The sequence below is a fragment of the Bubalus bubalis genome, chromosome 14 (genome assembly GCF_019923935.1).
Source record: "Bubalus bubalis isolate 160015118507 breed Murrah chromosome 14, NDDB_SH_1, whole genome shotgun sequence".
Taxonomy (NCBI): domain Eukaryota; kingdom Metazoa; phylum Chordata; class Mammalia; order Artiodactyla; family Bovidae; genus Bubalus; species Bubalus bubalis.
The window spans coordinates 42371535-42442411 of record NC_059170.1 but is presented as its reverse complement, the minus strand read 5'-3'; the positions used below and the strand labels follow the sequence as shown (position 1 = coordinate 42442411).

At 48.1% G+C, this 70877-nt stretch overlaps 1 protein-coding gene and 1 long non-coding RNA gene across 8 annotated transcripts in view; both read right to left on the bottom strand.

The window, feature by feature from the left end:
• The window catches only part of LOC112578803, a 27059-nt gene extending 2836 nt beyond the window's left edge, over window positions 1-24223 (bottom strand). For both annotated transcript variants that reach the window (XR_006544566.1, XR_003103172.1), the window contains exons 1-2: window positions 23247-24223; window positions 7404-7477 (exon numbers count right to left, since the gene is read on the bottom strand). This is a non-coding gene — a long non-coding RNA (uncharacterized LOC112578803). The remainder of the gene's footprint in view (window positions 1-7403; window positions 7478-23246) is intronic.
• A 10722-nt stretch (window positions 24224-34945) lies between these two features.
• On the bottom strand, window positions 34946-60247 carry FOXA2 (forkhead box A2). 6 transcript variants are annotated; one of them, XM_044927977.2, is made up of 4 exons: window positions 60101-60247; window positions 59037-59106; window positions 53172-57940; window positions 34946-42609 (listed from the first exon to the last, which is right to left on the bottom strand). In XM_044927977.2, exons 2-3 carry the CDS (start codon window positions 59103-59105, stop codon window positions 56624-56626), a joined length of 1386 nt encoding a protein of 461 aa, XP_044783912.1. In that variant the 5' UTR covers window position 59106; window positions 60101-60247; the 3' UTR covers window positions 34946-42609; window positions 53172-56623. The 6 variants fall into 6 exon arrangements, with proteins under 6 accessions (XP_044783912.1, XP_044783911.1, XP_044783909.1 ...); XM_044927976.2 differs by lacking the exon at window positions 60101-60247 and having other exon boundaries at window positions 34946-37581; window positions 38588-42609; window positions 59037-60064; XM_044927974.2 differs by lacking the exon at window positions 60101-60247 and having other exon boundaries at window positions 34946-38798; window positions 40898-42609; window positions 59037-60064.
• Window positions 60248-70877: the final 10630 nt, after the last annotated feature.

The window sequence follows — 70877 nt, the reverse complement described above, 5'->3', positions numbered from 1 at the left end:
AATCACTGCAGATGGTGACTGCAGCCACGAAATTAAGGGACACTTGCTCCTTGGAAGGAAAGCTATGACATACCTAAACAGCATATTAAAAAGCAGAGACATCATTTTGCTGACAAAGGTCTGTATAGTCAAAACTATTGTTTTTTCAATAGTTATGTATAGATGTGAGAGTTGGACCATAAAGAAGGCTGAGCACCAAAGAATTGATGCTTTCCTACTGTGGTGCCAGAGGAGACTCTTGAGAGTCCCTTGAACTTAAGGAGATCAATCCACTCAATCCTAAAGGAAATCAGTCCTGAATATTCATTGGTAGGATTGATGCTGAAGCTAAAGCTCCAATACTTTGGCCACCTGATGTGAAGAGCCAACCCATTGGAAAAGACCCTGATGCTGGGAAACATTGAAAGCAGGAAGGGAAAGGAGTGACAGAGGATGAGATGGTTGGATGGCATCATTGACTCAATGGAAGTGAATTTGAGCAAGCTTGGGGAGATGGTGAAGGACAGGGAAGCCTGGGGTGCTGCAGTTCATGGGGTCCCAGAGTCGAACACGACTTAGTAACCAAACAACAACAACATGGCGTGGCATGTCCACCCAGGGCTCTTCTCTTGATTTATTCTGTTATTTTCCCACCATCTCCCATCCGTGTTCTGGCTCCACAGCACACACTGGTGATCCCCTGCACCGTGGGGTGTGGGCAGGTCCCCCAGATGGGAGGGGCTACCTGTGCTGTAGTTATCTACTTAGAAAGGGGTCCCTTCTTTGATTCTAGGTCAGCCTTCTTTGATTCCTCTAGTCAAGAATCACTAATTTCCCTTACGACATGGTCCATTTACCCTGGTTCAAATATGTATTTATATATAGAATGTCATTCCCACCTTTGTTCACTCACTTTTCAAAGAATCAGATTGTAGTGGAGATTTGGGCTGTTTCATTGATTTCTCTTCTTATCTTTTTTATATTCTTCTTTATTACTACTCTGGTTTTATTCTAATTCTCTTTTTTCCCCTAGTATGTTTCATTTTGCCTTTGGATCTTTGGTTTTCAATGTGTCTTGCTTATGATAATGTACTCAAAATGACACAAAACACAAAATGCCACTTAGGTATTGGCCATAGAGTTTGACATTTTCATTCTTGTTCATTTATAAAAATTTTGCAATATCTTTTAATTTTGTCCCTTGAATACTATTGCCTATGTGTTATATAATTTATGAGCCCAAGAGATATTTGACACTTTCTTCTTCTTATTTCATTATGATCAGAGAGCGTAATCTGTATATACTGATAATTTGGCAATTGTCCTTTTGTTCTGGGAGAACTTATAAATGAATATTCTGTTTGCAGGTATATGTTTATGTATACCTATTAGATCAGCAGTATCTAATAGAAATGATGCAAGTCATATATGTGTGTGTGTGTGTGTGTGTGTGTGTATATAATTTTGTATATTTTTTAGCAGCCATAGTAGCAAAGTAAAAATACACCTGAGTGTCAGTGACTCAATCATGTCCAGCTCTTTGTGACCCCCATAGACTATAGTCCCCAGGCTCCTCGGTCCACAGGATTTCCCAGACACAGTTACTGAAATGGGATGACATTTCCTTCTCCAGGGGATCTTCCTGACCCAGGGATCAAACCCAAGTCTCGTATATTGTAGGCAGATTCTTTACTGCTGAGCCTCCAGGCAAGCCAGAGAATACAAATACCAAATTTCAATGAGAAGTCCAACAGAAGACAGTGGTTTGGAGACTCCAACATATTTGGCTAATATTAGCATACGACTTTTCAAAGTGGTTTCTTTTCCAGATACCCCATGCCCTGAAGACACCTCCACTTGTAAATGTTATGGGCATATGCACAGCTGGCCTGTCCCCAGCAGCAGTGACCTGGGTGAGGTTGGATTGATCTTGGGCACCAGCTCTCCTTCCTCAATAAAAATCTATTAGACCAGAAGCCAGGAGATTTTATTCCTACATCCTCTGAGAGGGATGTTTTTCTAGGATTTTCTTCTTAAAGGCAAGTTCACTTTCTTGGACATGTGGGTGTCCCAGTGATAGAGCCCAGCTTTCCATGAATGGACAACAAACTGCATCCTAGACCTGTGTTACCAGCATTCCTGAATTTGAGTTGGAATTTTAGTGTTAGAAGCAAAGCTACAGAATTGAATATAGAGAGAAAGAATAAAGGAACTTGGGAAATTCCCATGTCTTTCCTGCTGAGGATCAGCAGGACAGGAGGTTGAGAAGAGGACTGAGTGGAAGTGAGCTCTCCTGCAGGCATCTCCATCCAGCCCCACCTGTCAGCTGCTGCCCTGGAACTGGAAGCTTTCAAAGTATCTTAAGCAACCACATTAAATCCCCAGTCTGTCTTCTGTATCCATACGATCCCTTTTGTCTGAGAAAGTGAAAGTGAAGTCACTCAGTCGTGTCTGACTCTTTGCGACCCCGTGGACTGTAGCCCACCAGGCTCGTCCATCCATGGGATTCTCCAGGCAAGAATACTGGAGTGGGTTGCCATTTCCTTCTCCAGGGGAATCTTCCCGACCCAGGGATCGAACCCAGGTCTCCTGCATTGCGGGCAGACGCTTTAACCTCTGAGCCACCAGGGAAGCCCGCTGAGAACTATCTTCTAAAGATTACGAACAAAGCCTCAGAACTATCTTAGATTCTGGGGTGACTGAAGCCATGAAATTAAAAGACGTTTGCTCCTTGGAAGAAAAGCTATGACAAACCTAGGCAGTGTATTAAAAAACAGAGACATCACTTTGCCAACAAAAGTCCATCTAGTCAAAGCTATGGTTTTTCCAGTAGTCATATATGGATGTGAGAGTTTGACTATAAAGAAAGCTGAGCACCAAAGGGTTGATGCTTTTGAACTGTGGTGCTGGAGGAGACTCTTGAGAGTCCCTTGGACTGCAAGGAGATCCAACCAGTCAATCCTAGAGGAAATCAGTCCTGAATATTCACTGAAAGGACTGGTGCTGAAGCTGAAACTCCAAAACTTTGGCCACCTCATGCAAAGAGCTGACTCATTGGAAAAGACCCTGATGCTGGGAAAGATTGAAGTCAGGAGGAGAAGGGGACAACAGAGGATGAGATGGTTGGATGGCATCACTGACTCAGAGGACATGAGTTTGAGCAAACTCCAAGAGATAGTGAAGGACAGGGAAACCTGGCATGCTGCAGTCCAAGGGGTCACAAAGAATCTGATAAGACTTAGCAACTGAGCAAGAACAACAACAATGTTCAAACTCCATCCTTGTCCAGTTAACAATGGGCTTTTGGATGGTTCATTTGGCCTTTCAAAGTTTCAACTTCTTCCTCTGTGTAGCAGTGATAAGACCCACCTCACAAATTTTTCAGACCTGGAAGATATAGGGACTGAAAAACTGCCATGGACAGCTCTTGATAGCATTAAAGATTTGCTAGAGCAAATTGCCACCATTATTGCTGCTCTGGATCACTCTTAACCTTCCTGTGAGTCCAGTTGTTAAGTAAAAACTATGGCCCAAAGGCCTGCAGTGTGAAAGGCAGACATCTACCACTGGGGTCCCAGGGCAGGGGCTCAGAGTGACTCAAATGTCAGAGGCTCCTCTGGCTTCTTTCAAGAAAAGCGCTGGACCATCAAGAGACTTCTAGATCCAGGTAACCCTCTCCCAACCCTGTGACCCTAGATTGGTGTGCAGGAAAAAAATGAATTAGACGGGTCCATCCAGCCCCTCCAGCTCAGTACTCTTGTGGTCCTAAACCTAAGAATCGTCTTGATCGACGAATCCTCCCAGTGTTCTGGTTGACTAAGAGAAGAGTAATGGAAGGTTCATGCACCATTATCTTCCTAAAGAATGCTAAGCATGCCACCCCAGAAGAAATCCAGTTTTCTCAAACCCTGAGCAGCCCACTCTAAGACTTCTACCTCCAACATTGCCCTTTTGGCTCGCCTGCTTAGGAGGCTCTGAAGAGGTCAGAGGAAACAGGATGCAGCCTCCCCATCTCAAGAGGACATCTTTTGGGGCATTTCCCTGGTGGTCCAGTGGTTAACAATCTTCCTAGCAATACAGGGGATGCAGGTTTAATCCCTGGTTGGGGAAATGAAGAATCCTGCATGCTGGGGACTAGCTAAGTCCAAGAGCTACAACTACTGAAGCCCAGACACTCTGGAGCCCATGAGCCACAACTCTGGAGCCCATACACCACAAAGAAGATGTCACATGATGTAACGAAGATCCTGCATGCCACATCTAAGACCCAACACAGCCAAATAACTAAATATTTTTTTAAAAAAGAGAGGATATCTTTCAACTGAACTAGGGTCAGCTTCATTTTCAACTTGGGGTAACATTCCAGACTGATATAAAGAAAATGGATCAGGCTGGCAAGTCCTTGATTCCATTCACAGACCCTGAGAGCCTGTGGTGGTAAGTGCTATGCTGGCCCCTGGTTGAAGCTGAACGCTGTCTAGAAAAACAAAGCAGGTTTTAAAGAATAATAAACGTCATTTAGGATGTGACTAACCGATGCCCACTCCCTATGTGTGTCTTTATGTCTATAATCTTTCTGCCTGTAACTTTCAGGCAGCTTTCCTCTGACCCACCTTCCACCTGGGCCCAAGAAGGCATATGCTGGGAGAACGACGGTGATTCCGGCCAACATGGTGAGTCAGGGACATATGGTGTCCCGAGCTCTCTGTTTACTCTTGTTCCTGGGAGATTAGTCAGCCAGAGGTGCAGAATCAGCCTGAATGCCATCTGCTGTTCTTCAGTGCAGGCTGAAGGGGACAGGTCAACCCTACATACCTTGATAGCTAGGGGAGGGCCTGGACCATCCAGAATGCAAAAGCTGCAGCCTGATGAAAGCAAGGCTTCTGTTCTTCCTACTGTCAGGACGTCCTTTCTCATCAAACAAGGGAAGAGCTGCATCTGGGGGAGGAAGATGGACCTTGAGCTACTGTGGTTCTGGTTTGTTCCAGGCTCCTTGGTGGACTCTTCACAGCCCCAAGACACCAGGCAGCTGCCCTCACTCCACTCGGACTGGTCTGCAGCCTTAGGAGTTGGTCTAAGAGCTCAAGGTATTCTGCACAGAAAGCTGCTGATTTGTCAGTGGAAAGATTCTAGTCTTTGGCCCCTGCTTCCGCCTGCTTTTAAGGTCAGGTCTTGAGGTCTTGGGTAACTTTTTCAACCTCCCTAAGTCTCCCTTTCTTTGTCTATTGAATGGCGATCTTCACAAGGCTGTTGCCTAGGATGAACTGATCTGAGATAATCTATGTAAAGCACCTGGATTTAGGAGGACTGCAATAAAAGTGAGTGCCCTTCCCCCTCCCCTGGATTATGTGCCTTTTACCCCCGCTTCATGGAGATTCCTTAGTGAACAGAAAGCTGTTACATCATTTGCTTGTAATCCTCATGATAAAATAAAATTCCCATCAAAATAATATTAACAGCCCATTGGCATGTCTGGGTCACAGAAATAACGATGTGGTGAAAATAAAATTGAGGCTATTGGCTCAAGGAAAGAGGTTAGCAAGTCACAGTGTGCATAGAAAGAGAGAGAGAAAGAGAAACTGGCCCTGGGGGAGCCTGAATCATTCTCCATCAAGAGCAAAATTGCACACACAGCGCAGGACTCCTGTGAGCTCTCAAGACACATGCTTTGGACAAAATGCTCCCTAGTCTCCAGCGTTCTAACTTCACTTCTTAGGGATCTTCTATTCCATCAACACTGACTCCAGTTCCCAGCCCCAGGAGGAGGCTGATGTGGCTATGGGTTTCATAACCTCCTTGTGGGAGATTTTCTATCATTTGGGTGACAAGGTATAAAGTTGCAAGTCACAAAACTCCAAATTATGAAGGCATCTTCATCAGATTTCTGGGCTTCCCGGTGGCTCAGTGGTAAAGAGTCTGCCTGCAATGCAAGAGATGCAGGAGATGAAGTTTGAGTTCCTGGGTCAGGAAGATCCCCTCTAGGAGGAAACGACAACCCACTCCAGTATTCTTGCCTGGAGAATCTCATGGACAGAGGAGCCTGGTGGGCTACAGGGTTGCAAGAGTTGGATAGAACTGAGTACACACCACCAGATTTCTACTAGTGCCCTGAGTTTTGTTATAAGAACTGTCCCATTTGCAGCCACCAGCTCCCAGGTGCAATTTTCAGCACAGAAATTCCCTGGAGCCAGTTATAGGGAAACTGTGACAACATCCGGCCAACTTCAGAGAAATTGATTTGGGCTGGGAGGGTGGACTTTGTTCACCCACGGTGTTCCAATGAATATTTTCAGGCTTAAGGAACAGACCGTCCAAAAATAAAATTCATTGATTTTTCCAAAGGGCAAGGACAAGCAGATGGCCCTAGTAAAGGAGGTCTCCGCCATGGCTTTCCTGAACTCACACTGTATTCATGTTGAACAGATGCTCTTCTGGAGGATGAAGAGAAATCAAGACAAACAAGACAAAATTACAGTTGGCTACCATGAAATATGCAGTGGGCATTTTTCTGTAGAAAAACTGAAGAATCCCCACACTCCATGCCCTAAGCACATTCATCTCCAGCTCCAGGGACTGTTGGACCTCCGGTTCTGACTTCTGGTCCCCACACCAGCAAAAGATGTCTGGGACCAGGACAGCTCTGTTCATGCAAAATAAGACGGTCAGCAGAGTCCAGACAGCACAGGCAGGAGGGGAGCCAACTGCACAAGCTTCTCCTTGTTGATACAAAATGGTCCCCATGGCCCGGGTGAAAAATAATGGCCTTCGGGATCCATGGGAATGGGCTCTGGCTCCAGCAAGGTCACTTCTGAGATGATCTGGTCTCTTCCAAGATGGTCATGCTCTCGATTCTTCCCGGGCTCTCATAAAAGGAATAACAACTCCTGTGTTGAAATGGGTTCTCAGTGCACATTAAATATGTTTTTAGAACAAATGTGGAGACAGTTGACTTGTTCTAATGGAGGAATTTAAAAAAGGAAGCTGGAGAAAGGTAGGCTGAAGAGCCAGTGAGGATCCCTCCTGCCCCAGATCCCATGGGCACTTTGGCTGGTGGTGAGGCCCAGGTCCCACCTTGGTGTCTTCTTTGAGCATTGAAGGCTGCTTTCCAGGTGGGATGTGGACACCAGAGTATGGGCCATTCTGGAGTAGCCACTGTTTCTGGTGATAATCCACATTTGAGCCGTGAACAGGGCCTGCCTTTGCTAGTGTCAGACGGGAGACGTGGAGAGGGTGGTGTTAGTGGTTACTTTTCAGAATCATCCAGAATCTTTCTGAATTCTTCTCCAGTGGAGACAACCTAGCTCGTGTACACAATTGCTTTTGGGGTCTAACTGTTGTCTAAATTAGCCTTGCTTCCACAGACAAAGATAAATGGTATCTTGAGAAAAGTGTAGGGATTCGATGGAGTTTTTGAAATCACTTACCAGCTGGTCTTTAATCCTCACATTGACATTTATGGTGGCTAGACTCCAGTGACACATGCCCCTATCTTCCATTCCTGAAAAGATCCAAAGTCACAGACAAGCAAAATCAGGGAGCTGAAAGCATTATAGAAAACCTATCATTAGTTACTACGTTGATAAATTAAGGGGAGACATTTCTGTAGGAGCATGGCTCAGCTGAGAGCTCAGCACTGGTATTGCAATGGCACCTGTCTTGCTCTGTGGCCCTAGGCAGTCTCCTTAACCTCTCTGATCATGCATTTCCTCATCTGTAAATGGACAGAGGACACCTGATAACACCTGCCTCAACTATACCTTATGGATGTCCAGGATCCAGTAAGAAAATAGGCCTGAAGGCCTTTTGAAAAATCGGAAAGGCTATAAAATCTTATAACAGTACACTATCATGGTTATTATGTCCAAGGAACACCAGCTGGAAGACGACAGATCGTCCTCTATCTACTGGTTATTGCTGCTCAGCATCTTCAAAGATGTATGTTTGTGCTCAAAGGTCACCCTGACTCAGTCTGTGGGTGTCAATTATAAAATTCTTCCATCTTTTTTGTGCATTTGAAAAATGTTCTAATAAAAATGTTGGGATATGAAAAGGATCACCTTATCTGAACACAGTAGTCTTGCACAGGTCTAGAGGCAATGAGTTTGGAGTCTCCATTTTGACAAAAAGAAAAAAAAAATGGCAGCATTATCAAAATGGGAAATAAAACAAGTCATAAATTCTGGCACAATGAAATGTGTCATAGTCTATGATATTCACCGGTCTTATGTATAGTAGCACATCATTCTCTGAAAAAGAAAAATGTTGAGTTTGCCATGGCACATGACTTTGAGCAAATGCCCTTTACCTGTTAAAACAATGTGTAAAAAGATGGTACAGCAACTCTGTACCTGTAATGATGTTCAGTAAAAGAAGCAGCAGAGAGGCAGATTTTTATATACTTATGGCAATTGTGTTCAATAAAAAAGAAAACAGAACGACTAGAGGTAGAGGTACCCAAAAGATCACAGTGGTTTAGAGTGAGAGGGTTCGAATCACAGGAGGAGTTCTTCTTTGATGTAGTTATACTCCATTTATTATAGAAAAGAAGAAATATGATTTTCATTTAGTGTAATTCTTTGATATTGAAAAAATAAGTAAATGGCAATTTGTGTACACAGGTCCTCTGCCTGCCACAGCTGGCAAGAGCAACTTTGCTTTGAAAGAGGACCTCATGGGCTGCCAGGAGCATTGTTCATCTGTGGCTGCCCCGTGACTTTGGACACAATAGTTGCCAGGTTAAGGAGCGCCCGCTGGGAGCCCGACCTGGTTCAAGTCCATTGTTGCTTTAAACGCTCCTTGGAGGAGCCCACATCACCAAGCTTTGAAGTTGTGTTCCCAGAGCCTGCTTATATAGAAAAGGCACAGACTTGGTGTAAGAGGTGGGGAGATGTTCAAGATGATCCCAAAGATCATGATGGTCCCCACATATGGCCAGGGAGCACTGAAGACCCCCTGCAAAAGTCCAGGATGTTACCAGTTAGAAAGCTGGACCCAGGGCATTTCTTTCAAAAATCTAGCCAGTAATCTGCCCAGCCTTTAGGGAAACAGCTCTCAGGTAACACTAAGCTGCCTCTCACAAAGGAACCCAAATTGTTCCTTGTTCTCAGGTGGCAAGAGGCAAGGTCACTTCTCAGAAGATCACATGGAAAGATCTTGGTTTCCCCACCAGGCCGGCCAAGGCCAAGAGGCTGCAGGGCACCAGGTCAAGACTGTCAGAGTCCTACCTCTGCCCTGCTCCCAGTCTCCAGTGACCTCTATCTCCAGAGTCTCTGCTCCAGCCCCCACTTCCCTGGGGAGAGGTCCTCAGGGCCTTCTTTTGCTTTGGAAAACCTAAGATTCTTTCCAAGGCACTAAGCTCAACAAGTTAGCCGCAGTATTTTCTGAAGACCATCTAAGTGTAAAGAGCTAAAGTGACAAATATAAAAGCACCGTGACCTTCACAGAAGCATCCACTGTGCAGTATTAACCACTAATAGTTCTTCCCTGATGGTCCAGTAGTTAAGATGCAGAGGACACAGGTTTGACCCCTGGTCCTGGAAGATCCCACGTGTCTCCAGGCAACTAAGCCCGTGCACCACAGCTACTAAAGCCTGAGCACCTGGAGCCTGTGCTACGCAACTAGAGGAGCCACTGATGCGAGAAGCCTAAGAACCATAACTAGGAGTAGCCCCGATCGCTGCAACTACAGGAAGACTGCATGCAGCAATGAAAATCCCGCCCTGCCCAAAATAAATAAATCAATAAGATTTAAAAACAGGTATCAAGGAAGATAAGGTTCTATAAGTAACAGAAAAATGCTACAAGTCGAATGCATTCAATTGCTTTAGTCGTGTCCAGCTCTTTGCAACCCCATGGATTATAGCCCACCAGGCTCCTCTGTCCATGGGATTCTCCAGGCAAGAATACTGGAGTGGGTTGCCACGCCCTTCTCCAGGGGCTCCTCCTGACCCAGCTATTGAATCTGTGTCTCCCATGGAAAGAATCACTGTTATCTTCCAACCTCACCACTTGCAAAGTTTTTTTCTATGGACTTTCCCTGAATAAGCTCATTTAAGCCCCACCACAGCTCTTTGACATGGATATTATTTTTATATGCATTTTACAGAGAAGGAAACTGAGGCACGGAGAAACAAAGGCACTCTGGCTCCAGCGCCTGGGGCCTGATCACCCGCCGTAGCGTGCCCCCGCCACCTCCATGCAGCGACAGCTGTCGTGAGGTCTTAGCCGGGCACTGGGGCAGGGAGGCAAGAGCACTTGTCCAGGTGTTATGGAAGCTTTCTACTCCAATTTGGGCTTTTTGACACTGTCAGAGAATAAAATTCTTTATTCATTTATTTCAAACTCTCAGAGTGACACTAAATAAAAATATTTGGTGTCCATGATAAAAACAATATAAACAAACTACAAAGAACTTGTCTTAATTGAAGACAGGACCAGAACATATTCCTATAACCTCGGTGCCTGCCCTACCCCAATCGCAGTAACGGTCGGGTGCTTTTTCTTCACCGTTTCCCACGTTTTCGCCACCATAAGGCTGGATGCTTTGTCAATGCTTGATCCGTGGCACACAAAACTTAGAGAATGGGTTAAGGATGTGAGGACAAGCATATAGGAGAATCCAAGCAGAAGAGAGTTTTATTTTTATTATTAAAGATTTTTTTGATGTAGACCATTTTTAAAGTCTTTATTGAATTTGTTCCAATATCACCTCTCTTTTATGTTTCAATTTTCTGGCCCCAGGGCATGTGAGACTTTAGTTCCCTGACCCAAGTTCGAACCCATGCCCCCTACATTGGAAGGCAAAGTCTTAACCAATAGATTACCAGAGAAGTCTCTGAAGGAAGGGAGATTTGAAGCAAAGTCCCTGGAGCCCTGAGAGATGGGGCGCTGAGAGGAGGTAGGGGAGGAAGTAGGAGTGGAAGCGCATTTCGGACTCAGCACTGCAGGACTAGAACTCAGCTGTGGAGGCAGGGGGGCCCAGTAGGGTTGCTGCAGAGCCTGTGGGGTCTGACTTTCTCGTATGAAGGGTCCCCATGGAGGAAGCATAGGAGAGGAAGGACCAGAGGTGGTGATGAGAAGGCAGCGCTCCCAGGAAGCAGACAGAAGAGTAGGGGGGTGATCTCCTGAGGACAAGGCCTAGGTAATGGGGTGGAGATGGTCTGGTTGTGAGGGAGGAGTTCACGTGCCTCCCAGGTTCCTTGTATGATGTCACTCAGCATACAAAAGGCACATGAAAGAAGGGCATGGAAGGGATCCTCGTTGTGACTCTTCTGGACTTTACTGGACTCACATGCATAGTGAACTACTGAGAGAGGGCCAAGATACTGCCCAAATATTCTGGCCATTGGACACTTTCCACAGAGCACTTTGAAGGGTCAGTGCTTGCAAAGCCCACTTTGGGGAAGCCCACATTAGGTACCACAGCGTCTGCACTGGATACAACAGTGTCCATATAACCAAGCTGGGGGTACCAGGTAAGACCATGTGTGCAGAGTCCCTAGCAGAGCTGGGAGTCAGTGAGCATTGGTTCTTTCCTCACATCAGATGATAAAAATGGAAGTCATTCTAAAAACCGAAGAAGCTCAAATGCATACAGAAGATCTCAGGAGGCAACCTGGGACCCTACATCTTGCAACCTCTTCTGAGAAATAGCTGGGATGTGGGCTCAAGTGCCAGATTTACAACATCCTGGCTGTGTGATCTGGCAAGGGTTACTTAACCTTTCTGAGAAACGATACAGGGCACAGAGTCAGGTAATCTAGTGTGTACTACTAGTTACCTCCTGCTCAGTAATGAGCTACCCAAACTCAGTGGCTTAATCAACTCATTCCTTAGCAACTCATTTCTTGTCTCTCACTTATTATCTCCTACCTGTTGGTAGGAAACCAGGCAGGTTTAGCTGGAACCTTGGCTTCAGTCACAGTGTTGGCCAGGATGGGGTCTCATGTGAAAGCTTGACTGGAAGAAGATGGCTTCTCAGCTCAGTGTGGTTGTTTGTAGAATCGGGTTTCCTGAGGCTCAGTTCTTTACTGGCTATTGACTCACCCTTGTTCCTTCCCCTGGGGACCTCCCCAACACAACTGGCTGCTTGCTCTGTCAGAGCAGCGAGACACAGAGATTGCCAGGGAGATGAAGGTCACAGTCTTTTGTAATCTAATCATGGAAGAGATGCCCCCTCACTGTGTTCATGTATTTATCTATTTGTCAGAAGCAAGTTACTCAAAGGGAGGAGATGACATGAGGCCGTGGATCTAAGAGGTGGGAGTGCTGGGGATGGTCTTGGAGACTGCATGCCACATAGATGCATTGTCGTATGGGACCCACTTGTTTATACTTATGTTGTTCCTGTACAGCGATTGGTTATCCTCAGTCTGTTTAAAAACTTCCTGTGAAAATTGATCAGTCAGTCATATTAGCTGATCATCACCTTAGAGACAGCCAAAACATCTCAAATAATGCCGGTGGGAGAAGGAAAAAAGAAACTCAAAATCAGAACAGTGGCTATGGTACTTAGCACCTTGAAATGATCTTAGACCAGGAAGGATCCAGAAAGCCACTGTCCATATTTTTCACTCTCAGAGACCAACAGTCTTAGAATTATGCCATTAGCTATCTCTTTTTCAGAAAGCAAAAATAATGATAATTCATTGTTTTTAGGACTTTATACATAGGAACTTATTTAATCCTCAGAACAACCTTGTGAATTAGGTTCTATTATCCCCATTTACAGCAGAAGATATTAAGAAGAGATGGCAAGAATACACAGAAGAACTGTACAAAAAAGATCTTCACAACCCAGATAATCACGATGGTGTGATCACTGACCTAAAGACAGACATCCTGGAATGTGAAGTCAAGTGGGCCTTAGAAAGCATCACTACGAACAAAGCTAGTGGAGGTGATGGAATTCCAGTTGAGCTATTCCAAATCCTGAAAGATGATGCTGTGAAAGTGCTGCACTCAATATGCCAGCAAATTTGGAAAACTCAGCAGTGGCCACAGGACTGGAAAAGGTCAGTTTTCATTCCAATCCCAAAGAAAGGCAATGCCAAAGAATGCTCAAACTACCGCACAATTGCACTCATCTCACATGCTAGTAAAACAATGCTGAAAATTCTCCAAGCCAGGCTTCAGCAATATGTGAACCATGAACTTCCTGATGTTCAAGCTGGTTTTAGAAAAGGAAAAGGAACCAGAGATCAAATTGCCGACATCCGCTGGATCATGGAAAAAGCAAGCGAGTTCCAGAAAAATATCTATTTCTGCTTTATTGACTATGCCAAAGCCTTTGACTGTGTGGATCACAATAAACTGTGGAAAATTCTGAAAGAGATGGGAATATCAGACCACCTGATCTGCCTCTTGAGAAATTTGCATGCAGGTCAGGAGCAACAGTTAGAACTGGACATGGAACAACAGACTGGTTCCAAATAGGAAAAGGAGTACGTCAAGGCTGTATATTGTCACACTGTTTATTTAACTTATATGCAGAGTACATCATGAGAAACGCTAGACTGGAAGGAGCACAAACTGGAATCAATACTGCCGGAAGAAATATTAATAACCTCAGATATGCGGATGACACCACCCTTATGGCAGAAAGTGAAGAGGAACTAAAAAGCCTCTTGATGAAAGTGAAAGTGGAGAGTGAAAAAGCTGGCTTAAAGCTCAACATTCAGAAAACAAAGATCATGGCATCGGGTCCCATCACTTCATGGGAAATAGATGGGAAAACAGTGTCAGACTTTATTTCTGGGGGCTCCAAAATCACTGCAGATGGTGACTGCAGCCATGAAATTAAAAGATGCTTACTCCTTGGAAGGAAAGTTATGACCAACCTAGATAGCATATTCAAAAGCAGAGACATTGCTTTGCCAACAAAGGTTAGTCTAGTCAAGGCTATGGTCTTTCCTGTGGTCATGTATGGATGTGAGAGTTGGACTGTGAAGAAGGCTGAGTGCCGAACAATTGATGCTTTTGAACTGTGGTGTTGGAGAAGACTCTTGAGAGTCCCTTGGACTGCAAGGAGATCCAACCAGTCCATTCTGAAGGAGATCAGCCCTGGGATTTCTTTGGAAGGAATGATGCTAAAGCTGAAACTCCAGTACTTTGGCCACCTCATGCGAAGAGTTGACTCATTGGAAAAGACTCTGATGCTGGGAGGGATTGGGGGCAAGAGGAGAAGGGGACGACAGAGGATGAGATGGCTGGATGGCATCACTGACTCGATGGATGTGAGTCTGAGTGAACTCCGGGAGTTGGTGATGGACAGGGAGGCCTGGCGTGCTGCGATTCATGGGGTCGCAAAGAGTCGGACATGACTGAGTGACTGATCTGATCTGATCTGATCCCCATTTACAGGTGAGAAAATGAGTAATAGAAAAATCACAAGACAGAGCTGATTCCCTTGTCCCTAGTGAGTGGCAAGCAGGATCCTGACCCTTTTTGTGACTCCACTCTTTCATCTCAACCACTTCTCGGTGTAACCTGTTAAGAGTCGGGGTACATGATCTCTGGTCACTGTTAATAAAGAGAAACCAGAGACCAGGCTCCAGAAAAACTCTAGAGATGTGAGGCAGGGAGAATGGGGTTGGGGGTGGGGACATCAGGAAGATTCACTCCCATGTCAATTTGCCAAGGTCCTTACCCCCATTCTGCATCTCTCTGGATGCCTGTTGGTCAAGGCTAGTTGAGTTCCTGCTAAAAGTTCTAAAGGATCAGGGTCCTAGCTACTCTCCTGGGAGCTTAGATGAATTTCTTGGACTTTCTAAACTCTGAGGTAAAGAAGATATTTTAAAAGAACAACAACAACAAAAAATAAAACTCTAAAAATTGCCTTTCCTATGATCAAGAGCCCACAAACAAGCAGGCCTAGGTGACCTTCAGAGGCAAATTTGGGCCCCAACCTATAAAGACCACAATGGCCCTCTTCACAGATGGATGGTCTATGTAAGTGCAAAACAAAGCTTGGAAGTCTGACAGCACGTGTGCAGGTCCTGAGCTTGGGCAAGCCAGGGTCATGGCATGCCACCTTCAGGGGATGGTCTGGGGGGAAAAAATGTTACCATGGGGTGTTGGAATGGTCCCCTTGCCTTCTTCTCCCTTACAGAGCAGAGCAGCAGTTTACCTCCAAGGAGAAAAGAAAAAGCTCCAACTTTCTCACAATTGGGTCCTGGTGGTGACAGGGATAACCATGGACTTTCTAAAGATGCCACAGAGTTAACAGTTGAGTTTAGAAAGAGACAGAACTCACCATATCATGTGACCATGGGAACAGATTGGAAGTGGAGCTGAGAAAGCAGGATTGTCTACCTCCCTTCCTCACCTCCTAAATAACTGAGAAGCCAGTTGAGAAGTCCAGGATTTTTGCCATTGTTCTGCTCACCTCTGGGGCTAATTAGCACCCTTCCTCCCCCAGGGCTAAATTAGCTCCCCTCCTCCCCCACGGTTAAATTAGCTCCGCCAGAAATAAAGACGGTAGGGGGAGAGGGTGGAGAACAAAGGGCTTCCCGGGGACTGGAGGTTATGCTCTGGGCCTGAGTCTGGGAAAGTGGACCAGGGGGCCATTCGACCTGCAGAACTGGGGTCCAGCTCTGGGAATCCTGCACTGGGGAGCCTCGATGGGAGGCTCCTCACAGCATCCTCTGAGAAGAGCACTACGAACCCACACCAGCATGCACACAAGCACCCTGCCTTCACACCGCGCTGTGGGGGTGGACCACGTTCCCCTCGAGGACTCCACACACCCAGAGCCAGCTGGGGGGAGCCCTCATCCAGAAACGAGGAACATGATCTGACAGATCAAATCTTTCATCACCTCCACAAGTCCCCCAGCTCTAAAAAGCCTGTCTTGATTCTAAATCAACGTCTTATTATATCTGGCCTTGATACCTTTGAGGAGAAAAGAACGCTTTTGAGAAGTCTGGGGACCTGAGAAGCTCTCTCCTCTTTTCCTAACCATGGGAATCTGGGCTTCCCTCCAAGTTCCCCATTTCCTAGCTGTGTGACCTAATCCAGGTGCTCACCTTCTCTGGGCTTCAGCAGCATCCCATGAAGGTCTGAAGCATCACAAACAAGGTAGCTTAGCTTTGAGTGCTGAGTCATAAAAAGTCCATGATGACATGCCTCGTGGTTGGCCCCTCACTTCTGAAGCATCTCTACAAAGATTCTCAAAGGCACTCATGTCTCAACTCACACAGTCAGACATGGACAGGCTCAGGCCTCCCAAGGCTGCCCTTTTCACGTCCTTCTTAGCATCCCCTTATGACTGACACTCAGGCTCACTCCAGACTCATGGGGGAACTGCCTACATGGTCCAGCTTCTTGGAGTGCAAGCTACCGGCCAACTCAGCCCACGGAGCAGGGCCTTAGGATTTGACTGGCAACACAAGAGAAGACAGGGTGGATGGGTTTAGAGGGAGAGGAAGTGAGTTCACAATGCACCCTAGGTGGCCGTGGGCTGGGGAGGGCAGGGGTCCTGTGCACAGGTCACATTTATACCTAGAGTTTCAATGAAGGGTCGTCTTTGGAGATGCTGACCGGGCAGATGTCCGCAAGTAGCTTGAGGAACCTTCAGTGGGGACATTAGGAGTCACCAGACAGCTCATGTATATAGGCCTTTCCTGCTGCCTGACGTTGGTCACGTTGCTCAACCACTTGAGCCCCACTCAGTTTGCTCATCTGTTGAGGGAGACTCAGGGCCCTTGTGACCTTATTCAGGAATGAAATGAGTACAAACAGGCCTAAAGGCTCATAGTAGGCAGGACAAGCACTCCAGAACCTTCCCTGCCACTAGGAAAGGAGTGGGGGTGGGGGGGAGTGGTACTGAGGGGAGGGGCCAGGAACAGCCCCTGGTGAGGGAAGGGCTGAGGAAGTGTCTTCAGAAAGGAGGGAATCTCTGGAACACAGTGGGGAGCCAAGTGAGGGGCCTCTGAAGCATGACCCTGGACCATTTCACAAGATCCAGGGAGGAATCAAGGAGGGATCCACAGGTGAGACAACCCAGAGGCCATTGGCATCACTGGTAGGTGGGTGGCTGCAATGGGGAGAGAGAGACCAGAGGGGCCAAGGGAGATGATGGCTCAGCTGGAAAAGAGAGGAAACAGGCCGTCCTGAGAACAGTTAAAGCAGCTGTGCCAGTGAAACCCGTCAGCTCGTGTGATACAATGCATCCAGGGGAGTCTTGTGCTTGTGGTACAGCTGGGCAAACCAAGGCTCGGAGAGGCTGGGAGACTCGCTCAAGATCTGCCCCCTCCTCTCTGTCCCCTGCAACATCGCTCAGTTCTGCAGCCCTCACTTCCTGCCTGGATTTGCCACGTCTCCTAACCACTCTCCCTGCCCCATTGGACCTCCTGTGATTTGTCTTCCGGCCAGATGTCCAGGTGCTTTTTCTAAAATTCTGCACTCCTTGCTTAAGCCCCATGCCCTGGTTAACCATTACCTTTGAGATAACATCCACATTCCTCACCACCCAATCCTGGCCCCTTTCTCATCCATCCCCCCTGCCTCTCAAGTCTCCTCCTCCACCCTCTGCCCCAGACTAACTGGATTGCTCGAGTTGTCAGAGTAATTACAAAAATAGCATAGACTCTTGGGCTCTCACCAGGGACTGCACAAGCATCTCTCTCCTTCCTTGAATCCACCTGAGATAGACAAATTATTCATCCCTCATAAGTGAGGCGGCTGATGTTAAAGAGGCTGAGTCACTTGCCCAGAAACTGGTTTGTTCAAACTCAGGTCTCAGTAGCTCTAAGACCCATGCTCTTCACCATCAGGCTCCAGGAAACCAGCTGACTGCCCTGTGTGGACCACCTTCCGTGTCTTTCCCCAGCCCCACCCAGGCAGATGCCTCTGGTCTGAATGCAAGCCTCAGCCCTCTGGAAAGCCAGGTGGAGCTCTGGCTCCCAGGCTGGCTCCAGTGGCTCAGAAGGCTTCCCTTTATCATACTCCTTTCAAGTGATGATCCCATCTTCTGTAGGATGCATCCTGGGCTTAATATTATCTCTTCAGGAAGAGAGAACTCCCACCATGGGAAACAGACACATCCTCAAGCCTGTCTCACACTACACACACACACACCAACTCCCATGCAAACAGCTAAGTCATTTTCTGGGAGCCTGTCTGCTTTGGTCCAATTCCTGATGCTACTAGGCTGGGCCTATGGAGGGATTTTTATCCCTTTTTGATACCCTTGATACATGGTAGAAGCTCCATGGATGAAACTTGAGGGAGTAAATGATGAAGAGCAAGAAAAATAGCTAGTCTTTTTTTTTTTCTTTTGAGAACTTACAAAACACCAGGCATCAAGCTAGGCATTTGGCATGGATTATCTTATTTTGATTGCTGACAATAAAAACTATGAGATAGGGAGTTTTCTTATCTACAGTTTATTGACGTGGAAACAAAAAATCAGAGAGGTTAAGCATGTCACTTAAAGTCCCACAGCTACAGTGATAAAGGATTGAGATTTTTAAACCAGTTTGGCTGATGTCAGAATTTGAGGTCTTAACCTTTGGGCTGCCTTTCCAGAGAATGAAGACTTTTTACTGCTCCTAGGAAATGCCATTCAGTCCCCCACCTCCCTCCTTCCTGCCCCCACTCCTAGGTCAAACCCACCAAGATCATGTCATACTGCTTTCTTTTCTCAGTGTTTCTCTTAAAAAAAAAAAATCACATACAACTATGACAGTAATTTAAGCATGGGGCTTCCCTGGTGGCTCAGCAGTAAAGAATCTGCCTGCAACACAGGAGATGTGGGTTCGATCCCCAGGTTGGGAAGATCCCCTGAAAAAGGATATAGCAATCTAACTCCAATATTCTTGCCTGGAGAGCCCCATGGACAGAGGAGCCTGGAGGGCCACAGTCCATGGGGTAGCAAAAGAGTCGGACACAACTGAGCAACCAAACAATAGCAACACATACATAACTTGTCCAGTTTGAAAAGCAGTAAAATGAGTACGTCCTTTGACCTGGATGCCATGATTTCAACCTATTCAACAACTGAGACACGCTATTATGTCTTATGCTTCTTTCAACTGAAGATTCTATTATATGTGAAATGTAACCTTGACTTAATAGTGTCTTTGCAGGAAGACAAAAACCTCACATGGTAAATGCACACAACATTAATCCCTCCCTCATGACATATATATAAATAAACTCAAAGTGGATGACAGAACTAAACATAAGATTATAACACTTTCGGAAAAAAAGCAAGTCAGAAAGCATTTGGGATCTTGAATTAGACAAGTATTTCTTAAACATGACATCAAAAATACACAGGAAAAAACACATGAAAAAAATTATAAATTGGACTTCACCAAAATTAAAAAGCAAAACTATTCTTAAAAAAACACTGTTCAGAATTCCTGGGCAGTCCAGTGGTTAGGACTCAGGTCTTTCACTGCTGTGACCTGATTCAATCCCTACTCAGGGAACTAAGATTTCACAAGCTGTGAGGCTCAGCTAAAAAAAAGGCACTGATAGGAAAATGGAAAGACAAGACCCAGACTTAGAGAGACAGTGTTGGCAAAACATGTATCAGATAAAGGACTTGTCCAGAATATGTTAAAAAAAAAAAAAAAAAACACTTTAAATTCAAGAAAAAGAAAATAATCCAATAAAAAAAATTTTGACCAGACACTTCACCAAAGAAGCTGTATGGACAAATCATCATATGAAGAAATGTTCATCATCATTTGTCACTAGGGAAATGCAAATTTAAACCACCATGAGATACTAATATACCCATATTAGAATTTCTATAGAATACTGACCTTCATGTATTGCTGGTGGGAATGAAAACTGGTATAACAACTTTGGAAAACAGTTGGGGAGCTCCCTAAAAAGTTAAACATATACTTACCATATGACCCAGAAATCTTCCTCCTAACTATTTACCAAGGAGAAATGAACACCTATGTCCACACAGAAACCTGGACATGAATGTTTATAATGGCTTTATTCATAATAGTCCTAAACTGAAAACAACACAAATGTCCTTTAAATGAAGACTAGGTAAACATCCTGTGGAGCATCCCTGCCATGGGTACCACTCAGCAGGAGAAGGAACTGATGACTAATACACGTGACAAAGGGGATTCATTTCAAAGGCATGCACAGAGCAGAAGCCAGGCACAGAAAGGCTACACAGATCTAATTCCATGTCTGTGACATTCTGAAAAAGGATAGAGGATTCTGAAAAACTCTAAGGATAGAAAACAGATCATTTATTGCCAGTGACCAGGACGGATGGTTTGACTACAGAGAAGCACAAGGGCACTTTTTGTGGAACGTTCTGTATCTTGATTTTGAGGTTGGTTATATGACAGTATGTGTGTGTGTGGTCAGTTGCTTAGTCATGTCCGACTCTTTGCAACTCTATGGACTGTAGCCCACCAGGCTCCTCTGTCCATGAGATTTTCCAGGCAGCAATACTGGAGTGGGTTGCCATTTCCTCCTCCAGGGTATCTTCCTGATTCAGGGATCAAACCTGCGTCTCCTGCCTTGGCAGGCAGATTCTTTACCACTGAGACATCTGGGAAGCCCACATGACAGTATGCATTTGTCAAAACTCTGGGAACTGTACAATAAGAAAGATGCACTTAAGTGTATGTGAATACCTCAATAAAAAAGGAATTTCTGTTCAGAGAAATCAGTGGTGGAGGAAAAACCAGGTGACAATGTGTTGAATATCTGGAGCTACTCTACCTGTGAAACAATTAGTTGCCTTTGACACAGACTTTAGGAGGCATCTGAAGTTCAGAAGCAATAGAAGGTAGAGGGTAGCCTCTTAAAACGAAGGAGATGCAGTATGTCATCTTGTGATTATTTAATGGAGAAGTAAATGGCAACCCACTTCAGTATACCTGCCTGGGAAATCCCATGGACAGAGGAGTCAAGTGGGCTATAGTCAATGGGGTAACAAAAGAGTTGGACATAACTTAGCAACTAAACAATAACAGCAACAATGTATAATTTATGTTTAACCTCGTGAAGGCCAGTTTATCCAGACCTTTTCTGACCCTGAGGCCATGTGTTAGCCACCCACCTCCAGGGTCCTTGAAAGTGCGGTGAGCATCCCTCCTATTTCTCTCCCCAGGGTGAATGTGGAAACAGGACAGTAGCCATGGTGAAAGCAGGGACGTCCATCTATGTGGACAGCTTCCAGCCAGCCTCCTCTTTCAGGCATTTCTCAATTGACAGAGAATAGATGCAGGGTCTGTGTTTCCATTTCCCAAAGCTTAGTGCTGGATGGAGGGTCCACCTTGAGATTTGAGACCTCAACTTCAGCAGACATGGCCTGTGCAGGTGTCCTGGCCCCGTCTCTGTCCCTGCCATAGGCGTGGAGACCCAGCCACGCCTGCTAATCCAGCTGCACAAAAGCACAGTAGCTGCTAGGATATATCTGCCTGGCTTTCTTCCACCAAGAAAACATTCACACCCCACGCTTCATTCTTAGAAAGTCCACAGACTTTTTTACTGCGAAAATAGATTCCAGGAAATTATACCTTCAAAAGCCTTTTCCTTTAGAAGAATAAGTCACTTGCCCTTTGTGATCAAAATCAATACCAGCAATGGGGGGAGATGGACCACTGTGTTCCTGAAGAGATGCTCTAGGGAGGATTTGATATCACCTGTGGGTACCCGGCAGCTGAGCGCAACCTGAATCTCATTATGAGGGAACAGGGGAAAATGAAAATAAGGATCTGTATTCTTCGAAACTGTCAATATCATGAAGCATAGAAAAGGTTCTAAAACTATTTCAGAGAAAGGAAATCACAGACGCACAGTATCATGTGCTGGGGGTGGAGAATGCCAAACAGTACGTTCTTGAGTCAAAATTACTGATTAAATCAGAACACTAATGGTAAATTGGGAAAAAACACTGTCAATGTTAAATTTATGGAGATGGTCAACTGTGCTATGGTTATGCAAAAAATACTCCATTTCATAGAAAATAACACACGGAAATACTTAGGAGTAAACAGGAGACATTTGGTAGGGGAAAGTCATGCTGTGTGCAACTTACTCCCAAATGGTTTGGAAAAAAATAGTTCTTGAAATTATTTGCATTATTATTGCTACTACCATTGGGATGATTATTATTGTCAAAATTATTAATAAAAAACTTTTAGGGACAGGGTCAGCCAGGCCAAAAAAAATAAAAGCTTTTGAAAACGTTAACACAATGACTTGTCCTTAACGCAAGTCATTTTGAATATACATTAAACGCCGTGAGCTTGGTTAATTGCAGAAGGTGGGAGGAGGAAGGATGAGAAATGTGGTTTTTCTGGGCCCTACAAAAACCCCCCGTAGACCAGATCCTTATGAAAATGTCAATTCTAAATATCACTTGACAGATGCTTTTCCCAGGCTTTTTATTGGGACAGGCGTCAGGCGCACTATCTCCTTCAGACAATGTCTTGGACCGTGTGGGGAGGCCCCTGCAGACACCCGCCTGCCAATCATTTCCAGCACCACCATTTCCATTTTCCCCCTAAATCCTCCAAAGAAGGACTGAATATTTACAGCCGTCATGTTAACATTTTCCCTTTTCCACTGTTTGGCTTGGCCGAGACATTTTTGGCTGCATCGATGACTGTGCTGGTCAGTGACCCAGGCAGTCCCACGAGGTCCTTCTGCTTCTCGTGGTCATCGTATTGCTCCTTCTTAGGGTGGGGGCGGGGTGCATAGATTATAAGGAGGAAAAAGAAATGAACACCAGTCCCTTACTTTCATCATACATTGTGGTCTTGACAACATGTGTTATTAACAGAAGAGGGAGGAGACCTTGGCTTCTAGTTTGGGGGTATAGATAAAAAGCCTTATAGCAATCGCCAACTCTCAGAAGATTAACACACTAAAAGTGCAATTATTACACCCACAAAATCATTAGGGACTGGATGGATCTCCTCCATGTGGTGACTCAAGGACCCAGGCTCCCTGATGCTGAGGTCATCAGCATCTCCACATATCCTGCACCAGTGCCCTGCTGGGGAAGAAGGGAGGTGCAAGGGGAGATTTATGAAGAAGTCCAGTGGCTCACATCACTTTAGTCCACTTCACACGATCAATAATCTATCATCGATATCTGCACTCCTCTCTTGAGACACAGGATCTCCTTCCCTCCCCTAGAACCTGGGTGGGCCTTTATAACTAACACGGCAGACATGATGGTAACAAGTGACTGTGCATGACTTCCAAGACTAGATGATAAAAGCATCACGCCTTTGGCTTGCCTCACTCTCTGTGTCTCTTGGGCTCACCTCAGACACCAGCAGCCATGCTGGGAGGAAGTCCCGGCCACATGGAGATGCTCTGTATGTGCATTCCAGCCGAACAGTTCCCCAGCCACCAGCCGGGATCAGCTGCTAGACCAGTCAGCAAATGAGCCATCCATTGTCCTTTGCAGAATTTTGACCTGTGAAAAAAAATGAGACATAAAATCTTTTTGTTATTGCTTAAAGCCACTAATTTCGGGTGTTACTTGTCACTCAACTGTAGATAACTAACACAATGAGCATGTTGCCAGTCTCGGCCATGATTCTCAAGCCTCTCTGCATGGTTATTCATCAGGACTCCCTGACTACCAGCCGAGGGAAAAATTACTGCAACCACGGTAACCTCCACCACCATCACCATTGTGTCCATAGGGCCTTAGTAAGAAGTGTAGATGTCAGACCAGAAAGAGGGAATTGTGGAGAATTTTGCCAAGGCCATTCAGGCAAGATTGAGAGAACTTACTGGTGACACACCCTGGGACTGGCAACTACAGAATGGAGGTGGTATTACCATCCTAGTCCTGAAGGGACAATGTGGGGACTGGTTAGTGGAATCTGGTATAACCTCTAAATATAGAGGACAGATCAGCTGAGAGGGATTGAGACTTTCAGAATGCAACCACCGTCAAATGGAGGCCCAGCAAAGACAGAGAGAGCTGGGGGAACAAACACCCAAATTCTCTCTCCTCTCATGCTCTGATTTTTCATTGATATTTCCTATTGGGTGAACTCAACAGAAAAACAAAGAACAAGCAACCTGGCTGAACAGTCAATAGGGTCAGCCTCCCAGGGGATGGAGCAGGATGAGAAGGTTAGGGAGTAGATCTGGGGGGGGGGGGGCGGAAATGCAAATGTCATGTACATGAACCGTCAGCCCCACCGTCTTCCTCCTATCAGCCCCACCATTATCACCCCCAGCATCACTACCATTACCACCATCACCCCCATCATCACCACCACCATCTTCATCATCATCTTTCAGTTCAGTTCAGTTCAGTCGCTCAGTCGTGTCTGACTCTTTGCGACCCCATGAATCGCAGCACGCCAGGCCTCCCTGTCCATCACCAACTCCCGGAGTTCACTCAGACTCACATCCATCGAGTCAGTGATGCCATCCAGCCATCTCATCCTCTGTCGTCCCCTTCTCCTCCTGCCCCCAATCCCTCCCAGCATCAGAGTCTTTTCCAATGAGTCAACTCTTCGCATGAGGTGGCCAAAGTACTGGAGTTTCAGCTTTAGCATCATTCCTTCCAAAGAAATCCCAGGGCTGATCTCCTTCAGAATGGACTGGTTGGATCTCCTTGCAGTCCAAGGGACTCTCAAGAGTCTTCTCCAACACCACAGTTCAAAAGCATCAATTGTTCGGCACTCAGCCTTCTTCACAGTCCAACTCTCACATCCATACATGACCACAGGAAAGACCATAGCCTTGACTAGACGGACCTTTGTTGGCAAAGCAATGTCTCTGCTTTTGAATATGCTATCTAGGTTGGTCATAACTTTCCTTCTAAGGAGTAAGCGTCTTTTAATTTCATGGCTGCAGTCACCATCTGCAGTGATTTTGGAACCCAGAAAAATAAAGTCTGACACTGTTTCCCCATCTATTTCCCATGAAGTGATGGGACCCGATGCCATGATCTTTGTTTTCTGAATGTTGAGCTTTAAGCCAGCTTTTTCACTCTCCACTTTCACTTTCATCAAGAGGCTTTTTAGTTCCTCTTCACTTTCTGCCATAAGGGTGGTGTCATCTGCATATCTGAGGTTATTGATATTTTTCCCGGCAATCTTGATTCCAGCTTGTGTTTCTTCCAGTCCAGCGTTTCTCATGATGTACTCTGCATAGAAGTTAAATAAGCAGGGTGATAATATACAGCCTTGACGTACTCCTTTTCCTATTTGGAACCAGTCTGTTGTTCCATGTCCAGTTCTAACTGTTGCTTCCTGACCTGCATACAGATTTCTCAAGAGGCACGTCAGGTGGTCTGGTATTCCCATCTCTTTCAGAATTTTCCACGGTTTATTGTGATCCACACAGTCAAAGGCTTTGGCATAGTCAATAAAGCAGAAATAGATGTTTTTCGGAAACTCTCTTGCTTTTTCCATGATCCAGTGGATGTTGGCAATTTGATCTCTGGTTCCTCCTTTTCTAAAACCAGCTTGAACATCAGGAAGTTCATGGTTCACATATTGCTGAAGCCTGGCTTGGAGAATTTTCAGCATTACTTTACTAGCGTGTGAGATGAGTGCAATTGTGCGGTACTTTGAGCATTCTTTGGCATTAGTACTTCAAATGTGCATACTACTTCCGGATTTACAAAATAATTCCTCATACTTTCTCTTGTTCATTCCCAGAAGGTCACCCTTGTGGGATCTCCTGCATCTAGCAGAGGGTTTGGTCCATAACTGGTGTTTAGTTCAATCCCGCAAATACCAGCACATCCGGTCTACTGAAGGATTTCAGAATCACAGGCACAGAGAGTAACATCCCAAGACAAATATGTCAAGTATCACAAGAAAGACACAAAGTGTTAGGAAGGTTTGATTAAGAAAGACTCATGGGGGTGGTAATGCCTGAGACTGGTCCTTGGTGTGAAGCAGATCTCATCAGGAAGGGAGAGAGCTTCCATGTCCTGACAGCCACATGAAGGAAAGATTTAAAGGTGAGGAAATAGAAATCATGTCCTGGGAAGAGGAAATACTTCCATTTTGCTGGATCATGGAATCTACAGAGGTAAGACCTAAGTTACAAAATTGAAAAAAAGTGAAGTGATCATATTGGGATAAGTCACAAAAGCCAAGAAACACTTACACTGAGTACATCAGGTGCTGGGGAATCAGGGATGGTTTTTGAGCAGAGAAAGAAGCAATGTAACTGCCCTTTTGGAGAACTCGGTTTACAGTGGTGGGAGGATAAGTGGAGCGAGTGCATAAATGAGGTGGGGAGATGACCCACGGGGCTGCCCAAGCCTCTTGCTAAGGGAACAAGAGCAGAAACAGAAGAAAGGGTGCGGCCACACACTGACAGGCTGAGAAGGAGAGGGTGAACAGTGCTCTTCTACATCAGGCACAAGGGACTCCATAGTTCAACATCATGCTTTTTAATTGAGTGACTGCTGTGTGCCAGGCACTGCCCTTGACTCTGTGGACACAGCAGGAAGCCAGATACATAAGGCATCTCCCTTCTCCCCTGGATTCAGTAAGAGAAAAATAATGCCATCAGATCAAGCAGGAAATTCAGGACTAAGAGATGGCATATGTACTCTCCTTTACCTGGAATAGCCTTCATCTCTTCTCCTTTGCCTAGAAAACTCCTATACATCCTTCAAAACCACCTGGAACTCCCCCACAATTGAAACACTTGTCTCTGATTCTTTCCACTATACTTTTCTCAGTCTTTTGACATCTTCCTTCTCAGATAACTAGGATTTCAAGGGTTTCAGAAAAGCTTTTATAATTACAATAGATTGTGAAAGGTCTCTTGGAAGTTGTGTTAAAACTCTAGTAAGTTTTAATGTGTAAGACATATAAAAAGCGAGTTTGGGATTATCTTTCAGAGCATATTTGCAAAGGGAAAAGGCAGCTTCAGTGAACTGTGTTGGGGAAGGAGGGGTAATGTGATAACTCACTCATCTTCCTATACCACCTACCCAGTTCTCTCTACAACCCCTCACACTCCATCCCAAGGTACTTAAGCCAGCAAGAGGCACCATCGGCAGAGTTCTAGTCTAGGTAAACCACAAATGTGCTGTAGTCAGTGGTATTTTTAAAACCAAGAAATACAAGTGCATTTATTGGGGAGGGGGGGAAAGGCAGAGCATTTGAAAGTGGGCATCTCCCAGGAATCGGCCAATGGGCACACAGCTACTCGGGCATCTCTACCCATACATGACAGGACAGGATGGGCTGGACTTAGGGTTGGGTGGGGGAGGTGGTCACAGGTGTTTACTTCGCAATTGCTATTGGACACTTTCTGTCCTCAACTCTAGGCTGAGGGCTACAAGGCATAAGGTGAGGGAGACAGCCCCAATTCTAAAATGCTCATGTTTTCATGCAAGAGAGAAAACTCCTGTAAATGAAGTTAACTCATAGTTGTTACATGCCAACTGCCCAGTACAGCAGGAGAGGTGAGCCCTCACACCTGGTGGACTCAGAGTCGTGTTTCCACCAGGTGCCAAGTAAAGGGTGGGTAAACCATGTTGATGATGCCAGGTGAAGCAGTCTGCGTCTGTGGCTGCGAGTAAGCTGGGTCCTGGCTTGCAACAGGAAGGACCAGCCTCATCCCCCAGGAGAAAGGACCAGGAAGATATAGAACTCAAAGGAAGGATGATGTCAATAAGCAGGTTAGTGTAGAGTCTTCATGCTGGGAAATGAGACTGAAAGAGTCATTTGAGATCAGATGGAGGCTGGTGGAGAAATAGTTTAGAATTTTGTCCTGTAAGAAGCAGGATGGCTGAGCTCAGGAGTGGGGAGGCTCAGTGATACTTTCTGGATGCCAGTCCACAAAGTGAAAGATGCCGGGGATGCCACCCCAGAGGTGAGACAGGAGGACCTGGATGTATGTGTGGTGAGAATGGAGAAGCATATCAATGAGAGATGAGGCTTCATGAAAGGAGAGCAGGCAAGAAATACTGTGCCTCAGGAAACATGGAAACAGTGCATGTGAGGTGATGATGGAGCCTCCAGGTAAGGCTGTCTGGTAGCTGAAGAGGTGAGACTACAGAGGTCAGGAGGGAGGCAAGCTGGATCCTGAGAGGAGGGTCCTCTATGGGGAGGTGATGGTTGGGATGAAGAGGAGAATGAGTGGATAGTTACGGATGTGGCTTCAAAACCAGAAGAAAGTCAGTAGCTGCATCACCATGGGAGCCAGAGGGAGAGAGAGTGTCAAAAAGTGAATGGTGTCCACTGCTGTCACAGACAGCATCCCAAGGGGGACAACCATCAGACTGGTGTTCGGGGGTCATCCCCTGAGGGTACTCTGTTAGTAAACAGAAAGGTAGGGAATGAGGAAAAGCATGAGAAGCAAGGCCATTACTGCATCACCTACTGAGGACTTGAGCCAGATCAGCAGTCACCCCAAGGAGGGAAGAGGACGAGAATCCAGGAGAGTGTGGGGCCCAAATGGACAGGAAGATGACTAACCTAGAACCAGTCTACCTCTGACATTGAACTTCCAGGAGATTTGGGTCCCCAATGTGAGCCCCAATTTTTCCATTTTTTATTAATATTTTGGAAATGTTCAAACACCTTAAAAAGAATAGTATATTCCATCACTCTGTTCCTACAATCACTGACCCACAACCAATCCCGATTTACCCTTACTTCATCCACTTTCTTTCCCAATTGGTTCATCTGGAAGTTAGGTCTAGATCTAACTCCTTCTAAATCACTCCCTTCCTTGATTAATTCTTTGAATGCCACTTGAAAAGATAAAGGCTGTTGTTCAGTTGTGTTTGACTCTTTGCGACCCTATGGAAACCATTGCTACATCTAAACAGTTAGCAGTAATTCCTGAATAGCCCAGACGTGTTTGAATTTCCCCACTTATCTCATAGGATTGGAGGAGGAAGAGGTGCTTTATCCCAGTGAAAATCCAAACAAGGTCCACCCATGGCATTTTGCTAACGTATGTTTTCAGTTTCTTTTAAATGATAAATTCACCCTTTTACTTTTTTTCTTTTTGATGGTTATTTTTTGCAGAAACAGGTAATATATCCTCTTTCCTGACACATGGCTTCACTGACTGCACCCACATGGTGCCATGTTAGGGGCTTCTCTGACCCCTGCTGTGTCTCCTGCCAGCTAGAAGTTAGACCCAGAGGCTCCATGTGGCTCACGTTAGACTTGTTCCTCTCGCATCACATCGATGTGGATCCAACGTCCTGTGACCTCTCTCTCCGTCCTGCTCTGATTGGTGTGTGGATTAAGGCAGTCCACCCCATCCGTCCATTGTAAACCCCTGGTACTTTTCGCCACATTAGCAGAAAAACACTAGTTCTTTCTTTCCTACAGAACATCTAATTCTATTTTGATCAGCAGAAAAAATTAAAGACTCCAGATACAGTAGATCAGCACATATAAAACATCAATATTTCCTAAGTATAAAAATTGTGTTCATGACAAATTCGATTTTTCCAAAATGAAAGCAATATTTAGAATGTGGCCTGTCACTGACATTGATGCACTAGGTGTGAAATGCCTCATGAAAAGTATGATGTGGTACTTCCCTGGGGGTCCAGTGTTAAGACTATGTGCTTCCAAGCCAGGGGGTGCAGGTTCCATCCCTGGCCAGGAAACTGAGGTCCTGTATTCTGCAGGAGGCAACCAAAAAAACACGAAAAAGTACAATGGTAACGAGGCGGAAAGCATCTGGTGCAAAACACCCCCCGCCGCTATGCACTGACACAAATTCTAGGAACCGACTGCTGGTAACAACATAGGTGGTGCTGGAAGCTGGTTTTCTTCTCCATCAAGATTTTCCTTGTCATACAGGACGTAGACTACGGTGCTGGCAGAGAGAATGGAAAAGTCATGAAAAATGTGACCTTAGGAAAGAAGAGCTAACAAGATTTGGTAAATAATTAAAAAGGGGGGAGAGATGAGATACTGCTCATACCTTGACCAGTGAAATCTTAAGTAACAAAAGAATGTAAATTGGAAATTTCACAAGGACGTGGAAACTGCTCCCTGGTTTAAGCCAATGGATGTCCCCAGCTGGTGAGACTCTGACTTTGCAGATAACAGATCCTCAGATTGCCCCCAGAAATGTCCCTGGGCTATCAGAATTCACCTTTTCATCCCTGGATTCATCTTAGAAAACTGCTAATACAAAACAAGGAGTTCCATCAGCTAGGGGATATTCTAAAGCACTGAGCCATGTGCCAGACAGCGTTTTAGGGGAGTTAAGTATTTACCTATTTATCTGAAAAGTACCCAAATGCTTCAGATCCTGAATAATGAATGGTTAAAGAAATATATGGGGGTTGGAAGAGCTGCTGACACCCTTGCACATATAAAGAGTTCTGTAGAATAAGTAAAAAGTGTAGGTCCTTCTATGTAATCAATGCTATCAGTGGTTTAGCAATGGCAGAGCCTGCAGGGCAGAAGCTTGAGGACAGACAGTGTGGAGGGCACACCCAGGAGCCCACATTTGGGTCCCCGAAATGAGGAAGAAATAACAGAGAAGAGATGTTGAAATGTAGAAAATAAAGGTGTGAGGGACTGCCCTGGAAGCCCAGTGGCTAAGACCGTGCTTCCACTGCAGGGGGTGTGGGATTGATCCCTGGATGGGGAGCTATTAATAAGATCCCACAATCCCACATGCCTCACAGTGCAGCCAAAAAAGTGAAATGAAATAAAACGCCAGAGAGAAACCACTCAGCCCTGCATCTGGCCCCAGGACTTATTAGAAGCATCACATCAAAATAAAGCATGTGGAAGTCAGCAGATTAGTGACAGTCCCCGCTCCCCCCGCCAACCCTGTCACTAAACCTATTTATCAGTGGACATTCCCAGACCACAAAACACCGATCAGCCAACCATTTCTCACCCATCAAGGTGCAAAATGACCCTTGATCCAGGACAAAGGTCTCACCCCTCCCAGCCATCTCCCTAAGATGAGACCTAACCACAGATGCTGGCATCAACAAGGGACAGCCCTTGTGGGCACACAGAAGCAAGTGTCCACCACAACAGCAGTGCAGGCAGGAGGCTGATGCCTGTGAAGAGCCAGCCCCAGATGACCTGGCCCTCTCAGGGGCCAGCCTGCTGTTGAGAGGCCCGAGCTCAGTCAAGAGGGTTCCTGGGCTCTGGCCCAGAAGGAGACAGTAGTTTCTGTGAACATTCTGCAGAGGTGATGAGGAAAACCTAGACACCTCTTCTCCGTTTAGGAGGAAGCAGTGGAGGCCTCTGGGCCCAGAGCTGGTGGCTGAAGATCACGGTCACTGTGGGAAAAGCAACTGTGTAGGGTGTGGGGGGGATGGTGATCCTGGGAGACTTGTTGGCCAATGGGACTTGAGCGCTTGCCCCTCCTGGTCCTTGAACCTCACTTGAGACAAATTCTTAAGATAATCATAAAAACCATAGCAACCTGACGCTGGGAGAGATTGAGGGCAGAGGAGAAGGGGGAGATGGAGGATGAGATGGTTGGATGGCATCACCAACTCGATGGACATGAGTTTGAGCAAGCTCCGGGAGACAGTGAAGGCCAGGGAAGCCTGGCGTGCTGTAGTCCATGGGGTCTCAGAGAGTCGGACATGAATGAGTGACTGAACAGCAACAAAAAACAACCTTGTTGATGTTGGGATTTGCACGAGGGGTAGGGCAGGAAAAACAGCTTCAGTGTCTTTCCCAGAGCAGGCGAGAGGACAGAAGGGCTGCCCAGTGACTCTCCAGTGCTAACTGCTCCATCCTCTCCTGCCCTGTGTTTCTAGAACAAGAAAGAGACCTGAAATATCAACATCACTCATTTCAAGGAAATTTGTCGTTTAAACATCTGACTGTAAAATCGTTTTTGTTTTATTCTCTGACAGAGAGAAGCTGAGGCCAAAAGAGAGGAGTTGGCATTTCCAATCTTTTCAGGGCAGCGAGGCTGGACCTGGGAGCTGCTGGAGTCAGTCCTGCGTCACGCAGCAGTGCAGAGATCGCTGTTTGGAGAGCACGTGACAGGCCACCTCCAAGGCAGGAAGACTCTGGGCTTGTGATGGAAGGGTGAAATGAAGGGAATGGTGAACGGTCTCCTGTGTTGTCCCTTGAACCCAAATCAACTGGAGGGCACGAGTGAGCCCGGGGAGGGGCGTGAGGATCACGCTCTCTGCTGGAAGCAGGAGGCATATGTATGTGTGTATCTGTGTGTGTGTGTGTGTGTGTGTGTAGATCCCAAGAAGTGGGCAGAGTGAGGACCAGGAAGATGAGGCAGGGAGAAGGAACGGCCCTGGGCTGGTCATGGCCTCAGGCTGCAGGGGCTCTGTCTGCTGGAACCCTGCTCAGAGCAGAGTGGGGGCCTAAAGGGTTGTGCCCGGAGTAGCAGCAGGAGTCTCTGTCCCTCAGGGGCTGGGAAACAGCCGTGGACAGAGATGGGGCCACCCTATGACTTGCCGCTGGCCGGGCTAGGTCAGGTGGGCTTCCCAAGGGCAGAAATGCTGTATCAATGGCAGCTGTAGAGTGACCCTTGGGGACTGACCTCACCGGTCACAGTGGGGGTCAGTGGGGTGGTAAAGAGACTGTGAAACAGGCCCCAGAGAAGCCCCATGCCTCCCAGACCTGCAAAAAGTTTCCCTTTCTCACTAGACATGGAAGCCACTGACGGCCCACATTGGCCTGTGCCCCTGTCTCCTGCTACCCTGCCCTTGTCCACCAGGAAGGAGAGCCTGGGAGCCGTGCCCAGGGCAGAGCCTCTGCCCAGGAAGCCTGTGGCACCTCCCCGCCTGCCTGCCCCGATGTGAGGAGCCCAAGAGTCTATCCTTCTTAGATACAGAGCGTAGTGTGGACCCAGGGTTTTCAGAATTGATTCCCACAGGCACATTTTCAAGTTGTTCTCTCTGACTCTGAGGGGTAAGGGTCATTGCTTCTCCCTTCCCCTCTCAGACAGATTCCTTGGAAGGGAGTTTGAGCCTTCAGTTTCCCTCCAGAAATACTCCCAAAGGAGAGTCCCCACCCGCCCTGCCCCAGGTCAGTGCCCAGGGCCCCTGAGCCTCAAAAAGGAAGGGTGTGGGGCGGGGAGAGGGCATTCCTCTAGGCAGAGCGAGAGGGATTCGGGTCCTGCCCTCACTGTCCACCGCGCCTGGGGGATGTAATGGGGCCGCCGAGTTTCCGTTTCTTTGTTTGTGGGCCTGTGACCACGAAGGTGGGAGCCAGGACCCAAAAAGTATATAAGTCTCCAATTTCCTTCTCAGCTCCCCAGGTGTGGCGAGTGAGAACGTCACCGCCTGGCTCATCTTTACTGCCTTGGACATTTCTTTTTCAAATAACTGTTGGCCCTTTCTTCGGGATCTGTATGATAACACATCATTGTACAAAGTTCTTTCCCCAGAAGACACATCATTGACGTGATCCGGAACGGTCAGACCACAATTCAGAGATTTTAGTGTTCCCCCACCTCTGGCTCCCTTGCAGAGAGTCGAGTCAGGAGACCCTAAAGGACGTGGCCAGATCTTCCCCTGTTTTTCCTTCCCAAAGCAATTACAGAATGAGTTGTTTTATTTTGTTCTGTTTCTCATATACAGGCTTGCCAAGCCTCGGACCTTGGGCTGCTGGCATTTTAATTAACCTGACCGCCTGCCTGACCCCCCAACCCCACCCTTCCCCAGTGATTTCAAGAAGGGAAATAAAACAGCAACACTGCCTCCCCCGAACACAAGGCTGGGGTGATTGTCTTACCTGTTACAAAGGGAACACCAGCCTTCAGGATGGCGCTCCCAGCTCCCTAACTGGCCTACCCCCTCCCAGCACCTCCAGTCAATTTTGAAGTTTCCACTTCAGATAGAAATCTGTTGAGTTGAGGGAGGAATATTTCTCCTTTTAATAAGTAAAATAAAAATTTCCTCTGGATCAGCTTAGAGTCTCTCTTTTCTCATTCCAAGGTCACTTTTATTCTGAGGTCAATACTACCCGTAAACCATCATTTCCCAACAAGAATGCAAGACAAATACCTTCAGATTCCCAGAATCTGGCCTTGAAACCAGCCTGACGTTTAAATCAGCATGGATATCCCTCTGTTGTGTCAAATCATAGTTTCCCCAGAGATATTGTGTTTCTTGTTTCTTTTCTAGTAAATTTTTATTTTTCACCCCAATATTCACAGCTTAAGCATTTTTATCCAGTTTAAACGATGGGGATTTAAATTGCTATTTTAGTGGAAGAGGCTTGATTAAAACCTGTGCCCTCATCAAATTATTGGACAGTGGTTCTTGGGCTCTGTTTACATTAGTGTCAACCTTAATTTAAATTCTGCATAACTATATTTGCTTCGCTAAATGCATTCACCAGGAACACACCACAAATTACTTTGCATTATGAGCAGACTGTCTTTGTCTATTGCAAAGTGTTTTGAAATTAGCACCATAAGTAACTAGCTGTAAGTGTCACTCGATCTCCTTAATGCCTCATTAATCAAACCCCGTGGCAGCTGGTGTGATGTCCAAGCCCATCTCATAGAAGATTGGTATCACTTACTTCTTGCTCCTGACCACAGTCTTTTAAACCTGATTCATGACTTGTGCATCCGCCCACCCTCTCTGTGGCATTCTCCACCCTCAGAGGTCCTCCAGCGAGGGCGGCTTTGCAAGGCAGACCAGTTTCTGAGTATTCTTTGCAGAAATCGGCAATAAAAACCCACTTCTCCTCTCGTGGAAACCCATGATCTCAAAAGGAAGAAGGTCATTTCCCTGTCTTGAATCTTTGTGGAACAAAGATTTAACATAATTTTCAGATCACTCTTAACATGCCATTCTGGAAAAAAATTCCCTGGACTAGTTTTTCTTTATTGCAAGAGTTAGAGAAACAAAACATATTCTCCCAGGAGACTGCAGTTTCCACCCTGGCCTCAGTTTTCAGAAAGATGGTATACATTTAGTCTAAGCACTTAACCAGGAGAGAACAATATATTTGTTCCTTTAAACATGGGGTGTGATTTCTGTCCTAAATACAAAATTTTAAAATTTGTACTTGCAAAGGAAATAAAAAACAACTCAGATTTGATATTTTTATTATAGTCCTTAAACAAAAAAGACTGTCATTCACACATACATGTTTATACAAAGTCATACCAAATATGACATGTGTTACAAGATTCTTTTTTTCTGTCTATTGCTGGGGCCATCAAACATGCAAATACCTAAAAGAACACATCCCTGTTGTCCATCCCCTTTCCCTGCATTGCACACAGGCTGGAACACACACACACACATATACACACAAACCCTTTTCACTAAATTTGATCTCCTTGGTGTTAAAACTACTTCAAAGCTCTACTGGACAATGGCCTCCCACAACATATCCTGAGCAAAGTGGGCAGTCGCTGAGCATGTGGGTGGGCAGGGTCACCCTGTCCCGCGTGGCCCTGGCCATGGCCGTGGGGCTGAAGCGAGGGACCCCGGCTAGACACAGGTGCTCTGTTTCCTGCGGGGCCACCTGTGAGGTCGGTCTTTGGGAGCTGTGTCTCGATGGACAGCCTTTGGTTTCATGGCCTTCCCTTCTGACAATCCAGGAGGAAAAATCCACAGCAGGGTTTTTTCCTACCGGTTTTGTCAGTGTGAAACACACACACACACACACACACAGGATTGAAACTTTGTATTTCCGGCAAGTGGCTTTCTGGTCTGGCATTTTGTGCAATTTTAGTAAACTATTAATTTTCTTTGGGGTTACACTTTTTGCCTTTTCACCTTACAAAGCCTTTCAAGCTAAATAAACCTTATTAGAATAGAATGCAGCCTTGTTGCCCAGTTCCCAAACCAGCGTTCGTGGCAAAACCCACTGAGTTTGAACACACGGATGGTGCAGATCTTAACTTTAAAACCAACCTAATGTAAGCCATACTTTATGCTTATTTTTATATTATTATCACGTCTACTTTCTCTTATGGCATTTAAAATAGGCTCTGACTTTAAAAGAGCAAATGGGAAAGAACATTTCAATCATATGTTAGGAGACATTTACTTCGATTAATTTAAAGGACTAATTTACAGAAATTACAAACATGTTTTATGTCCCATCACCAGCTCATCCTGTTCTCTCTCTGCTTATGGCAACCTCTATTCACTAGGACTCTGAAAAGATTAAGTGTGGAAAGGAGGAGTCCAAAATGATTTTCAGAAGTGACGAAATCATCATTGAACAATTTCAAAATGGCTAATTCAAAACTTCCCCTTCTTTTCAGCAGCTGTAAGAATGTGAGTGTTTAAATCAAAAATTTTACCCCCCTCCCCTTCCTTGTTTTACACACTCACCTCCTCCCCTTTCGTTCCCCCAAAGGCAACATTTTGGCTTGGCAACCAATACAAGTCACTGAACCCTTCCATTGAAATACTCCACAAAGATCCTGCCTGATCACAGCTTGGATTTCAGAAAGAAAGAAAAAACTCAGGAATTCGGACACTGGGCATGTCACAGTCCCCCGCTCCATTCTGCCCTTCCCTCCCTCACTGTCCCTGTGAAAGAAAAGACAGCCACGCCTCACCCGTTACAGTAAAGACACCCCGAGATTTAGGGGGATGAGTGCAGCCTTACTTAGCTGCAAGGCTGCAGCTGTGCTCTTATCTGGCCAAAGGAGCCAAGAGACAACAAAAGACTGCAAAGAAGGGATGGTGGCTGCATGGGAAAGCCACCAGCCCCGCATTGTGGTGCCCTTCTGCTGAGCAAATAGTTCAAACTGTTCATTCCCATCTCCTATTCTCTCCCTGGTACATTGTTTGTGCCCTTGCATTTCATTCGGCAAGGAAGGTTGCTCTCTGGGCCTATAAGCAAACAGTCCAGAAAAGAGCTAGCCATCCCCTTCTCTTCCCCGGAGAACTAGCATTTTTATTTCGGCTCCAAGCTGTCAAAGACCTGGAGAGTTTATGTCAGTGTCCTGAATTAATTGCTTTAAGCTGGAGCAGGCTCCACGGGCTACCAAATGTCCAAGAGATGTTTATTAATAACGCTTCCTTCAGGATTCTGGCTCCAAGCTGTCCCTTGGTGGTGGCCTTTATCCAGCTGCCACCTTCTCCCCTCTGGCCTCTTGGTGCTGGGGGTGGTGGCACGGCCAGTGGTAGAGTGGCTTGCCTCTTTTCCTGTCATTGTGACAAAATTTAGAAATGCCTGGAGTGAAAAAATATCCACCTGTGTATCAGGATATGTGTGATGGTTATCTTTGTCCTGGCCCCAGGAAGCTTCCAGAGTTACAGAAACTGCATGTGCGGCTTCGAAGTGGCCCAGTACAAGCTCATTTAGCCCATACAATTAACAGAAGCAGCCAGAGAAATTATCTCCCCCTGCCCCCTCTTCTCTTCCTCCCCCAAAAGAAAATTCAGTGAGGCTGACAACTTGATGTATTTTGAAGTTTTCCTGGTACCAAATAAATTAAAAAAAAGCCTCTTTAATAGAATGAAATAATAAACCAATTTATATACCGATATAAGACCAGGATCGCGAGTGCCATTGTGTAATTTTCCACTTGACTTTTCATTATCTACCTGAACAAAATCAATCTATATGTATGGGATCAGCATACAATTCCGGAGATAAAAGCTGAAAATAAATGTGCTTTGCATATCCCAGAGATAAAAGACACAGTCCTTCGGACAGCCTTTTCTTCTTCAGCAGATGTATTTATAAAATAAATCGTCTGTCAAGGAAAAAAAAAAAAATGAGACATAGTGGTGTATCTGCAGTGTGGACTCTTTTGCTGGAAATATTGATCCTGCAAATGAGCGCTGGTTAATAAGTGCCCTGCCAATGATAGCGGGTCTACCCGAGTGCTGGCTGGGTCAGCACTGCTCCCAGCCAAACTGCCCCACCACCAAAAAAAAAAAAAAGAGAGAGAGGAGAGACTTCCCCTATTAACACGGATTTAAGGCTAAGGACTTCAAGGGCTTTCTGAAACCTCTCCACAGAGACAAAGCACATTGAAAAAATAACACTGTTAGAAACCCCCACTGAAGCTTGTGAGGGACACTCAGTCTTCAAAAAAGAAGTTGAGTTCCATCCTTTTTTTGTGGGGTGGACTTTCTTTACCCTAAAACCTAGAAATGGAGCTAAGGGCAGTACAGCCCTGTCCACACTGGCCTCCCTTGGGTCATGGCCAGTCCCTCCCTCTGGGGATGCGTCCTCATCAGCACTGCAAGTGTGTGCCATGCTGGGCAGATGGCAGAGGCATCCAGGCATGTGCCCATCAGGTTCTGGGCTCCTTGGGGCACAAGCACCCCCCTGGGGGAAGTTCACAGGGCTTGTTTCCAGGCTGGCCACTCTTGTTCCTTCTGTGAGGCAGTGGCCAATTGCCCATGCTTTATTGGCCAGCAAAGAAAACCACGAGGCATGGTCCCTGAACCACTTTTGCCCCCAAACAATCACTCTGAGCTCGTGGACTTTATCTGGTTATTGAGAAGTAATGATGCCTTCAGCCAAGGACTTAGACAACTTGCTGCTCATCGTTCTTCATTCATCAGAAGCTTTAGTAACTTTGGGGAGGTTAAGCGTATACTTGGGCAACTTTAATGTTTTGTGTTTTCGTATCTTGGTGCTGACTAGTTCTGGCGGTTGTTGGTCTGGTAGTTTGGCCCAAGTCTGCAAATTGTGATTTTCTTGCATCGCTTCCCTCATGCCGAGAGCTCATATTCATGTCCAGAACCCACCTCACTCCCCAGACCCTCATGGGGAACTGTGGGGTAAGGTCCCCAGGAGCAGGCTGACGGCAGGGTTATGCACTTTTAGGGGCTCTCCTGTGAAGGTCGGAGTTCAGCACCGGGAGAAGCTTGTGTGCTTTCAGGCATGTGGGCCTCTCAGGAGCACAAGCATCCTCCCTCCAGCTCATCTTTTTGTCCCAGTATCTGCGAATAAGCAAATCTACAGAAAACAGAAGAATACAGTCAAAGAGGGTTAGGCTGTCGTTACAATCTCGTTTGAAAAGTAAACCGCATCCTGACGGCCTATTTTGAAAAGTCCCTATATTTTCATTACAAAGTTGGTGGCTTTTATGTCCAGAGTATTCAGCCTCCATGAACTCAAGGCATGTTTTGTCCACTGTTTAATTACTCCATGATCCACACATTTAATCTGCATCCTGGAGAAGCTATACTGGTAACATGTGAGCTTCATCCACCAGGTGCAAAGTCCTGTAGGAGTTTTGTGGCCCCCAGCCCCCACAACCTCCCAGAAGAAAGAGGACATAAACAGCAGGGTGTTTCTACACCAAAAGGCACATTTACCCATTGTGCATAGCTGTCTCCCAGCATAAGCAGGGTCCTGACCCAGATCCAAGCTGCAGTCCCTGTTTATTAAACAAGTATTGGCTAGAGAGAAGAAACTGAGTTTTTCTAAAGGAATTTGTAGTCATCGTGTCAGTGGTATCCTGGTTTGATGTCATTCCCCAAGAAATAAAAATGGACAGTCAGAAGTCCAGTAAATGTATTTGGGTGGACACATTCAGATAAACGGAACCAGATGTTAGCGTCAAATGTCAATGTCAAATGTTTGACGCCAGATGTTAGTGTCAAATGTCTCTAGTGCTGACGTTAAAAAAAGAAAAAACCCATATATCAAGCAGTCAAAATATGTAAAGGAGATGAAGGATGTAACTAAATTCAGGCAGAGGGTGAACACATGCCCCTCTTGGTCTTCTTGGGGGTCAGTTAACAGAGGAGGATGAGCCCCCAGCCCCCAGCTGCTGCTCAACCCCTCTGGAACCTAGGAAACTGAAGACATTATATGTGAAAAAGTGCAAGCTGGCCTGATTGTATTTATCTGCCTAGGAATCCTAAGTTAAATCATTTGCCCCTCAATAGTTGTCTCATTCTTCCCTTTCAGTGAGCGTACAGCATCTTGACAAAGAACCAAAGTGATCTCTTGGTTATCTCTTGAACTCCACCCAAACCAACAGACACAAAGGCAAAGGCCCGGTGCAGCCCTTCCCACCAGGCTTGATGGAGAAATAAAGAGCCCATTTCCAGATGAAACACTACAATGGCATCCTGCCCTGTGGATGAGGTACTTACCTTTTCAAGAATGGCCAAATGGGAATATGTTTCAACGTTGTGTTTTGTTTTCTTTCTTCTTTCTTCCTGCCTTCTGTTTTAGAGGCAGGGGAAAACTGATGATGGGAACTGGATAAAGCATGGCCCTAAATCAGAATCTCTTGCATACCCCTGTAGCACCTTCCACTTGAGTGCAATCAAGATAGAACCCCTCCTCCAGGCTCTATGAATTGTCAACACAGAAATCCATTCAGAAGGCGTGAGACCCAAAAATGAAGCCAGGAGAGAGGGCTCTGCCATGCTCTAAAGATGCCGCAAACTTTTCCACAGCACTTAAAATGCACTTCAAGTGGTCCCAGAGCAAGAGGGTTGCTTTTTGAAATGAGAAGAAAAATAACTATAAGTTATCCATGGTGACAGTTTGAAAAATGAATGAAATTTTCATTTCTAGTGCCTACTGTCATTGTGAAAAAAATTACTGGATTATGACACTACACAATGCTAAAGAGACATGTATAATTTCTTGTGTGTCTCATAGTCTACAGCAAGTTGTTGGAAACATTTTTAAATGTGAAGAACCAGATGAAAAATCTCTATAATTAAATTAACATCTGACCCAGAAAGTGTTGCCTTAATCACAGGAAATATTCAAGAAGATGGATTGACACTCTATATGTGTGCCAACTTTTCTTGACTTGAAATGTTTTCTTTTCTTAAATTTATTTTTAATTGGAAGATAATTATAATATTGTGATGGTTTCAAACATATTTCTTAAGTATGTCCTTATTATCTGACAATAAGAACTATGTATCCTTATTCAATTTTTTTCTGCTATGTTGTACACAAAGAAAGCATGATACCAAGGAAAGGAGGGAAACAGGTTTCTTTTAAAGAAATACAAAAACAGTTGCCCTATTATATGATTTGGGCAACAACAGCCTTATAACAAACTCCTTTAAAACAACACTTACCACTCCTGTACAGTGGAGGGCACGACAACCCACTCCAGTGTTCTTGTCTGGAGAATCTCACGGACAGAGGAGTCTGTCAGGCTACAGTCCATGATGTCTCAAGGAGGCGGATACTACTCAGAGCCTAAGCACACACACCCCTGTACAGATGAAGGGCTGGGCATTCTATCCTGACTTCTGGCTGGCCCCAGCAGCGATTCCGTCCAGGTCCAGCTTGTTGACGTAACATGGGCTTCATTAGAACCAAGTTAAATGTTCAAATGCACCTCATATTCTTTTCCAGTGATGTTACAAGAGAAAGATGTGGATTTGCAGCCTCACGCAGAGGATATTTAGTCTCCGTGAAACCAGAGTTGTGTCTATTCAGTGTCATTTTAAAAAGAACTGCCCACTCGATGCAGAAATGACAGTTCCTTGTCTCAGGCATCACTTTAAAAAGTTCAAAAGAAATATCTGCAGCCCAACCTGGGAAAGTATTTTACTTCCCAATCCACTCAGACTTTATCACAGTTAATGCTGGCAGTGGACTTAGATGAATCAGGAAAACCATCAGATCATCTTCATACTCTCATCTGTGAATTTTTGAAGCCAGACAATATTGGTAGAAGTTTTCTCTCATTTTCTCTCACTTTTCTTTCCTCTGGGCGCTGCGGAAAGAGTGAAAGACCAATAGGGAATACACCGGAACTCTTTTTACTTTGAGGAAAGATGAACCTCCATTTTCAAGTAATTTGAAAAGTGAGAATTCTGATACTGAAGAATTTCAGCGCTGGCTTTCCTAGAAACTCAAGACTGATTTTCAAATAGCAAATACCAAGGTTCAATTTCTTTACAGTTGCGAGTTTCATTGCGAAAAGAAAGAAAGGAAGCAGGGCAGTAGATGATTATATATTTTGCTCGCTATCACACAAAGTAATTTAACATTAATGAAGGACTAGTGGATTTTACAATTTTTACTGTTCCTGTTGTAGCTAAAAAGTCATGTCGTGCCCCCAAACCAGGCCTGAGTTGATAGGCTTTTTTAATACAAATTTTAGGTTAGATGAGAGGATTTTGGGGTGAAACTGAACAATATGTTTGAATCCAGTGTCCATCTGAAGCTCATTTCTGTTCACATCTTTCTTCTATTTTGCCAGCATCCTGCAGTTTCCCAGCTCTGGGGTCCGAATACAGATGGCTACATTCTCATACTGGGCACCCAGAGAAGGTCACATGCTTTACATCAATGGCAATTAGTTCCCCTTTTTAAAATGGAAAATGTCATTAAGTTCTTGAATAATTCAAGAGTAGAGGTCACAATACAGTGTCCCTTTTGGGGGTCTTTATGGTGCAAATGGCAAAACAAGGCGATCCTATCAGTAAGAGTAGATCTAAGGTTTACAATGTAGCTCTATTTAGTGTGACAGGAAAATTAAATTACACGAGGCACTCATTCATCGTCACCCGTTAACAGGCTTGGGAAAATTGTGGATCCCCGGGGACAAATCACTGACAACGTGCGAGGCAAATAAAAATATGTCATTTTAATTGGCCGCCGTTTCCTCCGCTTGGTTTTGAAAATGACAAACACAAACTGGTCCCCCACAACTCTCCTTGGATATACGGTCCCGAGTAGCCAGGGCACGACCACAACTTAAGGACGGGTTAAAAATTCTGGGGGACACGGGTCTGTTTTCATAGCCGTAGTTGAGATGGTCTGGATCCAGGGGTCCCTGGAAAGGAAATACAGGGGAAGGTTTCACATATAAACCGGCGTCCGCGGCTCCCCAGCCCGCGCCTGGGGGTGATCTGTACGGCAGCCACTGCGTTTCTGGAACCGGGGCTGCCCCTCAGCCTGCAGGGTGTCAGGAAGAGGCCAGGAGTGGGGACCGAAGGACGCCGGGGCCACCAACCTCCCTCCCTCCCCAAGGGAGAGAAAACCCGCACGGGCCTCTTGAGGCCTGGCACCTGGCTGGGGTCCGATGGATGGGGTCGAACCAGAGGCAGCGCGTCCTCTGAGGTCACCGACCGAGAGGAAAGCTGTTCCCGGGCCGCGCCAGCACTCCTCTCCACAAAACGTTCCCTGCGACCCCCACGATCCCAGTTCGGGCCGGTGGGCCTGGCCGCCGGGGACCAGCTCGCACCCTTGAGCACCCCCGGGGCTCGCAGAGCTCTGGGCCGCTCCACCCGCGCCTCCCGCCGCGCGCCCTGCGGTCTCCCGCCCATCGCTGCGCCCTGCGCACCTGCGGGGCCCCTGCCCTGCTTCCCGCTTCTCCCGTAGCAGAGCGTGGTGGGGGCGGATCCCTCCCCGGGGGCGCCGGAGCGCCTGGGCGCCTGAGGGTGAGGTTGACCCTTCCAGTGCGTGGGGTAAAGGACCTGGTAAAGGCAAGAAGGACCACCCGTCTGCCTGTTGCTTTTTTTTTTTTTATCCAAGAAATAATATCTCTCTGGCGCTTCCCTTTTTCGGGCTCCCAGACCAAGACGCGGCGAAGTCCTGTGCTGGCCAAGTGAGCGCCGAGCGGGGCTAGACGGACCCCCCCTGCCCCGCACCTGGCGGTACAGCGCTCATCTCCGCCGCGGGCTCTTGGCCGCGCGGGGAGGCCCGGCTCGGATGCGCGCCCCAGGACGCGAGGACCCTGGAAGGGGGCGGCTGCCTGGCCTTGGCAGAGGGTCCAGGCTGCTGACGGGGAGCAGGAGGCCGTTTCAGAGACTGCGGTTCCCAGAGGAATGAGGACCGCGGGGCCGCTGGGTTTCTGAAGCGGTCCGACGTTAGTAACGCTTAGGTAAAGCAAGACACTTCATTTCAAAGAAAAAATTCTTGATTTCAGCGTGACTGCTGCCTCGGGAGAATAATGGGTGTCGGAGCCTCCGTATCTTTGTAGTTGAATTAAAAGTCGAATTAAGGAATACATTTCCTTCCTGGGGTGGGGGGAGCAGAGGGGTCAATTTAGAGGTTTTTCATTTTCTAAACGCTTCAATTTAAGCAAACACTTGGGGGCTCCGGGCCGCTGTAATTCCAAAGACAATTTTCCCTGGTTTTAATTTGATTTGCATTTTTTCAACTTCGATAATATTCAATTTCATGGCTGAATACACAGGTAAACACTGTTAGGTCGTGTTTTTTCGCCCCCCTGCACCAAACACAATGTTGCTTGTCTCAGAATGCCAGGGGAGGTGACACCCAGTCCCAATAATATCTGCGGGTTTTTCCTGAATTATTTTCCGAAATATCTCGGCTTCCTCTGGGCACCAGAAGCGTGACCTACAGCTGAAGAGCTCTGCAGGTGTAGGGAGAGCAACACAAACATGGCCCAAAGGAAGGAGGCAAAGCAAACAGGTTCTTATTCTGCATAGAATCTACTCTAATTTTACCCAGAAACATTTAAAAATATTTTATTAGTAGTTTTAACTAATCAAAAAATGATCAATATATTCACTTCCCCCAGAAATACTTTCAGTGTAAATTTTGTCGCTAGAAAGACGAACACTGAGAAATACAAAGAGATAGTCTTTGCAAGAAGTTTAATTAGCAGCTTTGAGCTATTTTATCAAACATAAAATTTAGAGAAAATATGTCATGAAATTGGTTAATTAGCTTTAGTTATATCAAAGCTGATATTTAACAAAATGCCACTGTTAGTAACCTTGGGGCCAGATGCTCGGAGCTGTGTGCAAACAGCACCAAAGGCTAACACAGGTGGACAGTAATCCTCGGACACACCGTCCACCGTGCATCTTGTACAAGATAGTTGAACATCATCAAATATACAGCTAGATTGGCACATAGTAAATCTATCACAAGTCCAGTACATTTTATATTCCTTCACGAAACTGTGGCACAAGAGGTAAGTAGCAAAGAAACGACATACTTAATTGGTCAGTCCAGGGGTATTTATATAACAAAATAGCACTCTCAGGAACAATTCCTCATTTAAGGAATATATATTATATATATGTGTGTGTGTGTGTGTGTGTGTGTAATTTGGTTAATGGTCATTACTCTGAATCACTATTTCTATTTTAAATCCTAAAATTTTACAGATTTGAATGTCTGTCTTATTTTGTAAGATTTTTTTTTAACTGAAGAGCTCATGGACTATGTTAGTGACTGTAAACAATTATAAGATATTAGAGTTTGGGCATCTTGGAAAGAATAGATTCACTGGTTACAGTGGTGAGATGTTCAGAAATTTCTTTGCTTGAGGCTGGCTGATTTTGGCAAACAGTATCGTGCAGATCTCCTTGGCAAAATACTCCTTTTATCGTACGAAAGGGGTTTAAGCAAACGAGAAAGGAATGTCTTTTGAGATAGTATTGACTTTGTAAAAGAAAGTTCCTTAATTTTTTAAAAACATCATCATCATAGAAGGCTTACTGCACCTAAATCCTTCAGGAAAACTGACCTTTATCATTTGACTTTTAATTTTTTTCAACAATTATTGAATTTTAAATGATCATTGTTTAGGATTCATCCTAATCCTCCGTATTGTGGGTGACTGGCAATTATGTCTTTCTGTTTATCTTACACAAATAGATGGTGGAGTTCGATGTCCACAGATGACAGCCGTGCAAACCTCCTCCTAGAAAAGAGCTCATGACAGGGACTGGGCTAAAACACACGGTCCGCTCAGAGGATGGCAAACTACGGGCAATAGGAACCTCTTTTTCTTTCTCTAGTCCTAATGCAGGAGGAAACGGGGATCTTGCTAAGAACCTAAAAGCATTGATCATCAGAGTAAGTTTGCCAATTTCATTTGCTTTTACCCCCAAAGAGTAAGGCAGGCAGGCGATCTAGAAGCAGCTGTCAGGCATAGTGGACAGCAATTGCCCCCTCACCCCCAAATGTTCAGCTGTGTCTGAGCAGCCAAAGATGGAGGAGGCTTGGCTGTCCTGGGGTGGGAGGGGGAAAGGAGGAAGGCCTAGGGAGGTTCTGAGAAGTAGATCTTGACGGTGGGGGGGGGGGCCCAGGTAGGGGGAGGCTGGGAGGAGAGAGAGCCCAAGTCTCAGTAGGGAGCTTTCACTACAGATGTAGGAACATGGGAGGCTGTGTCCTTTGGGGGAGACGTTAGTTCTCAGAGGAAGGAGTAGCACCCCCTGAAAGACCCAACTGCTTTAGGGAGGATAACTGAGGGTGCTCCAGTGGTAAAGAAATTGCCTGCCAATGCAGGAGACACAGGGGACTTGGGAGATGCAGGTTCAATCCCTGAGTTAGGAAGACCCCTAGAGAAGGGAGTGGCAACCCACTCCAGTATTCTTGCCTGGAGAATCCCATGGACAGAGGGGCCTGGCGAGCTACAGTCCATGGGGGTCACAAAGAGTTGGACACGACTAAACAACTGAGCATGCACAGATAAAAACTGTGGTCTCTCTGTCCCTTCATGATTAATAAGAGCAGGAGCCTAACGCGGGGCGGGGTGGGGGTGGTGGACTGTGTGTGTGTGTGTGTGTGTGTGTGTGTGTGAGAGAGAGAGAGAGAGAGAGAGAGAGAGAGAGAGATTCTGTTAAATGCAAGGGAGAAATCCTGCAGTTACTTTTAGTTGTTTACTGAGCAAGGGCAAAATCTAAACAGCGATTTCCAGGATCAATGAAGGGATCGTCTCAGGTTCCAGAGCTGAGCCCCCTAAATGAGTCTGGCATCCTGATAACTGCAGGTTAGCACCTGAGATCAACTCCTTCCTGTGGCTCGATGCTGGCAAGAGATACGGAGGCATCTTGTTCTGAGCTCTGGGAAGGGCAAGGCGAGAAGGGGATTTAATTGTCTGCCTGGGTGAATCGAAATGTCCTTCTAAAGCAAAGAAATCAAGAGAGATTGGCCTTTAATTGGCAAACTCGGCTGGTTGGAGGGGAGTGGTGATTAAAGTGGAGGAGGATAAAATGCAGATCAGACCCCCCCGCCCCTAGCTCGCCCCCACAGATTCCAAGTTTCCATTCTCCTCCTCCTGTCTAGAAGGCTAGGTGCCTGGGCTGGCCTGCGCCTGGTCTGACCGTGGTGACTCTGCCCTTCTCCCCATCTCAGTCTAATGCCTCCATTATCAGTTTGCAGTGGGGAGACTGGTTTAATCCTGGACTCTAATTATTTCCAAGGGCTGGTCATGCCCACATTCAAGACATCATTGGGTGCAGAGCGGGTCTTAAGACTCAGTTGTCCAGAACCTCCCCTGGAATCCCCAAAGGGGAGGGGCCCCATCTGCAGGAAGTCCCACCCGACTTAAAACAGTCTGGGAACTTATCTTCCAGTAAGTAGAAAAGAAAAGGAGACCTCCAGGCCAGGAGGACCTGGGGCAAGCAGGCAGCAGCCATCCTTGGCTTGCACACCCGTTTGCTTGTGTGCAGCTCCGCTGGGGTGGCACTCTGCCCCCAGACTGCAGGCTTACTGAGGTGGGGTCCCAGTCTCCTTCTGGGATGGAAGCAGGCCAGTACCCTTTCCACCTCCCCCCCCACCCCAGCATCCCATTCTGGGCCAAACCTAGCGGCAGGTGTTTACCAGATCTGCATTTGTATGCCACTGGGGGAGGCGGCTGTGGGGGCAGGGCCTTGCTGCCTGCACAGCTGCATTGGAGTAAGGGTGTGCAGGGGCCCAGCTGTGGTCAGATTGTACATTCCAGCTGTGCTGTCACCTGGGATGTTGGGCCACCAGGTACAGGTCAGAGGGAGGTCAGAGGCCCCTGATCAAGATCCCTGGTAAGGAGTAGAACTGACAGGTGATGCCTTGTCTGTGGATGATTTTAAGTCTATATGCAAGCCATTGTTTCTGCCCCTGACATTTTCCTCTTCTCTGGCATTTTTCTCTCCTACTCCCACTGGAAGAGTCATCTAGCTGCCGATTCTCTGCCCTTCTTCTCCCTTCCAGCCTTAGCCTGTGGCCCCCAAAGCTTGAATGGGGAGGAGTCATGGTCCAGGCCTGACTGATCCTCTGGTCAGCTTTGGGTCCATGGTGCATGGGAATTCTAACTCCAAGAAAGAAAAGGAGACCCTTTCTAGGACAGCGCTGGGAGGGTCTCTGCCATCCTTCCAAGAAGTGCCCAAGCCTGTTCTTCTTGAGATCTTCTTGTGTCTTTCCAGCCTTCTTCTAACACTGGGGGCTCCTCCCCCAACCCCCTCCTTGCTTACCATCAGCAACTCACTTTGAAAACCTGGGGGTCCTAGTGAAAGCAGACCTCCTATTGCATTAGAATCAGAGAGTTTTGTGCCAGATCACATGAAACCATGAAAAGTTGAAAGAACACAGAGGTAAAAGACTTGGATTCAATGCTGAACTATGAAATTGGAGCCCTTTCTCTAGTTTCTTTCTGCCTGGGCCCATCACCCATAAATTCTGACAGCTGCTGGTCTTAAATGTCGTGATCAAGAAAAGAGGGAGAGGGGCTGGGGCAGGAATGAGAGAAACACTAAGATGGTAGAAAATTTTGCCCCAAAATGCACTCATCTGTTTTGGGTAGATGGTAAATTTTCTCTGCTAGCAAGTTGTTGAAGTTGCAACCTCTTTCTGTGTGTAAACAGCTCAGTTTCATGTAGCTCAGAATTGCAGACTGAATAGAAGATACATAGTGAAATTGGTGTCCTTTATTTTAAATTTCTTAGACTGGGCTTTAGAAGGTAAGGTGAGCAGAAAGCTCAAGTGGAGGGTCATCTCTTTTCTAGCAGAGTGCACAGGTTGGCATTTTGATCTCTCTGCTAAAGAAGCCTCTGGCTTCTACACACAACTGCCTGTGACCCAGGTCCTGTCCTGGCCAACAATCTACCCTGGTCCTCCCCAGAAAATGTCATTCCCTCGTCATCTGCCCTCCCCAGCCCCTAGCTCCCACTTCACACCTTAGCTCCTCTCAAGTCCTCTCCATCAAACACTTCCCAAGGTTGTTTTCTATTTTCCAGGAAGGCACTCTGAACACTCAAGTTTTCAGATTAAGAGTCGCCTGCTTTTCTTTATGTGAGCCAACATTTCAAGAAAATCCATTATATAACTACATCTGCTTTGTGAAAAGAAATGGTGTGATGAATTGAGGCCATATTTCTAATGAAATAAGTTGAAAATCCCATGGACAGAAGAGCCTGGTAGGCTGCAGTCCATGGGGTCGCTAAGAGTCAGACACAACTGAGCGACTTCACTTTCACTTTCCACTTTCATGCATTGGAGAAGGAAATGGCAACCCATTCCAGTGTTCTTGCCTGAAGAATCCCATGGACAGAGAAGCCTGGTAGGCTGCAGTCCATGGGGTCGCACAGAGTCACACACGACTGAAGCGACTTAGCAGCAAGTTGAAATTCACCCACATGCCCCTTATTTTGATTTGCTGAGGTCATGAGCAACCTCGGTCCAAAAACGTTCCTGCTTGTTCTTGAAACCTGTGTTTTACCTTTTTTCCCCAAGAAGTGAAACCATGGAAAAGCTGTTTCGCCTAGGAAGAAAATCTAGTCCTCAACCATATACGTGAGCAGAAGTGGAACCACTTAAGCAAGTAGAACTAAAAACCAGCAAACAGTTCTGATTCCAAAGTTTTCATCTACATCATACCCAGTATTTCCCCCTCACGCATCTATCTTTATGATGCACAAGTTTTCCCTCTCAGTTCATTTGACATATTTAAGTTCAATCAATATGGCCTTGCTGGCACGGCATCCTGGCATCGCAGGGACTATCAGCGCCTCCGAGTAGCTTAAAGAGTGTTTCAACACAGGCACTTGCCCTACTGAGATGTGAGAACCTCTAGTTTTACATAAATGAATGCAGCTTAATTTGTGTCACTTTTTTTCCAGCACCAAAACTATCGGTTGTGTTATCTGGCAGTGACATTGCCCACATTTTTTGAGAAAGAGGTGTGTGTGAAGAGTGAGTTGATGCCTTCTCATGGGAACCTGGCGGGGATGGGGGGACATGTTTAACAGGGACATCTGACCAGTGTTTTGTTAGCAGTGAGCACGGAGCTCTGAGGATCAGCCACTAAGGTAAAAAACTGAGGACACATCCTGTGTCCTCAGCACCTTCTGCAGAGGATGAACAAAGACTCTGGAACAAACCCCAAGGGTGCAGGGGCTGGGGGAAGGGAGAATAGGAATCACTTCCAGTCTGGCAATAGGGACCAGGGAGGAATGACAGCTTGTAAAATAAGCCTCCATCAGTCTCCCAGGAGACAGCCGGCCTCAACTTGGGTGTTCCCCGCTTGTTAGCCTCACTCATAATTGGTCTCCCCTCCCATCCCACGTTGTTGGTTTTCTGTGTGTGGCTTTTGGTGTGAGCGTGTTAGGTCATCAACAAATACAATGGAGGGAGGGGGCGAGGGGGGGACACACACGATTGTTTTAAAGAAGAAAGGAGAGAAAGGATGAGAGAGGGAGTAGGAAGGCTGTGAACAGAATGCGGAAGATGCCCTAGGATTTAGGCTTCCAAGGCAGCCCCTGGAGTGCCGGGGCAGCACGCTCCCTGGGAGTTTTGTGTAAGGGAGGAGCAGCCCGCCAGGAGCTGGGGACCCCACTGAGCTGGGGACCCCACTGAGCACCACTGGGGGCACCATCGACTCCCAGCAGTTTTTGTTTGCTTGTCTCCGGAGGTGCCTGTAACACACTGCCCATATCCAGTGCATCTCATTGAAAAGGAATTTCTCAAAAAAAAAGAAAAAAAAAATCCCAATTCTTGTGCCTGCCCAGAGAAAAGATGTGGTCTCAGGAGCAGCCAAGGACCCACGGAGATGGGTGGGTTGGGTGGCCGGACACACAGGCCCGTGCCAACTGGCCTTTTCCCCCATCCATGTTAAAATAGTTTCTCCCACCCTCCTCAGGATCTTTCCCTCCAGCCCACATTCTCTTTTCTCCTCTTCTCAGAGGAAACCAAGTCCTGGGAGTAGTGGCCATAAGAAAGCTGTGGGCTGACCTCTGTAAAGTGGAGAGCCAGCTGGCTTTCCAGTCAAGGGGTGGTGGGCCCGGGGGGGTAGGGGTTGCTGTGGACTCACTGTATTGTTTTCACTCCAAAAGGGCCTGAGATCCTCAGATATCTGTTTACTGCAAAAAGAACATTTGATGGGGAAAGGAAGCAACTGATAAGTAATTAAACGGAGTAGCAAACTTTTGGAGAGTTTTTTCTTGTGTTTTTGTTTGTGTAATTTCACTCCACCAACCATTGGGCGGCCTGGGTTGCCATGGTGCTATAGCCTAGGCTGGTGTCCACTGGGTCTCTGGCCGGACAGAGGCTACCAGAGTCTGAAATCTTGCTCTTCTGTGGGGTTGGTGGCTCTCAGAGGGGTTGGTATGAGGGAGTCTCTTATATTGGGTGGGATTCAGTGACTGTAAGTCTGCAGACACTGGCCACAGTTAGGTTAGGTCCATGGCGGGGGTGGTTTGCATGCTCAGATTTTTCCTCCTCCCTCCTAGCACAAAAGGGACATTCCCACCCTCAGAGGCTCTGCCACGTTCTCTGGAGAGTTCTGGACAACACAGTTCAGAAGATAACGGCTCCAAGTGGAGAGGATCTGCAGCGCCCCGATCTCAGAAGGGTGTGCTGTCCCAGAGAAAACCAGTTACCCCGAGGTACCTCCAGGTGCCTTGTTGAGCAAACACACCCTCTCCCTACTCACCGCCCCCCCTCCACCACCACTGAGCTTTCTCTCTAGCCTCTCCCTGCCCCACGCCTCCCCACATTAAAAGGCCTCCAAAGCACTGACGACGGGCTTCTCTGTATAAAGCCGGGAGAAGGCAGGCGATAAACATCAGGCGTTTAAATTGGCCATTTGGAAGATTACATCTCTTCAGCGAGGGTCTTTCTTTCAAAACACTGAATTAAGGGCCGCAGCTACTCCGCACCGGCTTTCAGAGGCTAGGCACCTTTTTTCTTCGGCCGTGGAGTGGGCCGGGCGCGGTGACCCGGCGCCATCAGAGGCCCGGGGAAAGACGTGGGGCGACAGCGTCTAATGACAAGTAATTGACGGATTCGAGGCCGCGCATTACCAGCAGAACGGGGAGGCATTAATTATTTAAAAACGATTAGCCGCGCGTGTGTCCCGCAGGCGAGCCGTCTCGTTCAGGGAAGATAACCAGCCACGCGAACCGAAGCTGGGCTGGGAGCGCGGCAGGGCAGGCGCGCACCCCAGCCGGCCTTGGGCGCGGTGGACAAAGGCGCACGCCGCCCCGCGGGGACGGGGGAAGGAGGTGGCGGGCGCACAGGCTCCCTACACAGGGAGGTGTCCACAGAACTGACCCTGACAATTATCAAGACCGATTTCTGGCCTTTTGGGTTTGAGATGTGTGTGACTGAGGTGGGAAGGGAAGAAACTTTCCAGCTACGGTGGCGGGTAATTTCGGTGGTCCGAGACCTAGCGAGATCTGCGTCCTGGCGAAATACCAAACTGATCGAGCCGGCGCGAGCCTCCAAAGAGCCAGACACCCAGCCCTAGAAAGCAAACCCCCAGGCGGAATGCAGATTTGGAGTGGGGAGGAGCACCTGGTAGACCCCAGGGGAGAGACACCTTTTCTACCCTGCTCTCCAAAGTCGAGGGTCCTGCGGTGTCAACTGGCAGCCTCAGAGCCGCTAGTTTTCCGAGCGGGCGCTTTCCCGTAGGCGGGACAGATGCCGGGCGCGGTGACCCGGCGCCATCAGAGGCCCGGGGAAGGGACATGGGGCGACACCGTCTGTCTGATCCCTCCAAACCCGGTGTCCAGGGCCAGCGCGGGGGGGAGGGCAGTGGTCGAGGAACCGCCCCGCGGCCGGGTTCAGCATTTCCCTCCTGGAACCGGCTAGTGGCCCCGAGGCTCCCGGACCTTTCTGCGGCTCTGAGCGCTCACGGCGAGAACCCGGGCTTCCCGGGCCGCTGGGAAAGGCGCTGCCCCTCCTCGGCTCCCGGACAGCGGGGCCCCCATCGCCGCTGGGCCTCCGCGTCCCTGGAACTCACGTTCGGGCCTCGCTCTGCAGCTTCCCAGAACCAGCGCGCCATCTCCCGCCGCCCCAACTCCAGCTTCTGAGACCCAGGCCGGCTCCCACCCCCGCCTCCCCCACTGTCCCAGGGCGACAGGAGGCCCTCGGATCGAATCCCCGGCCCAGAGAGGCTGCGGGAGCCTGCGGTGGCTTCCCGGCGCTTCGGGCCCCAGCCAAACTTTCCAGCTGTGCTCAGGACCCAGGTTCACTCTGGGTCCCCCAACACCTAGCATCTTCAGAATTCCCCGCGAAAAGGCCATGTCCCCAACCCCGGATTCTCTCCGGCTTGGCTTCTCCCTCCTTCCCCGCCCCTCAGGCCTCGGAGCCCCGGGTAGGGCTAGGGTCTGGCTGGGGGCGGGGAGGAGCGCGGACGGGAGTGGGGGGCGCACTCTCTACCTGCGGTGTGGCGGGCGGGCGGGCGGGTGGACGGACGGGCGGCGGCAGCAGAGCGTCCAGAGCGCGGAGGGAGGCGGCCGACTGCTCCGAGCCGAGGCATCCCTGCATTTATTTGAGCTCAAACCGAGCGACTGTTGACTTTAGCACACAAAGCAAAGATTTCACTGCCCGCTAGTTTAAAAATGAATATTTTACCAAGATATCGATCAGCGTTATAAAATTCAGTTAAGTACAATGGGATCCTGCAAAAAAAAAAAAAAAAAAAAGAAGAAGAAGAAGAAGAAAGAATAATAAAGGAGGGGGCAATATAATATCTGTGCAAATTTGCTGAAGTGTGACGTGGCCTGGAAAGTTTACCCTCCTGGAATTCGGATCTAGAATGTTTTTTTTCGGTTGTTTACTGACTGTTTATTCACAGATCACGGTTGCTTAAACCCGCGCGCAGAAAAGGAAGAAAAAGAGAGGGAGAGGGAGGGAAAAAGAGACGCTGCACCCTACTACTCAGAGTTGGGGGACGCGGGCGGAGGGCAGTGTGAGCGCCAGTTAAGCTGGGGGCCTTGGCGTGAGTAGGGGCTAGGGCGAGAGGGTAGGGGGCCGAAAGACTCAGGATGCGCCGAAAAGCCTCCGGAGCGGCCGGCTCCCCGACATCCTTTTTAAGTATTCCTACAGAACTATATCTTATCGGCCGGGATCAGTGGAGGGGGGCGCGCTAAGTAGTTTAAAACGACCCTCGCACAATGGGCGTGCGATAGGAAACATAGCAGGTTAGGGCAGCGCTTTCAGCCCTCATTGTCCCGCACTCGGCCCCCGGCCCTGCCTCTCGGCTCCTTCGCCGCAGGAGCCTTTTATGTGATAATGAAACACATTTCAGGCTGGGCTCACGACGTGTGTGTCCCTGCCAGGGGGAGAGACGGCCCTGATTGCTGGCTGCGGCCTCCGGATCGCCTACCCCTCCACCATCCCCTCTCCTCCCCCTCTCCCTCCCCAATTTCTCTTCCTTGTGTTCTTCGGGACAATGTGGCATGTTAAAAAGGGATTTGGAGGCGGGAGGAGGAGGCGAGTACAAACCCCCCTAAAGCGCATGGGAAGGCCAGGGTTTTAGGGGCAGAGAGATCCCGCGAGGTGGCAGAGGGCGATCTGACAGGTGGTGTCCAGGCTTCAGGCAACTGCCAGGGACACTTCAAGTTTGGGTGGTCAAGAAGCCCAAAGATCTAGTCCGGACACGGGAGCCTGGGCTTAGAAACCCAAGGCCTAAAGTTTTGGCCTCTCATTCCAGAAATTTTCACCCTATGCAAGCTAGCTGTGCCCTGGATGACCCCAAGTCTCCGGGGGCCCCTAGAGCCCACTGGCTTCTGCCTTAGCCTGGCCAGCTGGCAAGCCAGCAGATGCCTCCGGCAAAACCAAAGCGGAGCCCACTCTGCCCACACAACCCCCATTTGGCCTCTGAGGTTTCCGCTCTTATTGGCCCTGATTTTACTCCTGCTAGGCTATTTTTGAAAGGAGGCAGTGTGATTTGTAAGAATTTATTCTGGGTCTTCCTTTATGCTTTGGGGTTTTCCTTTAAGGATCACAGCATACCCACTCATCTCTTTGGCCCTGTAATCCTGGCTTGCTAACCTGGCCTAACAGGTCACTTGGCAAGGTCCCAGGAGTTTGGAGGGTAGGGCGCAAACCTGCAGACCCCTGGAATCCAACCCCTGGCAGGGGGCACCTGGCCAGACATGCCGGACACCTTCTTACCTCTGCCTCATTCCCCAATATACCTATTTTAAAGATTTCCATCAGAACTCCAAGCTCCCTTTAAAATCACTTCCAGGAGAAAGTCCTTTGTTTCTCCAGACCAAATGCTCAAATGCATGATTCCAGAAGCCTCACTACCTCTAGGCTGCAGCAAGTTCTACCAAGGTTGTGCAGAACATCTAAGTGAAGGTAGAGGGTGGGATGGGGTGGTGGTGGATCCTAAACAGAGGCCTGTTGTTGTCAAATGCAGGTAGAGTCCCAATTCCAGGAAAAGGTGAAGAGAGAGGCAATGACGAAAAGGAAAAGGGCTGCACCAGGAGTTTGCAAGTCCAATCTGGACTCACTGTGAAGATAGGCCCAGGATTGGAAATACAGCAAAAACAAACAAACAAAAAAAAACAACCCAAGAAATCCAGGATTTTTTTTTTTTTCCTCCAAGAGAAACCAGCCCCAGTGTGCAAGAGATGTCAGCAACATTTCACCTTCACATGGCCCAGCTGGAAAATATGGATATGGAGTGTGTTTTTTGCCAGGCTTTGGAGATGAACCTGCATCAACCCCATAACCCCCAGAATGGCTCACCTGGGATCTTTGAGTTTCATTTTGTGTAAAGTTAAACTCAAAATTCAAAAAGTCACCTTGAACAATGTTGAGTTCCATTAATGATGTTCTTGCTGGAGTGTTTAGGGTGAAGTGTACTGAAGTCTGAAATTTACTCTGAAATGCATCTAGGAACATAAGTAGACTGATGGAGGTGTGGATAGATGGGTCAGACATCCAGTATAACAAGTATACTGAGCTGAGAACTATAGGATCTGAGCAATGGGTATGTGTCTGTTTACTGTAAAATTCATTCAACTCTAAGTTTGTCTGAAAATGTTAACAATAAAATGTTGATAAAGCAGCAACCATCACCCTCCAAATAAAATAAAACCTGCAACCAGTCAGGGTCTCCCTCCCTCAATTTTAAAATATATCCCGGATATGTTTATTTTTTTAAATCAGGCAAAGGAAAAAAAATCTTGAAGATTCAAAGCAAAAAACTGGCAATAACACTTTAATATAGATTTGTGGAACTCTGGTCCTTGCAGTCAGAACACACATTTATAAGCCATAAATAAAGCACGCAGAAACCATAAATTAATCAGACTTGAGACCTGGATTTCACCGTATCAAGAATGCAAATGCTTTTTTCTTTTCTTTTCTTGGGCATTTACAACAGTCCCTTACATTATTTTTTTTTTCTCTTTTTAAAACAATAGTACAACTCTTGTTTTCTGTTAAAACTACATAGTTTTACACTGAGTCACTCACAAAAGTTTGTGTTTTTTTCTTTTTCTTTTTTTAATAAAGTAAGACTTCCCTGCAACAACAGCAATGAAGAGGAACCACAACAACAAAAAGTCAAGAATTGGCAGGTTTTTAGAGAAGCAGGCGTCTACACAGTAGTGGAAACTGAGGCTTTTCTTCTTTTTTAAAAACTGTTTAGCTTTTTCTTTTTCCCTCCTTAAATAGGATGGTAGACATCAGTGTGGCCCACGTGAGGGAGGGAAGGACTGCAGAGGGTAAGGGGAGACCTCTGTGGGGGGGCGGGGCAGGCTGTGAAGGGTCCTTCTCCCTTGCACCTTTCCAGCAGCCCTTCCTCAGAGTCTCCACCCCACTTCCTGTCTCTCCCATCTGGGTCCCGGGCTAGCCGGGTCGCCGCTGTCTTCTTACGAGGAGTTCATAATGGGCCGGGAGTACACCCCCTGGTAGTAGGAGGTGTCTGCGGCCAGGGGCGAGGCATCCAGGCCCGCTTTGTTCGTGACCGGGCCCATGGCCAGGCTTCCCGGCATGGGGGACCCGTAGCCGGGGTAGTGCATCACCTGTTCGTAGGCCTTGAGGTCCATTTTGTGGGGCTGGTGGTGGTGATGGCTGTGATGGTGCTGCTGCTCTGACGACATGAGGTTGTTGATGGAGAAGGGGTGGTTGAAGGCGTAGTGGTGCTCCGGCTTCAGGTGGGCCTCGGGCGGCAGGCCCGGGTGATGCGGGGGGCCCAGCAGGTGGGCCGCGGCCTGCTGCTGCTGCTGCCCGGGCGAGGGCGCCGGCTCCGGGGGGCTCAGCGCCGAGGCCGGCGTCCCCTTCAGCTCCCCAAGGCCCCCTCGCTTATGCTCCTGGCACGGGGAGGCGCTTGAGTGGGGTGACTCGGTGCCCGCCGGAGTCTCGGGAGCCGGCCCGGCGGCCGCCTCTCCGAGCGGACCCTGCGAGGCCTGGGCCCCGGCGGCGGCGGCCGCCTTCTTGCCGCCGCCCGCGGCGCCCGCGGCCTCCTTCAAGGCCAGCTGCTTCTCGCACTTGAAGCGCTTTTGGCGGCGCAGGTAGCAGCCGTTCTCGAACATGTTGCCGGAGTCGGGGTGCAGGGTCCAGAAGGAGCCCTTGCCGGGCTTGTCGGGCGAGCGGGGCACCTTGAGGAAGCAGTCGTTGAAGGACAGCGAGTGGCGGATGGAGTTCTGCCAGCGCTGCTGGTTCTGCCGGTAGAAGGGGAAGAGGTCCATGATCCACTGGTAGATCTCGCTCAGCGTCAGCATCTTGTTGGGGCTCTGCTGGATGGCCATGGTGATGAGCGAGATGTATGAATAGGGCGGCTTGGCGTGCGTGTAGCTGCGCCGGTACGTCTTGGGGTCGCGCGCGCGGCTCAGGCCCGCCTGCCCGTACATGGGGCTCATGGAGTTCATGTTCGCGTAGGGCGCCAGGCCGCCCATGGCCCCGGCCGCCTGCCCCCCTAGCGGGCTCAGGCTCGGGCTCAGGTGAGGCCCCATGCCCCCCACGCCGGCCGCCCCGGCCGAGCCGCTCATGCCTGCCATGGCGCCCGCCCCGGGGGACATGCCGGCCAGGGACGGGCTCATGCCCGCGCCCACGTACGACGACATGTTCATGGAGCCGGCGCTCATGTTGCCCGAGCCGCTGCCCATGGCGGCCGCCGACATGCTCATGTACGTGTTCATGCCGTTCATCCCCAGGCCGGCGTTCATGTTGCTCACCGAGGAGTAGCCCTGAGAACAGAGCCCGAAGGGAGGCGCACAGCGTTAGCACCGCAGCTGGAGAGCTCCCAGCCGCCTGGCCGGACCTCCGCCCCACACCCCACATCCCACGCCCCACACCCGGCCATCGGGCCAGCCCAGGCCCCCGCCTCCAGGGAGGCCTCCAGGGAGGCCTCCAGGGAGTCCTGCCTTCGCGCGGCCCCGTCCCGGGCCCCGACCCAGCGTCCGTGTCACCCGGAGCGCGCCGCGATCGCCCTCGGAGAGCGGGCGCGGGGGCTGCGGCTCTGCGCTCGTGGCCACCCCTTAGCCCTCCTGCGCCCGGTTTAGATTCTACAGCAGGGGTCTCCAGGAGCGCGCTGAGCCAGGCACCCCAAATGCATCTCCCCTCTGCAGAATCTCCCCGACTCTCAAGCCAGTACACCGAGCAGGCGCCGCTGCCTCGGAAGCCACCTCCAACCCTGGCCAGCGACCTGTGGGACACGGCGCCGGGCGGTCTCCCGCGGAGACGATCCCAGGGTCCTCTCCGTTCAGCCTTCCTCCCGGACCCCATCCTGGTCCCCAGGGGAACCTAGACGCGGTTCCCGCGCGGAGCCTTTGGCCACCCTGAGACATTGAGTGGCGGGACGGGAAGGGGACCGCGAACTGAACTGCTCGCGGCTGGGCTCTGCAGCCACAAACTTTCTTCCTCTTTGTCGTCTCGTCCTCGAACCTTTTTTTCTCTACCCCAGCCCCCGACTCCTGCCCACCTTCTCCTCTCCAGCTCCCCACCCCCTCGCCGGCCGACCTCCCACCCCTCCCCAGCCGCGCGCTGCCAAACACAACTCTGTTAGGATAGTGCGTGGCTCGGCCACGGAGAGGATTTGGAGGCGCCGCAAGTCAATATTTGATCACAAAGTTAATATTATCTCAAGGCTAACAGTGTGTCGTATAAAAAAAAAGAGAGACCCATTTGAGTCGAAGGAGGGTGGGAAAGGCGGCTGCCCCGAGCGGCTGGGGTGGTGTTGGGGTGGGGGTGGGGGGCCGGGAGCCGGCCAGTGAAGCGGTCCCGAGGTTGGGACCGAGGGCAGACGCCGCCACCCAGCTTTCCCCGGCAAAGCCGAATGCCTACCTCGGGCTCGGTGTAGTAGCTGCTCCAGTCGGACGGCTCGTGCCCTTCCATCTTCACCGCTCCCAGCATACTGGAAGCCGAGTGCATGGCAGTTTAAAATTTAACAGCCACAACAAACGACCGGCAATCACCCCCCCACCCCCACCCTCCTTAAAAAAAAAAAAAAAAGTCGGCCGAGGCACGGTCCCCTCCCTCCCTCTCGCTCTCCCTGTCTCTCGGCCCCGCTCCCTCGGCCGGCCGGAGGCGGTGGTGGGAAGTGGGCGGGAGGTCTGGGTCGCGGGAGGAGGGGGCCGGGGGTAGGAGGAGGCCCGGAGCTGAGCCCCGCCGCCGGAGCGCCAGCCGCCGCCGCGCTCACGGGCTGCCCGGTGGAGGCCGAGGCTGGCAGTGCCGAGCTGCCCGGAGGCGGCGGGAAGCGCGCGGCGCGGGGGCGGGTGGGGGGGGGGGGCGGAGAGGAGGAGGAGGAGGAGGAAGGGGTGGAGGAGGGAGGGGGAGGAGGTGTGGACCGCGCAGCGGACAAGTGCCGCAGTGACGTGGGCGGCTGGTGATATAGCGCGGCGCGCCGGCGCGGGCCTCCAATCCCCAGACCCGGGGCAGCCCATTTGAATAATCAGCTCACACCTGGGTGAGAGGGAGCCCCGGCCTGCGCCCCGCACCTGCCCGGCCCCCCCACCCACTCAGCCGCCCTGCACCCCCGCACGCGGAACCGCGACGGGACAGCCAAGAGGGTGGACGCGGGCCTCTGGGGGGTCCAGCCCCCACTTTCGTCTGCGGGGCGTCCCCGCGGGAGGAGGGACCCCGGAGGAGGCCACCCGGTGGAGCGGCCCAGGGCTCTGACCCCCACCACCAACCCTCCCCCCGCCCGCCGAGTCTCATTGCGCTGAGCGCCTGGTACGTCGGTCCGAGGGCGCGTCCGGCCTCCGCTCAGGCTCCGCAGAGCCTTATCAAAGCCGCATTTATTTAACCCGGTTTCTGCGCTCGCAGGGTTCATTCCCTGTCAAAACAGCCAGCCGGTGACAGAGCCAGTTTGCAAAGCGCTGTCCTATGTAGCAAAACTGTGTACACACCTTGAATTCCCCGGCCGCTGCTGCTGGGAGGCCACTCCCGTTACAGTTAAGACCCAGAGCGGCTACGGAAGGCCTGCGGTCCCGCCGCCCCGGCTTTTTGCCTCCTCCGAGCCCGGCTTCCAGGGCCCGACCGGGCGGCTGGCGGGGACAAGCCCCGTCCCACTGTCCCGGCGCCGGGTGCAGGGCGCAAGCGGCCCCGCCAGCAGCTGCGACGGTTGGGAGACTATTTGTCTCTGACAGGACAGTGTTTCAAGGTTACTTTTCAGCCACAACCGAAGTAGCCACAGCGTTTCGTAACTAAAACAAACAAGGCCTGAGGTGAGGGGTGAGGCGAGAGGAGAGAGGGGAATTAAGGAATCAATACAGGGGCAAAAAGAGTCCGCCCGAGGAGGGGCTCTGTGGTCTCCGCTTTCCCGAGGAACTGTTTTATGAGAATTTGCAACCCTAGCACCATATTCGTCCTTTTATTTTCGATCCAACTTCCAGTTCAAATGATCATCTGTTCTGGGTTAGCTACGGAGATCTCAGTGAGCCAGATTTGGGGTGGGGGTGGTAGGGAATACTACTACAGGTGTTTGGAGGTGGACACACTTTCTTGATTCTCAAAACTCAGCTGGGCCGTGAGGATGCAGCCTTGAGCCCTCAACCCCAGAGAGAGAGGAAACAGTGGGTATCTGCCCCACCTGTCCAGAGTTGTGGGGAGTGGTGGCCAAAGACAGAAGCGAGGTGGCAGGCACGGAACTGAGCATCTAGAGCGGAAGGCCGGGTAAGGGTCAGGCCAGAGGGCAGGGGCGGAGCAGTGGGCTGGGGCAACTCCCACCCCTTCCCTCTACTCCAGGGCGCTAGGGCCTGCAACGCTTTGAGCTAAAGGTGCAGGCACTGCTGATCTGACTAATTCGTAAAGAGGGCGTTAACGAACCCGTTGAGCGAGGGCCAGGGAAGGGTTCCCCACAGCCAAGGTCTGCGTCTGCCCGAAAGCGAGAACCGCCAAGAGGGACAGGGTGGTCCTGGGTACTGCCTGGGAGTGCCCTGGGAGTAGGCACACAGTGTCGGTGTGTGCGGGGGAGCCGAAGGGACCAGACCCTGGGCATCTCTCACCGGTCCCCGATCGTGGGTGGAAACGACCTGACCACTCTCCAGAGGGCTGGGGAGAGACGGTGCGCACTGGCCTGTTTTTCAAAGCGTTCTGCGCAGGCCCAGGGCAGAAACACACAGACACAAACGCGCACGCACGCGCCCTTCCTCCTCCTTGCGGGGCCCTTCTCACACTCAGTAGTGTGTGTGCTTAGTCACTCAGTCGTCTCCGACTCTTTGCGACCCCATGGACTGTAGCCCGGCAGGCTCCACTGTCCATGGGATTTCCCAGGCAAGAATACTGAAGTGGGTTGCCGTTTCCTTCTCCCGGGGATCTTCCTGAACTAGGGATCGAACCCACGTCTCCTGCATTGCAGGCTAATTCTTTACCGTTTGAGCCAGTAGATCAGACAGTAAAACCGGAGAAACGACAGACAGCTTTCCGGGGTGCAGGAGATGGAAAGCTCGAGCGTCCTGGTTAACCTAGTATGTGCGTCTATGTGTGTCCTCTCCTCTCTTTTCGCTCTTGGTTCTGGAAACCTCTCCACCCGCAGAAGAGAGCACGGCCCGGTTGAGGAGGGCGCGCCCCTGGGTGGCCCGGCCCCGGGTCCCCGGCTTCCGCAGTGATAGGGCTCCCCCTGTCGGTCACGCGGCCCCGGGATAGACCACAGCCCTACGGACTCCCGCGGCCCTAAGCCCGCGACCCCGGCGCTCGCGCCGTCCGACGGCGTCTCCCAGTCTCCCGGAAAAGGCTTCCGGTGGGCAGGGGGGTGCTGGCGCTTCTTCCGGGTCCCCGAAGTTCTGCACAAACCCAGATCGGCCTCCGTTGCCTGTGGCGACGCCGCGGAGCTTGGAAAGACGAGCGCGACCGGCTGATGCTGCGGAGAGCGAGCGCTCACGCCGCGGGCCCGCCGCTGGTCTCCGTGCAGAGGCCCGAGGGGGCGCTCCCACCCCTGAGACTCTGGCTCCTTCCCTTCCCGGCAGCTCGAGTTTCTAAAGGTTGATTCAGAGCGTCTGGCACGAGAGCCTCAGGCTGGAATGCTGTAAATTGCTCCGGGAGCTTCTCTCCAGGAAAAAAGTTCGCGGGTAACTCGGGCTGAAAACAGATGTTTCTCCAGATCTCCCTCCACCCCCTTATCTGAAGGAGGACTGAAATCTGCACAACTTTCCTTTACCCTTGTCCCCTGGTACCCGGTCTTGTCCAGCGCTGCCGGGTTTGTGTAAAAGTCGCCTTATAATCGACGACTATGCTAGGGGTTAGCGCGCACTGATTTTATTCCGGGTGCTGCCCCAGTGCATAGACTCAGACTCAAATCTGGGCCTCCTCCGGGCTCCCTGCAATTTCCAGTAACACTCCTTCATCCGCGTGGCTCTCCATCATGTGAAACTAGCCAGTGGGGAAGGGACATCAACAAACAGAACTCAACTTCCCACAGCGATGACCCATAAAATGCCAAAGGGTGGTGGTGGGGCTGGCGCTTCTGGCTGATCAAGATTCCGGTTCTGGAAGCCTTTTGGAGAATACATACTGGGACAGGCTTTGCTTTAGGGAAGCTGTCCCCAAACTTTTTGGCACCAAGGACCTGGTTTCATGAAGGACAATTTTTCCAGGGACCAGGGTCGGGGGAGATGGTTTCCAAATTACATTTACTGTGCACTTTATTTCTATTATTGTTATTATTACATCAACTCCCACCTCAGATCACCAGGTATTAGATCTCAGAGGTTGAGGACCCTTGCTTTATTTAGCGCATTACCAGACAGGTCTGCAGGTGAAGTTAAAACAGAAGAGACAGAGAAAGGTAACTTAGCAAAATCTTGTGAAAATACACGTTTTACCTCCAAATAACCTTTGATTTGGGGGAAATCAGACACCCACCCCTCCGTTATTCATTCACGGTGGCATTTTCAGGGTGAGTCCCAAGTCTTAATAAAGAAGAGGCATATAGTTGTGTCAAAGGTTGTAATTAACATTTCATTTTCTGAGGGTTGTTATTTCTGAAATTTCGTTTAGAAAAATCAGACTATCAAAATTAGTCTACTTGGCGTTGAACATTCAGATACTTTTTTTGCTGGCTTTCATAGTTCTTTGATGGCCAAAATCCCAGTTGTTTACAGAGAGGGCAATTGAAAAGATAATTAGCGAAGAATATCTTTCAAAGGAGATTTATGTGAAAACACACACACAGAAGAAAGTGATTTTAAGTGAGAGAAAAGCAAGATATGACACTGTAGGTTTATACACAGTAAATTTATACACATGCACACAATCTACCTCTCTTGGTCAAGATTCACAGGAAAAGATGGGAAATAAGTCCTAATAAATAATAATAAAATAAGATAAATATGTTGCCAGCAACCCTGGTTGTATTTGGTGGTAGGATTGTCTCTTCAATCTATATTTTTCCTGCAGTATAGTTGTATCATTTTATATAATAAACTATTATTTTATGATGACATTATTTTTTACTACTTTAAGTGAAATATATAATAAGAATATTAGATGTGACATCATGGAAACTTTACCAAAATAACTTACACTATATTCACTCAGTTCTCACCTGTGCAAGAAGTCACCGTTCCAAGGGAACAAGGATTTGAGTTCAGAAAACAAACCAGTATTATGTTCTCTGACCTGTGTTGGTGCCCTTCTTGAGTTAAGGGAGGAAGAGAAGCTATTTTCATGCCAACCCCAGGCGATGACTTCCTAGCCTGATACCAGGGAGAGGTGAAGCTCTGTCCACAGGTCCCATTGGATGAATTCGGTACTCACATCTCTTTCTCTGATGCATGTAGAATTTGATGGCTGTTTGGATGGTTGGGTACAGTTATGCATTGTGCATTTTTGTGAGCTTCCTTGGTGGTCAGGTTGAGCAGTTGTCGACCCCATTGCCATCTTTGTAGGCCTGTGGAGAAGATCAATGATTTGCCCATTAGGTTCCAGGGTCTGACGAATATTTCTAGTATCTTCTTGGCATCCTGTCTACCATTGTTGAGGCTTTAGCACATTTCTGTATGTGGGACTCTTAAGCAGGTAATTAATCTAATTGGAAGAGATAAATATAAAGCAATTACAATTTTGAGTAGCAGTAACAACATGTCAGTGTGAATCAGAATAAGTTCCTCTTAAGGGATGCATAAACTAGATGTATCTGTATTGGTGGCCCTGTGAGCTCTTTCATACATTTAGATGTTATTCTTGGAGGTAATCTGTTATTCCTGCCCAAAAGGCCAGCAATAGAGGATGGGGGTCATGGAGAATCCATCATGAACCTGAAGAATCAGACCTGGACATTCCTTCTTAGGAAAGTGCAGATCAGAAGGAGGTTAGCAAGGCCTGGATTTGGTGGCCTTAGGCCGCTTCTGCCTTCCATATCAGAGTGATATAGGGGCTTTGGATTAACAGAAAAAACATTAGAGCCAAGTTGCTTCATATTAAGCAGATGAACTCCTCTCATGATGAAGAGGAGTTTATAGATTTCTGGTCCATTCAGCAACTACTTTAATGAGTAATTCCTATACTACATATGGCGAGACTGTAGCCCTGACCATTGTAGACAAAGCCTTGTGCTTATAGAGGTCATTTTCTTCTACTTGCTTCTGTTCTTTTCCTCTTCTGACATGGGTTCCAGCAGAACTTACCCTGCTTATGTTTTCAAGTTTCCTTTCAGCAATGACCCAGGGATTTTTCCCGAGGGCCAGAACCCCATTCCAAAGGAGAGTCTACCTGTCACCATTCAGAATTAACTGACTTGTTGGCAGGGATGCGTGCAAACCTCGGGTGAAGTACCCTGCCTGTGTAGACCCAGAATCGATGGGGGAACCAAGGGTTGGGTCCTCTGAAGCCAGCCTGATGGCATGATGCCAGCAGAAAGTAGCCAGTCAGGGGCATATGGCAGGCCCCTCCACTGCCGCTACCATTTGTAATCTCTCTCTAGTACCAGGTTTCCATCCTACAGGTACTACGGGGGTTCTGGCTCTGGGAAGAAGGCAGAAGGAGCACCTGCTGTCTTGAGCAGTGCCCTGTGTTTGTGTGTGTGTTCGTGTGTGTATGTGTGAGAGAGAGAGAACATGCAAGTGTGTAATACACGAGTCTGTATTCACTTCTCATCTACTTTATTTCCAAGAGTCCTTCCCGAGGAAGGATTGCAGAGCTTCCTGAAAAGTGAGAGCTTCGTTTGACAGGGAGGGTTAGCATATTGCAGCTACTGTGACCCACTAGGTCCCCGGTAATTAACCAGGGCTGGGACCACCCCTCAAATTTTTATGTGCATAACCTTCCCCTGGGGATCTTGTTAAAATGCAGATGCTGATTCAGCTGGTCAGGGGAGGGGCTTGAGAGTTTGCATTCTAACAGACTTCCAGGTGGTGCGGTGGAGGCTGGTCCTAAGACCACGGCTGGAAGAGCCCCGCTTCCCCAAGTCATCTTGCCGGCGGTCCTGAGCAGGGTGGTGGTTTGGGCCTTGATGAAACGTGAAGTGTTAAGTCCATCGTCACCTTCAGTGGGTTCTCCCCTCCCACTCGCTCCGGCCGCACAGACCATCTCCGCAGCCAGGATGCACCATCCCAGGGTTCGGAACGTGTTCGCAGCTTGGGGCGTGGAGAACGTGCTCTCCCCTGCGCCCCTCCCCGTCCCCACCCGGCATTGTCTGCGGCCCGCACCTCCCGCAGCGCCTCTCCTGGGACCTCCCTGGTTGACAAGGCAGAAGTGGGAACCTACAGCAATGATCAGTTTGTGATTTGGAAGCTGTCATTTTCCGAGCACAGAAAAGTGGTCTAAACAAAGTGTCACCTGTGATCACGCTGCATCACAGATTCCCCCTTCGCTCTTCTCGGAAAGCGAGAGCCCAGAGCACTCTCTGGTCCTGCCTCCCGTCGAATCTGGCGCTGGACTCGCTGACCTTTTCCTAAACATCCCCTGACCTCATCACTGATCCCAGTGTGTATTTTTAAGTAGCAAAATAGATTCAAGGAAAGTGACAAGGAGATTCCTGTTTATCGAGTTTGGAATGGAGTTTTCACGTCCTCCTGTTGGGGAAGACCTGGGTCTCCTGTGGAAGCGACCGGGACTGGGAATTTTCTTCCACAGACGCTGACCCGATGCTGAACTAGCACCGCCTGGCCGATGCTCCAGAAAAAGAACAAGAGCAGGAGTAATGCAGTCTGAACCCGCAGACACGCCAGAATTAACCCCCGACCTCCCCCGCCTCCCCCCCCCCCCCCCCCGGCCAGGAAATACACTGTTTCTCTTGCTCCCACCCAAATATTTTCCAACATGTATAATAGGAAACGTTTAGAAACTAAAGTGTGAGTCTCTAAGGTGAGAAGAATGTAAAAACTCAAGCTGTTCCTTTAATGCTTATTCTATTTGCAGTGTGCACCCATAATTAGCACTCAGATCATCTTCCCCTTGTGGGAATTTAAATAAGTCATTCCTTCTGAAAAGGACTCCTTCTTTCCAGGTAAGAACTGCTAAAAAGGAGTAAATGTATTTCTTTACTCCTATGGGCAGATTCTTCTTGTTTCTACTATACTTATGAAAGCACATGGAAAGATCAATGTAAACCTAATAAGAATTTTAGACCAAGTCTTTAATATGTTTGATTTTAAATCAGTAAAGGGCTGGGGGTGCAAAAGCTCCGGAGGACATTGTATTCAGCTGCTTTGAGATCCCTGGATGGAGCTGGATACAAAAAGCAAACTTACTACAGTTTCTTTCACCCTTGCTGGCTACATCACCCCATAAGTTGCCTCTGTCATACTAAAGGGATAGAGATTCGAGATGCTGTTTTCGCCGAGTATTGTTTCGCATCATATAACAAATGATCAATGCTGTTTAATATTCTCCAGAAAACTCTACATGAATAGATGTGTACCTTCCCAAATCCTGAGAGTTTAGCTCTCCCCTTTAAGAGGAAACCTGGCAAGGTCATCCCTCTAAGTCTTCAAAATAAAGTGCTAAGTGGATGCTAATGATGAGGACCATCTGGTCCTGGTGGGAGTTCTGTGTTGCTCCCACCTCCCCAGGCTTTGTGGTCACATAGAAATTGGAAGAAGCCTTTTTTTCTTCTTCCCTGTTTCTTTTTATTATTTTCTCCTTTTTATGTTTAATTTAGAACTACAGGTAAAAATTTTTTTCTTTATGTTTATTCCTCAGGTTTACTGGCCCCCAAGTGACCAGGATCTTCATGGTGGGAGGGGTAATATTTGCATCAGTTCCCCAGACTCCAGGGTTCCTTTAACTCCAAGGTTCCCTCTGGAAGGTGGGAGTTCCCTTTGTCGCTGGGGAACTGGAGTGAGATGTTGAGGGCTTGCCTCAGACCACCCAGCCCTTCTGTCCCAACCTGGGACATTTGATCCAAACCTTGAATTGTTTCTGTATCTCCGTATTTTCTGAGGGAGAAGTCATCAGAAGCACGGGAAAAAGAAAACACTCATGGGTAGAGTTTTCAGTTATTGGTACTCAGTGTGTGTGTGTGCGATTGGTCTACAATATGTCCAAGATTGTAACTCTGAAAGAATAAGGCTAAGTAAACCATTTATTGTTGTTGTTTAGTCCCTAAGACATGTCCAACTCTTTTGCAACCCTATGGACTGTAACCTGCCAGGCTCCTCTGTCCACTGGATTCTCCAGGCAAGAATACTGGAGTGGGTTGCCATTTCCTTCTCCAAAAATCTTCCTGACCCAGGGATCAAACCTGCTTATCCTGCACTGCAGGCAGATTCTTACCCAACTTAATTGTGGAACATTAAGAAACTGTTAAAAGAATGATATAAATCTCTCTAAAATTATATAAAAAGTATATCTACTTTATGATGAAAGGTTAAATACTCATTAGACTGGGGTAATTTTATTTAATTTTTGTAAAGATAATTCTGACTCTATGCACAGAAAAGGTTTGAAAGTTGCACACAAGGCTGTTAACAATTACACCCCCAGAAGTTAGGACTTGGAAGGCTTGTGAGAAGACTTGCCATTTTTACTTTATATTTTCCTCTATTTTTAAACAATTATTTCTTCTCTTTTTGCCATTAGTTAATGTTAAGTAAACAAACATTGAAAAGTGCAGTCTTTGCCACTGGGTAGATGACAGGCTGCACATGGTATTTCTTGCTCCTATGATCGAACATATATTTTTCTGCCTCTTGGTTTGGAGAAAATGAGTGAGTCTGCTGAAGACACAAAGATCATATTTGCAAGAAAAGGATCAAACTGGGAACACCCATGGCCCAGGAGTGTTAGGTAAGAAAAATAAGCTGATAAGACTGAAGAAATCTGTCCTAACTTAAAAAATAAAAAGCGAATGTCCCAGGGCAGATCTTAAAGAACTGGGCAGCGCTTAAACTGCTGTGGGTCTTAATCGCTGATGGTTCTCAGTAAGGGAAAGGATTGGAATGGAGTTCTCTGCGGTTCAGCTTAATTAATATTTATGGCTGCAGAAGAAAATTAAATAAGGCAAATGGTGTAATTTTAAACAGTCTGGTGCTGGTAGCAGGACTCACAATAAATTCAGAAGCAGGAAGAGAGTGCTGAGGAACGGTTCCTGAGTTCAGGCGTCTTCCCCTCCCCCGCCTCCCAGGCAACATTTCTTTTTTTTTTTTTTTTTTGGTACTGCAGCATACTTCAGTCCTGACATCTCTGAACACTACTGCCTGGTTCACTTCTGTTTTCTGTACGTTTTTGTCTTAGTGACAGACTACGGGCAGGAAGATTTTCTTTCATGGGGCATGCTGATGGGAAGGATTATGTCCTAGGATGTTAGCTCTGGCACCATCTCTAATGGCCCCACTGAGTGTTTCTGGGGTGTGTACCTGCCACTTACTGATTCTTTCCATGGTTTGATGAGTTGAGCTTTTCTATCTTGGGGGCGGAGAGCTGATGAGATAGCACAGTTTCCCTATCATGGGGAATCCTGACCTTAGATCTGCTTCTGCACGCTAACAAACATTTATTGGATGGATGGATGGAAGGATAGTTGAATGAATGGATGGAATGAGGGGTGGATGGAAGAACAGAAGACAGTTGTTATGCAACTCTAATGGAAAAACTCATAGTTTACCCATGAGGACTGGCATTGGAGGGATAAAATCAGATTAGCACAAGTTGTGGGCAAATGCTTTTTTTCCAAACTTCAATTGATGGCTCATCAGTGTGTTGGGGTGGTAATCTACTTCACTGAAATGGTCATTAAAGGAAGGGAGTAGAATAGAATCTCTCTGTGCATCGCACATAGAAAAGGCATGTGTAGTTCTGAAAAACTTATTTTTGTTATAAAGGTGTGTGTATCTGCAGCAGGATGGAAAATTCATTCTCTACTGGGTTAAGTGTTAGTCATGTCCAATGCTTTGCTACCCTATGGGGTGTAGCCTGCCAGGCTCCCCTGTCCTTGGAATTCCCCAGGCAAGAACACTGGAGTGGGTTGCCATTCCCTTCTCCAGAGGATCTTGACCCAAAAATCAAACCTGGGTCTCCCTCACTGCAGACCGACTCTTTACCTTCTGAGCCACCACTTCAAAAAACCTGAAAGACCAGGTCCACTGGGAGCTCAGGGCTTCTTAGCAAAAGAGCTTCAGATTTCCCATCTGGAGTAGAGATAACAGCAAAAGCCACAGAGTGGGTGAGGATGAAATGAATTGAGGATTTGATGGGTACTTGGTATTTTGAGAACATCTGATCACTCTTACTCCCCACCCCTACCCCCCGACCCCCAGCATTGCGCACCAGGGGGAGTTCCAACCCTGCCCAGAGAGACGAGTCATGCCGCATCTTACACTTTGTCCTCTCAAATCTAACCAAATCAGCCTTCTTAAAAGATAGTTAAACCTGCTCAAAATGATGCCACATATTTGATAAGATCATTTTCATTTCTCTGGATGAGGTCAGAGCTGTGCTGAGCCCTGGGTCAAGGGCCACTCCAGAATGAGCAAAAGTGTTCTACCCACTTGCAACTCTTAGCAAGAGCTAGACCTTGGTTTCAATTCCATGGCTTTCTCTTCCTTGGAAGGTTAAATTCAGTGCTGACAATAAGTCCAGCAATAAGTCCTCTCCCTATTTCCAATGCTTTCTAAACCCTCTACCATTTGCTAAACCATTCATCTTCCTCCCCCCAAACCCATCCTCTTCCTGAAGTCATTTCATCCAGAAAACCCCTGCATGCCAATGTTTTTGTAACTCCCCTCTTCACCCTTCCCAGCTTACCACTTCTCTTTCTGATTCCCATTCTATTCTCCTAACATTCTTCACATTCCCCTTCTTCCCCATCCACCAAGCCATCTTCCACCCAGTCATGTTCTCCTGGTGACCCAAAGCTGGCAGAAACCCCATTCATCTTTCTAGAAGGTCCCTCAGCTGCCAGAGCCAACCTGCTGCCCTTTTCCTGCTGGCTGCTTCAGATCAACCTTGGCACCTGTGCTGGGGAGGAATGTTTGCTAACTTTCAACTATTAGATTGAAAAAAAAAAAAACAAAAACAACTTCCACTTTGACTTATTTCAGGTAACTTCAATGTTTTCACTCTCTCGAGAGGACCAACATAGCCACCTGTTTTGTAAGAAAATGAAAACTTTGCTCTTAGTGATGGAAAACTCTACCCTTTTCCATGGGACCTGGTGAGTTTGCAAACTTTGCTCTTACAATGAGTACTGCAGTGAATCTTCCGTGAATTTGTATGCACGTGCCCATGTTCCTCTAGTGCCTGGAGGTT

Bases quoted from the DNA above. Each gene is read 5' to 3' on its own strand.
- FOXA2 (XM_044927973.2), bottom strand. From the start codon at position 59,123: ATGCACTCGGCTTCCAGTATGCTGGGAGCGGTGAAGATGGAAGGGCAC. The intron at 57,941-59,036 runs GTAGGCATTCGG...CTCTGTTCTCAG, and splicing joins GCTACTACACCGAGCCCGAG to GGCTACTCCTCGGTGAGCAA.